The sequence below is a fragment of the Hoplias malabaricus genome, chromosome 7 (assembly GCF_029633855.1).
Source record: "Hoplias malabaricus isolate fHopMal1 chromosome 7, fHopMal1.hap1, whole genome shotgun sequence".
NCBI lineage: Eukaryota > Metazoa > Chordata > Actinopteri > Characiformes > Erythrinidae > Hoplias > Hoplias malabaricus.
Genome location: NC_089806.1, coordinates 13,210,710 through 13,282,798, shown reverse-complemented (window position 1 = coordinate 13,282,798; position 72,089 = coordinate 13,210,710). Strand labels below are relative to the sequence as shown.

The window sequence follows — 72,089 nt, the reverse complement described above, 5'->3', positions numbered from 1 at the left end:
TGTTGCTTTGCAATAGTCCAGTCCAAGTCCATTCGCAGAATTATGGAGCCAATTAATTATTCAAATAAACAAATATATCATAATCATTCATTCATTGTCTATAAGCTCTTATCCAGTTCAGGGTCGCGGTGGGTCCAGAGCCTAGCTGGAATCATTGGGCGCAAGGCGGGAATACACCCTGGAGGGGGCGCTAGTCCTTCACAGGGTGACACACACACACACATTCACTCACCCCTATGGTAACTTTTGATTCACCAATCTATTTACCAACATGTGTTTTTGGGCCATGGGAGGAAATCGGAGCAGCCGCAGGAAACCCACACAGGGAGAACACACCAAACTCCTCACAGACAGTCACCCTCCAGGCCACACCTCCAGGTCCCCGGAGCTGTGTGACTGCGACACTACCTGCTGCGCGATTAATTAAATATATGATGGAATTTGCGAGATTCAATCAAAGTAAACAGCAGCTTTATTGCAATATGTAGCAGCTATAACAAAAACTTGCTTGTCCAACCTAGCAACAGTTGCTATGAAAGTGCAAACTGGAGGACTGAGGCCTGACACTCCTGACAGACGGAGAACAGTATCCTGCTGGTGTGAAAAATCTAATTACTAATTAGTATTGCAGCAGAAAGCAAAAAAAATGACCTCCGAATTAGAGCCGAGGCTCCACACTGAGAACCCCCCAGAATGAGTGTACAGGCAGGAGACATGATCTCTTCACCAGCAGCATCCAGCGGAATGCCGGCATTGTTATCAGAAATAATGAAATGGTGGGTTTGAGGAGAGGAGTGGTGGAGGTATCATTAGTGGAGAAATGACGTGAAAGGAGGAGAGGCACAGCCTCATTAGAGAGCGCACAGAGCCGCCTGGAGATTTCCGTACGCCAGCAAAGGGACAGAGAGTGAGAGCGTTTCACTTAATGACAGTCTGTTTGTGAAGTTATCTTAGGACAGGTCAGCAGCCAAGGTGAAAGTAAATGTCTGGAAATTCACCCACAGTAACACGGGTCCTTCCAGGCTATAGCCAAGAAATTCAAAGACAACGCTGGTGGGAACTGCTATGAATGGTTTAGATCAGAGTTGAGGTTTCAACCCTAAGAATAGTTTGCCCAGTAGGGACAAAGGGACAGCAAAATATTATAGTTTATTATCATTATTATTACTATCTATCTATCTATCTATCTATCTATCTATCTGTCTGTCTGTCTGTCTGTCTGTCTGTCTGTCTGTCTGTCTGTCTGTCTGTCTGTCTGTCTGTCTGTCTGTCTGTCTGTCTGTCTGTCTGTCTGTCTGTCTATCTATCTATCTATCAGAAGGGTAGCAGCTGCTTCCTTTTGATACCCTTCATTTCAGAAGAGATGTTAGACAAGTAGTTATCCATAATCTTTTGGAATTTGTCTTTTCTCACTGGCTGAGGAATCTGGAGACTAGGCTATTTCATCAGGTCAGATTTTAGTCCCAAGGCCCAAATCTGGAAAGCCTTGCTCTCATTCATACATATTTTTGTGTATTTTCATGTAGATAAATGACATTGATTAAAAATGCTATGAATTTGTTAAAGCATGAAGGCCCCTGTTCTGACTCTAAAATAAGGAGGATATTCATATTAAGAGCATGGTTTCTGCTTTAACCGTGGAAAAGCTTCACAGGGTATTTGTCGTAAACCCAAGAGATTCCATGGACTGCCAGGTTGTCCTTTTTATGACAGATTAACAAATCAGTAGAGTCAGAGACATGAGGCGCATGCCCTCTCAGTTTTGAAGCCCTGTGTACTGATCACACATGACAACAAATGACATTATAGCAGAAGAAAGCCACATCTATCTGGCCTCTTTATGTTGTGCGGCAGTGTGTGAAAATGAGGGCTTGCGAATTCCCTCTGCAGACTCACGCAGTCAGATATGGGAGATGTTGTATTGTTGCTGCAGGCTTTTTTTGAAGCCAATATTGCAGTAAAGAGGACTGGCATCTGTCCCAAACAGGTTGCCTGCTCGCTTTCTTCTTCCTCTCCTTCATCTATTCCCGCTAATTTTCAGCAGGCAGCTCTGAATTTCATGAACAGACATGAAAAAGCCTTATCCACCGGTGAATGTTTATTAGCGAGACAAATATGCTCATAAAAAGAGGCAGTAAAGGGGATGGGGAATGGAGAACTATACATTATCACTGTTGTTGCCATTAGCTGCTGTTTTTGTCCACAGGCAACAGACCAAAACAAATGTCTGGCTCTGCGCAATGTAAATACCAGTGTTTACTTCTGCAGACCTGCTGCGCATGCTAATTGGCCAAGATCTTGCCCATGATAACTCACAATTATTCAAATCATTTGGAGCAATTTCCTTTCCCCATTCACTGTGAGCTAATAATGTTCATAGCTACATGAAGTATGTCTCAATCTCTTGCAAACTTCCTCTCTCTCTGCAGCCTAGTCATGGAGCTGTACAGCTAGGCAGCATTTTAACCAACATTTTTATTAAACGTTTTAGACAGCTCCCAAACTCACTCCTACTAGTTTTCAAGGCATAATGATTATAATAAGGATTTACCGGTTAGCACAAGCTAACAATTGAGCTAGTTCCTTGCCAATTAAAACAGTATGTTGCACCCGCGCTAACTAGATGCTAAGCTATAAATAGCCTCATTATACAGAGAAAGGCTAAACATGACTAAAACAAATACAACTGAATACCCAACCCGGTCTCACACCTACTTGTGATATAGTCACATATTTAGGAGACTGCAATTCGTGACATAGTTGCATATTTTTTACATTTTATGCGACAATATCACAATCATAAGTTATTGGGTAATTACCATACAAACACTCATATCAGTGCCACTGTCTTATTTTTATTTACGGAAAATATAACCTTACTTATTCATTATTTGCTAAAATATCGACACAAATAATGGCTAGAGGAATGTCCTTTTCAGTATTAACCTTTTGAAAATTAGTCAAATAACAAAAGAAATGGTCTTGTTAGAGTTAAAGCTAAAGTACGGCACCAATAAGAAGCATTGCTTTGTAGAAATATTATAATAAAATACTTTATGTCTTTGTTGGAATAACAACCTATGTTATGTAATTCACATCATGCCTTTTTCTCTGTTATATGAGTAACGAGTTTTCGTGTTACTGTTGCATAGTGTTTGTATGGTAATTACCCATACACTTATGATTGTGATATTGTTGCAGAAAATATCAAAAACTATGTGACGAGTAAGTGTGAGACCGTGTTGGAATACCATATGATGCTGCCAAATGTTACTACTGTAAACTGCTTGCTACAATGTATTCAAAATACAGATTTTGAAAAGGATGATGATTTTATGAATCTATATACATTTATGGCATTTGATCAGCTGTATTTTTAAGTGCAGTTAGAAGTCCTGCCCAAGGATATTTTTGTTGTAACAAAATTTTCCTAGCTCGTAACCAAACCCCTGTTTGCTGTGTGGGAAGTGGTGGTATTGTAAACTACGCTATATTATGTCTCTCTGGATGTTTTCTGAAGGCTGAAGTGACTCAGTCCCATAAGGAGATTATAAGAATTGCTTACTGGCTCTATGCTTAAACAGCATCTTTACTCGTAAAGCTATTTGCTGAGGAGAAAAAAAAAACATTGCAGGAAAGCAGAGCTATGTCAAATCGCTGTGTGCCATTGGCCTCTTGTTTACAGCCCGAAATCCCCAAAGCTAATATGCTTTTGAACAATCGACTTAACGTGGTGAACTCCGCACCGTAGCTCCAGTAGGGACAAGTCAAATTAGTGAGCAAGCAGATTGGACTGAATCGTATACAGGCGTATCACCCACTGTAGGAGCCTGACGTCATCTACTTCATTGTAGCTGTACAACACACACACACACACACACACACACACACACACTGACTCAGCACTAAAGCTATGAGGGAGGAAGTGTTATTGTAAGGCTTTGTCCTTGAGATTTTGAATGAATGATTCAATGTTCACATACATTTTTAAACAGAGAGCACCAGTACTGATGTTTGAGAAAAGTCATAAATACATTTAATATTATTATTTTATAGTGAACACTGTACCTATTTTCACAATAAACCAATGAATATATACAATTACGAGTGAAAACTGGTGCAAATCCAGGGTCTCACGCTCTTGAAATTAAGAACATTTTGTGATGTGAGTTGCGAGATGCGAGATGACTGTTGACCACTCTGTACAGCAAAACTAATATTTCTGATTATCACGTTTTTGTAGTTATTTAAAATGATTATTCATTCATTCATTATCTGTAAACGCTTATCCAATTCAGGGTCGCGGTGGGTCCAGAGCCTACCTGGAATCATTGGGCACAAGGCGGGAATACACCCTGGAGGGGGCACCAGTCCTTCACAGGGCAACACAGACACATTCACACCTATGGACACTTTTGAGTCGCCAACCCACCTACCAACATGTGATTTTGGACTGTGGGAGGAAACCGGAGCACCCGGAGGAAACCCACGCAGACACAGGGAGAACACACCACACTCCTCACAGACAGTCACCCGGAGGAAACCCACGCAGACACAGGGAGAACACACCACACAGAGGAAACCCACGCAGACACAGGGAGAACACACCACACTCCTCACAGAGAGTCACCCGGAGGAAACCCACGCAGACACAGGGAGAACACACCACACTCCTCACAGACAGTCACCCGGAGGAAACCCACGCAGACACAGAGAGAACTCACCAACTCCTCACAGACAGTCACCCGGAGCGGGAATCGATCCCACAACCTCCAGGTCCCTGGAGCAGTGTGACACTACCTGCTGCGCCACCGTGCCGCCCTTAAAATGATTAATTATGCTTAATTATCATCACAGTAAATATTGAAGTATTCTGGTAAGTGGTGAGTAATGGTAGTAGCAGTAGTAGTGGGGGAAAATAATAATAATTTAAAAAATACACAAATATACAGGTTTACCATTTTCTTAAACAGATATTGTCTGGTTATTGCCCAGAAATTGTAGAATAACATATGAATCCATAGTGTGCTTGTGCTAGTGAAGGGTGGGACCGTAGTGTGTTTATGACAGAGAGACAGATTCTCTGCTTGGGGAGGTTCCCATTGTAAAGCCTAACAGTGGCATGGCAGTGATTATAGTAGTAACATTAGACTGCAGAGCAGTAGAACTGTAATGGAGCTCCATTCAATAAGTTTGGGGTGAGTTTGAATGGCACTAGTGATCCAGAACTAATCATTTCACATACCTGACCTCGCTAATGCTCTTAATCAATCTCAATTACTCAAATACGGTCCAGTCCTGTTCCAACATCTAATGTGAAACCTGAACAGTGGAAGCTGTTACTTGAGCAAAGGCAATCAAAATATTTATACTCATAACATTAGGAAAGATGGGAGTATGAGCAATTGCCCACATATTTGGCCTCACCTTCGACTGTCACTGTGGTGGTACCCTTTCATTACCTTTAGTTAGGGACCATATTTGTACTTATTTTAAGTTGTGTAAAGTTCATATTCCCCATTTCATCTCCAGGACATTTATGTTTTTATTTTACACAGTTCTATAATTAAATATTGCAAATATTAATTAACTCTCCCTCTGGAGAAGAGAATGTAATGTACCTTTAGGAAAGAAAAACGGACCCTGAAACCACGGTTGTATTGTACCTCTTCTGTATCTTTGTAGTTCTGCGAGTGTAGTAATAGTAGTTGTGGCAGCAGGTATGTTTTGAAGAACCCACCCATACACCCCTGTGTAGCAGAACATAGTGTAACATTCTCCCTCTCTCTTATTCCTCTACCCTTTTTCTCGAGGTTTAGAGTTAATAAATAAATCCTCACAGAGGTGGTGGGGCTTCTGCCAGGGCTTTAGGAGCTCTAAAATTGCCTCTTTCAACACTATCTCTCTCTGGGAATGTGCATAGTGGAGTAAGGGAAATGGCAGAGAAGAAAAGGTATGAGAGCGAGCCTCCAGTGCCTCTATTTAATTTGGGCTCTCTGGCTGCTGCGGGTTGTGGATGGCTCTTTTGCCTCAGCCGCTCACCTCCAGGTGAAAAACACACTGCTTTCTCACGCTATCTACCCAACCCTTTGTCTTACTCTGCTCTTACAGCTGTATATTATTGTGCATGTGTGTGAACTACTGAGGCTGGATATACATGGCTCTTATTCCACTAATTCACGTATTCTTACTTTTGTAAATTATTAATGAGTACTATAAAGGCATAAAGAATGTGTGGGTGTCCATGCTAATAACCTTCAAGGAAAGTAACTACACTGAAATGGATGTAAATATTCACTCTATGCTCAAAGGTTTATGGCCCCCTCTTCTAATGATTGAATTCTGCCAGTTTTAAGGTGCAACTTGTTTGTTCAATCCACACTGAAAAGAATAGTAAGGACACATTGAAGCAGCTGCACACAAGTTTAAGTTTAATCAAATCCACACAGCAATGTTCTAGTATGGAGTGGTTTTCTTATTTACAAAGTGTATTGGGAAAGTGACTATTACAGTAGGCCTTGAATCTCTTGACTTCCATTTGGAGAGGCGCCCCTGACCTTGAACACAGTCTTAAAGCAGAGCTGTGGTGCAGTGTTGCTGTGGAAGATTTATTCATCGTTCTATTTGTTGTGGTCCCCACAAGGGTTTCTCCTATATCAGCTGAATATTGTGGCTGCGGAAGGTTGTCGCGTGGGAGCTGAGGCTGTAGCTGGATGCTTCGAGCCTGTGGGTCAGTCTCATCATCAAAGAGCTGGAGGAAGTGATGGCAGGGCCAGTCTCTGGGGCAGGAGGCACCAAACTGCACGTCCAGCCACTGGTTGCAGGCGGCCAGACATAGCTTTCAATGCCAGACACCTGCCGCCTTGAGGAGTAACCCAGCAACTAGCACTTCCACTTCCACAGCTCACTAAGTCCTGCTGCAAACACAGATGGAAGTCCTGGGGGGGCATTTTACTCAGCCAACCTCCCCTACCTCTGATTATCAATTGTGATAATAATTATTTGATAATAAAACATGACTACACATTATTTTTTACTGATATAATTAATCTTAGCATAAATACACTGTCATTCTCATTTACTCTTCCAAGACATATAAAGCACCTTCAGCAGCCAGAAGCAACTTCTTATATCAAAGTAGGGAATGGGGGGCTAGGGGGCGGGATTAAAGGCAATGTTTAGTGTTTAAAGATTAAAAGCAAAGTTCTCCAGTCAGTTTGCATGCTGGAAAAAACCTCTGCTGATTGTACACAGTCCTAACTCACTAAATGGGGAAGAAAAAAAACAATGGGTCTTTGTCTGAAATGGCTCAGGCTTTTTTCTTACTGTATCACTGGCTGAGCCGTGAGAAACAGCATCTGGAGGTGTTTGGACAGTGAAGAGATGAGGATGTTGACCTATTTCTGCCCCATAGGTGAGTAATATTGACTTATATTGACAAATTTTGGAGACAGCTAACTCTGTGAAAGTAAACACATACAAAACTAAACAACTCAAGTTTTCAAACAGTAATTCAAACAGTGAATAAATGCTTACATGTTAAATTTCAGCCATGAACAACTACAGTCAGATTCTTACTCAAACATAATGTTCCAAATTTAAACATGGGGGAGTTTGTTTTGCTGTGAAAACTGTAGCCCCTCAAAATCATTTACAAATGCTGGTTATTAAATTAGAATATCATGAAAAAGTCCATTTATTTCAGTAATTCCATTCCAAAAGTGAAACTTGTATATTATACTCATTCATTACACGCCGACTGATATATTTCAAGTGTTTATTTCTTTTAATTTGATGATTATAACTGACAACTAATGAAAACCCCAAATTCAGTATCTCAGAAAATTTGAATATAACTTAAGACCAATAAAAAAAAAGGATTTTTAGAAACGCTGGCCAACGGAAACTTATGAACATGAAAAGTATGAGCATGTTCAGCAGTCAATACTTAGTTATAACATTCTAGTTTTGTCACCAACACCCGTTTGTTCTCTTTAATTGGTTACAGAAAAAGAGTGAATGATAATGCAGACTCATGTGACTGTTTAACATGCTCGGAGGACATCACTAACCGCTCAATCCTGTTATATCAGCTGACAGGGAGAAAAGGAGATTGTGGCATTGCTCAAAATCAAACTCTCAGTCTCTTGAGCCTGGGCCACTCTGCAGCCCCTTAAGTTCAATTCTTCTGGTGAGAGTGGACTAAAATTTTTCATACTTTCAAAAGGTGTTTAATAGCTTTTACTATTCCTTTCCGGCAGCACCTTCAACCTCTCGTTGTGCTTTTGGTTTCACTCCGTCCTCCCTCAGGAGCTGAGAGTTAGCCCTGCTAATAATTTCACACCATGGAAATTGCACTCACTAATTTTCATATTTTGCCTGTGATTGGAATTTCACAGGGCCTTGCTGAGCCACAGCCTTCTCTGAATGCTTCCAAAAAAAAATATCCCTGCAAAAAGAAGTATGTGTTTTCACATAAAGCATACAGCTGCTGCCTGAAGCGTAAAACCGTCTCACTCTCTGATTATTCGAACTCATAACTTTTGAAAAGAAAGTGGCAAAGCAAATGTTAGCACAAGAAATGAGAAACTCCAACATTATCCTCGTAATGAGAGTTACCAAGCTGAAGCCAGCGCTTCAGGGAACTTTCCACAGCAGCTCCCTCTCTTCCATGTGGAAAATATATGAATTCTTCAGAGCTGATTGACCTGAGTGGGTGACCACAAGGTTTTCGGCAGCCTACGTCATGCTTGTTTTTTCACTTTCTCATCACTTTTTGAAGCTCTGAGACATTTTAGAGATGGGGAGGTATCTGGGCAAATATGCTAATGGAAATGGAAGGACCTACTTTCAAACCCATCTGCTTGTCTTCTCCCACAAATTCCACTTGGTACCAGTTTGCAGGTATAGAACAACACTGTCGTGGAAAAACAATAGATGAAACCTGGTTCAACACCCAAATTCTTCACAATCTAAAGTTTTTGCTTAGGCTCAGACTGCTGTAGCTGTATTTTACATGTACTGCATTTGGCCCTTGCTCTTATCCATAGTAACTTACAATAATAACAATTATATTCATGTTACTAATAACCTTTACAGGTGTTGTGTGGCATGGTTACCTGGATGGAGAGTTGAACCCTGGTAGGTCACACAGAGATCAGTAGTGTTACATACTAAACTATCAACCACAATAAAGCTTAATTTTTAATATATTTTTTATTTATTCATTCATTCATTCATCTTCTTTTCCGATTGTCCATTTCAGGGTTACGGTGATATATTTTTTTAATGAAGTATAATTTGGGGGTAGGGCAGCACTGTGGCGCAGCAGTGTCGCAATCACACACCTCCAGGGACCGAGGGTTCGAGTCCTGCTCCGGGTGACTGTCTGTGAAGAGTTTGGTGTGTTCTCCCTGTGTCGCGTGGGTTTCCTCCAGGTGCTCCGGTTTCCTCCCACGGTCCAAAAAAACACACATTGGTAGGTGGATTGGCAACTCAAAAGTGTCCGTAGGTGTGAGTGTGTGTTGCCCTGTGAAGGACTGGTGCCCCCTCCAGGGTGTGTTCCCCATCTTGTGCCCAATGATTCCAGGTAGGCTCTGGACCCACCATGACCCTGAACTGGATAAGAGCTTACAGATAATGAATGAAGTATAATTTTTCACATAGATTTTATAAAATATAAAGAATGGAAGCTTGCTGGCCTCACTCTCCAGGAGAAATCGATGAGAAAGAGCTATCGACTGCTGTAATTGTTCAGCATCTGTCTAAAGGGCATCTCTGACAGTCATTTGTAGAAGATGTCTGAAATGTGGACTAATAGATGAAGGGAAGCACTTTGCGAATGATTCTACCTTCGTCTGATCATTAAGACATGCATTATAGTCTCAGAGTGATCCATCACAGAGATTATACCATATCTGCAAAAGATTTGTAGACACCTCTCATAATTAGTGAACTCAACAGCTCTTAAGTTCACTGTAGACACAGGTTTTTCAACGGCAGACATGTTGTGTATCTTCATACAAAGAGGAAACACTGGAATATCTGCACATGAGCCTATAGTCAGCACGTCCTATGCTAAGTGTGGCCAAGTGTGAGCAGTGGAACTTCTGGGAGTGATATCCATCCACTACCTATAGTGTGAGTGGTGTTTGTGATCCAGAACTAATCCTCCAACACCAGTACCTAATCTCACATAATGCTTTGGTGGCTGAATGCGAACACATCTGACAGAAATATTCTAAGGTCTGAAAAGACTTTTCAGAAGAGTAGAGGCTGTGGCTGCAGTAAAACAGCGACAAACTCCTCGTTTTTCAATCTTCCAATGTTGGATGACCAGGCATCTACACTTAGGTGTGAAAGCATCATGCAGCATTTCTAATCCACAGGGCAGTTCTGCAGAAATATTTGTCTGGGTAAAATGAAAAACCCACAGCTCTGACATCCTTCCACTCAGCAGAAGTGTTGGAAATAGATTTCAATTTGCAATCACATTTGTATGGAGGAATTTCTCTGGCTCCAGGAGGAAGATGAGCTCTAGAGGCCATTGTTCTCTGCTAAGACTATAGCAGCCTCTATATTAAAATAAGTCTCTCTGTATTGTCATAGACTGTGATTCTATCTCTCACTGGCAGCTGGATTTATGCCGAAACTGCAGCAAAACCAAGAGCCTGGGGATTTCATTCACAGCTTTAAAACAGGAGCACAGAGTTTTAGGCTGAAGTTTGGACACCCCGGTTAAAAGACATTATGATGGTATTCTAAGTGAAATTAAGTTAACATCCTCTACCGAGAACACACTAAAATATGGCATTTTTCATTCAGATTTTGGTGCAGAAATATTCATCAATTTTCCAAATTCAACAAACTAGAATAAAACTAATATTAAATGTCGTCTATAAAAATACATTTTCTATGTTACATTTCATCTTTAGATAGATAACATCTCATAGAACCGGGTTGTAAATCATTCACACACTCATTCACTTATTTACTCACACTCACATTACTTTTTTCATACATTGTACATTTTGTTGCCTCCATCTTGAAATTTGGGGTTTGGAGATAATGCAAAATGATGTGCTACCAACACACCATTGCACATTAAACCCCTCTGAACGTCTTTGTCTACGTGTCATCCATTGAGAAATGCAGAAATTTTGAAAAACTGATTGAGCTGTGCTTTAACTGGAAATAGATTTCAAATGTGTCTCATTGTTTGAAAGGGGTTTGCATGAGGAGACTAAAATGTCACACGGAACACGTTACAAACAGATGTGTTTTTGTCGGAAACGTATTTTATTTTGTACAGCATCATTTGATCTTATATTTGCAGTATTTACATGTCCTCGACTCACATCATGACAAGCACATTCTGGCCATGAAAGAGATAAAAACACAATACTTAGATAACACCGTCACTCTGGTATTACTGTGTTTTTTTTTTTTGTTTTTTTTTTTTAACACTTCTCTTTGCTTTGAAGGGCGTGGTCTCAGAGCACTTTTGTTTGTTGTCTGAACACTGTCCCATACCAGGTGACCTCAACAGCCTTAAAAAGAAAAAACACATCATTTGAATGACACCTAACCAAACACAATGCAGATAGCTACTTCCCATGAAAAGTTCCAAACATACAGTAGATTACCTTTTTTTTTTTTAAATACAGTGTCAAGTGTAAGCACAGACAGAAAGATGGATTCCTGGCCACTGTGGGAGCGGCCGCTTTGAAAACGTGGAAATGAAAAATGGTTCAGGCCAAAAGACAAGTAATGAAGACACAGGAGCACTTCTTAGCAAATGAAAAGAAAATGAACACAACACAAGGTTTAATAGATCACAGGAGACTAAATTAGGACTGTGGGGATCACCTTGTGCTTTCAAATATGAGACTTCAGACTGAACGCTCCTCAGAGGGATAGCTTTGGGTCTCTGTGTTAAATATGTTTGTGCATCTAATTTTCATTATTGTTTTCTCAGGGCTCTCATTATTATCCGCGTTCGGTTTTGAAAGTCGTTCTTGGTTTTTGTTTGTAACAGCAAAGTCACACTAGTGCTGTGTGTTTGCTTGGTCAGGCCTCAGCATCTCCACAAACTGATTCTGTTGTGCTATTTCGAGTCATGCTCCGCGGAACAGCGGCTCTCTTGGAAAACGCCATTATGGGAAGCTAATTGTAAAGCGTAAATGTCAGGTATGACTAATGCATGGCCGGTGCGGAGAAACTGTAAGTGCCTAATGTTGGCTTTCAACGCTTGGCTGGATGCAATGGAAACACATTTGCTGAAGCCCACTTTTGCAGCAACATCAGCAGAGCTCTGCTGTGAATCACAGGCCCTTAGAGATCTGAAGAGGCACAAACCTTTGAATCATGCATTCTTCTTTCAAAAGACTCATTTTTGTACGGCTTCAGCAAACAATACAGAGCCGTGCCTGTTTCTGTTCATCCAGCGTGGCATTAAATAGAGTCATTCGCTGACATTTCAATCGAGGACAATACCGTCAACAACTGTTTGCATATCGGCAGTATTCATATCTAAACTACGCATCTCCATGGTTTTCACTGCCCTTTATGTTGGGTGAACATTCCTTGAAGAGTGGACAACAGAAAGGCTTTGAAATTGCTTGATATAAACTTTTACATTAATGTATATTCAAAGTTAAGGGCATGTTTACATTCTCTATGGAAGGAGATGTTATGGAGAATGCTAGGTCTTGACTTAAGCTTTTGGAACACAGTTAAAAATGTAGGGGTCGTAAATGTTATTTGGATCAAAACCATGTTTGGGTCCTTGTTGCCCAATCCTATGAATGAGTCACTATTACAAACGAGATGTGTGAGTGTTTGGAAGTTTGGAAACAGGATTTGTATCATAATCTGGTTTTAAGATGTTTTACTGTAAAAGCTTTTAAAACCAGTGTTGAACCTTTAGTGAAAATGTGGTGTCTTCTTTCTGACCGTGTACCAATGGCTTTGGTAAACTGTCAATGAATTACACGTCCAAGAACCATGTAGGAACATTTATGTCTAAGAGTGTATGTGAATACTGACAGGAATCCTTAACCTGGACAAAGAGCTCATCTAAATAATTCATCTAAAGATTCATTCATCAGTCTATGAGGCTTCAATAGAAGTTAACAGTGGCAGCTGACAAGCCCAAAGCTTATGACTGCAAAAGAAGCCAGCATTGTGTCTGTCACAAATCAAATGTTTTCCGACAGCCAGCATAGTTCCCAAAATCGAGTTACATAAGATAAGAATCTAGCGTTAATAAATCATCTGATCATCAAAGACATGCATATTGATTTGCTCCAGTTGGATGGCACTATTTTCAGCGCAAACCTATGAAATCTCTTCTTTAGCAATTTGATTTCCTAACGGACGGACTGTTGTCAGTGTAGTTCAGCATGTTCAGTTTTGGAATTGTGAATGGTCCGCACTAAGCTGTGCCTGCTGCATGTGTTGTGAATGTACTAACTGGAAAACAATAGTGTAAATATTGACCATTGTTCACCTCCAAATGTGATAATACTGAAATTGTACATATGAAAAATAATAAATAAAAACGACTGGAATGTTTGTACCATTCACAGACTTGAGCGAAGCTTAATAGTGTGGTGTGTGATGTATGACAACTGTTCAGTGCCTCATACATTATACAGCACCTTGTTGTTCAAGTGGATATAGCAGCTCAAGCTCAGGGTTAGGTGTAGAGCAGCCTTAAAACTGAACCATGGATAGAAAACAAGACACTTTCTTCTAATGAATCCAACAACTACAGATTCTTGACAAGTAGGGATTTCACATTTTTTTCCTTGGCTCATATGTATCTCACAGTCAGTCCTTTAGTGAAACTATCAGGTTTAGATGTCCGTGTGGAGCTTGTTAGCCAGAATGGGAATTTCACGAAAATTTCTAAGGAATTATACAAAAAAAAAAAAAAAAAAGAAGATAAGTTCTTCCACGCCCTCTGGTGAAGTAGAGTCCAGACATCTCATGGTTCTTCAATATGAGAACGTACAACGTTAGAGAGAAGAAATCTTATGTAAAAATTCATTTAATTTACTTATTTCCTTGAGTGCTTGTGAATATTAGCTTTATTTTTACTTCCCTGGAAAACCCCCAGGTGTTGAACTCCAGTTCCAAAAGCACACACACAAGCACATAATCTTATTTTTGCATGAATGAGATTTAAGTCGAGCTAAGTTGATCTTGCAGTGAGGTAGCCGACAACAAACCACTGCATCCACCATATGTTGATTCACATGCTCCACCATAGCCTTCCTGGAGGCATGCAATACATTATTAAGCAATTCAATCAGATGCATTATGACCTAAAAACACTAAATCAAGCTTTACGCCCAACACCCTGCTGAGAAACTGCTAACTCCAATTCATAGTGCTCCATTCTTCTTCATGTGATTTTTCTCAACTCCATTACGAATCTCTTGAAGGATTTCACTGTTTTTAAACAGAGATTTCTCTACTCTGCGGCATCTCTACACCATTTATCCATCTCTATAAAGGGGTTAGCATACCTGTAGCTGATAGCACGCTGTCAGATTTCTGGATATGAGTGGGATGCTTTTGTTTTTCAGATGTTGTGTTTTCGGTCAGAATTCAGTGCATTGTTTTATTTGTTTTTCCTACCTTTTTTTTCTATCCACAGCAGGCATCCTAAGGCCAGAGAAGTGAAAACACCACAAGCTTTGAGCTTGAATGGAACGAAAAGAATACAAAACATGAAGTGTGAGCCCTAAATGAGGGGGGGACAGCACAGAGACCAGCAGAGGCCGTTTTCATATGGAGCGGTGATGCTCTTGGATAGGAATACTAATGTAGTTCAAACCCCACTGAGGGCGCACAACCGAATCTTTCCTCGGTTTAAAACCATAGTGAGTCAGGTTTCAGTATTCATGCCACCATCTTCTGGTGAGGAAAGTAAACATATACAAGGATTTCATTTTCCAATCCTTGGTCAATACTGTTCAGAACTGTCTTTCAGAACAGATGGTGAGTTATGGGATCTCAGTGTACACAGAGCTGCAGTGAATGCTTCTGCAGACTGACGGTCTCTGAGTATCCAGCCGAGGCTATTTTTGAGCCCTGGATGCTGATAATGTTTTGAACGGAGTGTGTAAATAAATAGAGAGAGAAGTGGACCATTGCATTACATCTCTTCGGGTTCATAATGGAGCTCAGCTGAAGAGGAGGGGGAAAACTAATCCAAGGGCACTTGGGTTCTCTTTTGATCCTTACGTGGTGTCCTTTGGAGCAGTCTCCCCCTGGATTTGCGTAATTGGAGGCCTTGTTTCTCGGTCTAGTTTATTTTCTGTTCGCCTGGAATGCTCTCAGACTTCAGCAACCAGGCAAAGTTCAGAATCCCAAAGGAGCTGTGACTGCTGTGGTGTGACACGAGGTTGAGCCACATCTGCGCGAGCTTTCCATTCGCTCAGGTGCTGCTTTGATGAAGAGTGTCCCAGCTTCCCCAAAACGTCCTCTCTGGCTCCATCCCTTTCTCTCTAATTTGGGACGACAGGCAGTCCGAAGGGGGGAGGGATATGTGCGAGAGGGAGATTTGCCAAAATTTCAGAGGCCTTACTGTAATTCGAGAGGGTTTTCTAGTTTCTTGTCCAGTCGCGAATGCTATATGTGACCCGGTTTGGAGAGATAGGCGATGAGGGCCACCACCACACCCACGTAAACTCCTGTCCCGATGGTGATGGAGAGAGCCGCCAGGAAAAGGGCTCGTCTGGAGGCGATGCTGGCCATTGGGAAGTCTCCCTTCGTCACGGCTTTGCTGGTCTAGAAGAGAAGAAGAGGGAAAAGGTTGGTGAAAGGGAGGTAGGATCAAAGGCTACACTGATCCCCTTTCCTCTACATGAGGGTAATTTGCCAGAGCTATTTATTGCTCCAGCGATGACGCGCTTCAGCAAGGAAGCTATTCAAATGGGAGAAGGCTGCGCATTCACACATGCCTCACATCTCCCAGCGAAGGAACAATATTCCCAAACGATGCTGGAAAGGGGGGAAAAAAAGAGGCTACTCTTGAACAGAGTGCTTTGATATTTGCCAACACTTTCAAACGTGAAAATATTTCTGTCACAAAAATGATCAAAGGGAAAGACAAAATGATTATGACAACTCTTAAACTCCTACAAGCAATGCAAGAAGGTTAACAGAAGCGTAAAACAAACCGGTAACTCAGGTTTAGTGCATATTAACAGCTGTCTCTGTAGAGAACGAGATGTAGACCGTTGGGAAAAAAGAGCCCCCATTACATCTGCGGCAGGCAGGACGCTGCTGAGTCATTATTTTATATTACTTTCAAATTTCCGACTGTTTCAGTGAGGACAGTGTGTCATTGATCACACTGCACACGGATCCATTTCCATTACAGACACCACTTTGTTCTGATGCTGATACTGATGTCCTGACATTTTGTCTTAAAACATAATGACACTAATAAAGATATATGCTACTGGATCAGTGCCATGTCTAATTCTCATGGCTGTGAATCCTTTTAACAAGGACTCAGCGTGTGATTAGTCAGTGTATACATTAATGCACCTGGTACAGCCCCAAACCTGAAACAATCAGATCAACATCCCAGTAAACATTTAGCCGTTGATTCAACGTTGAAATAACGTAATGGCTGCCGTCCAATCAACATTCTCTTAAGGTTGAAAATGAAAGTTGAAAAGACGTCCAAACACAGACATTGAAAAGACGACTATTAGTCGTATTTTGGACGTCCATTGACGTTATTAATTGGTCCCGAAATAAATTACTTGTATAAAACGCATTTTGGACGTCCACTGACGTTATCAATTGGTCACCACTTAATAACTAACTTATTAAGATGGATTTTGGACGTCCATTGACGTTTAAAATATGTCCTTGACGAACAGACTACTTTTAGACCTATTTTGAACGTCCAGGGATGTTCCTTGTTTACTGGGATTACTTCACGCATTTATCTTTCACAGAAATGAGGAAATAAAGATCCAGTCTTGCTTTAAAATCCTTTGGCGTTATCTGTCCATCGTCCCACTGTTAGAAGACACCTTTACACTCTGGGTCTTAAAGGATGTGCAGTGGTAAGGAAGCTGTTACTAAGAAAAGGAAACAGAGAAACTTTTTGGATTACTTTGTGAGAGAAGCAGAAAATGCAGACGCCTGTCAAAGAATACAAGAATAGAATGCAACGATTTCTTAAAAAAAGAATGGGCAAGAAGACATATTATGAAAAAAAAATAATAATGATATTTACTATTGACAAGGCTTCTGTGTAATTTTCTGTTAAATAAATTCTGCCTTTTCCCCTCATGGCTGTTTTGATTCAAAATTAAATAAAGAAAAGGTGGTCTTGGAATTTTGCATAATACTGAATATTTTTTCTGTCTTGCTGCTTTATTACAGTCCCATAGTTTTGGTTTATTTCTAAACTGACTTTTGAGAGGCATTTTTATTGCGGGAACAAATGTGGAATATCTTTATAAGCGTATTCGCATTTACATGATGACATTTTACTATATTTACTTGACTGAGCCTGGCATTGGGTCCGTGATATGTTTTTGTCGCAGGCTTCTTGCAAATATTATTTTTTTTCATTATGACCTACTTTGAGGTGATGAACCTTAGTCCAGCAGTTGACAGAGCACATTATTGTCTCAGGCCTGAGTCCCCCACGGTGAGAGGCTTTTTGATTCTCTGGTTGTAATTGTAATTTTCTTTGTTCAGGGGCTGTTGTCTGCGGCTGTGCTTCGTCCCGGCTGGCTTCCCTCCCTCAGTTTCTGTTTTGTTTTCTCTGAGAAAAAGCTACGAGGCCCGAGCCATGCTCAGTGGTGCGCTACAGCCACCGGGGAGCCACGCAGGCCCCCGCAATAAAGGCTTTTCATTTGCTGCACGCACCTTGCTTGTCCCACCGTCTGCTTCGTGTCACTAAAAGAAGGGGAAGAAACGCTTTTGAATGTGAGGATGAATCACAGGATGTAACTATTAGTTTCCATGCCAACAGGAAACGTGTTAAAGCAGCGTTGGATGCCATTGTTTTCCACTTCTGGGGAATTCACACTAGGGCCACTGTTTAGGGCGAAAAAACAACATCTCTTTCGGCTTGTGTACACTCCCCTGAAGGAGGATTTAAGAGAAGAAAGCATCTTAATGTGCCTATGAACTGCTTTATCTAATCATTGCATTCCCTGAACGCAAGGCTGGGAGAAGTCTGCACTGAAGACTGCAGCTCAAAGGGGAAGCCTCACTCACACAAATTTAATTTCTCTTATAACTGTGTCTATTAAACATCCACTAATTGCTAAATCAATCCATTCCTGCACTTGAATAATTAAGTAATGGTATGATGCTGGTCTCCCCAAGGACAAACTGTAAAGGGCTGATTGAGTGTGTGTGTGTGTGTGTGTGTGTGTGTGTGAACGGACTACATGTGATACGGCAAATATTCTCTGTGTGCCATCAGTGCCACAAATCAATAGAAAGGATGGGAATTTCTTCACCCTTCCTCACGATTCAATTTCAGCTCCTGATTTCGAGATTATAAAATGGTTCTTTACGCGTATTGATTTTTTATTTATAGCTCATGTTATGACTTTTCACATACCTTCACTTTGTACAGAAGTAAACACATAAAACTTTGTAGAAACCAATGTGATTTCCACTGGCGTCTGTGCACACAGCTTATACAGTCACCATAGAGAAGCATTACCAACAGAGCAGGACCAGCCCCACAGGTCTAAGCCTAAGGTCACCATGCTTAAAGCCAAGCATCTGCAATGTGGGAAGAAGGTCCCTTTAGCACTGGACTGAGCAGCAAAGGAGCTGGATTCTCTGGGGTGAGGGAGCACCATCCAAATCCTGAGGGATTTCTTGGAGTTCCTGCTTCGGTACTAACCCTCCTACAGCAGGACCTGACCACACTAATGTTAATATGGCGAAACCCTATCTTTAAAGCAATGTTTTCTGCAACATTTAGTGTAGAGCTTTTCCAGAATAGTACAGACGTTACTGCAGCGAAGAGGGGAGCAAATCCTAACTGATTCCCTCGATATCACGAGACACTTTGGGCAAGCTTGTCACATTTGTTTTCTGTGTAATAAAATAATAATAATAATAATCGTTATTCTTATTCCACTTCAGAAAATAAACAGAAAAATAAAGCCACATAGTGTGCCATACTAATGAGAAAATGTTCTCATAATAATAATAATAATAATAATAATAATAATAATAATATTAATACTAAATATATGTCATATTAATGAGAATATTTCTAATTATTCTGAGCTACGTTCTCATAACAATGAATTAATAGTTCATAATGAGAATATGTTCCCGAAATCTTGATTTAATATCTTTAATATGAGACTGTAGGTCATTATTATGAGTCTATATTCATTCATTCATTCATTCATTCATTATCTGTAAGCGCTTATCCAGTTCAGGGTCGCGGTGGGTCCAGAGCCTACCTGGAATCATCGGCGCAAGGCGAGAATACACCCTGGAGGGGGCGCCAGTCCTTCACAGGGCAACACAGACACAGTCGCAGTCACACAGCTCCAGGGACCTGGAGGTTGTGGGTTCGATTCCCGCTTCGGGTGACTGTCTGTGAGGAGTTGGTGTATTCTCCCCGTGTCCGCGTGGGTTTCCTTCGGGTGCTCCGGTTTCCTCCCACAGTCCAAAAACACACGTTAGTAGGTGGATTGGCCACTCAAAAGTGTCCGTAGGTGTGAGTGAATGTGTGTGTGTGTCTGAGTCTATATTAGGTCATTAAAATAAGTAAGTCATGAGAAACAGTCTAATAATTATGATATTTGACTTTATTCAAGCGATGGAAACAGTCTTCAATATTCAATTATTTTTTTTTGTTTTGTAAGAAATATTCTGTAATCTTGCCAATCTGTTTAATTAATTAAAGACACATTCTGTGATTGATTCAAAGCTCAGATTAGCATGCCTTGGGGAGCAGTTCCTAAACCCGAGTGAGTACGTGAGTGAGCAAGATTTAGGAGGTGCTATGCATCTAAAAAAACTTATATGACTATTTCAGACTGTGATAAAGGACTTGATTGTGACCCCAGGCCAATGCAAAGGATGGGAATCAGAGTCAGTCCAGGTACTCTGTAAAGAAATGGTCGTTGTCTATAACATTCTCATCTTTTTTTCAATTTATAAGCAGCATTGGAACTTCCAAATCTATAACTGACATTGAAGTTGATGAATTCACAATGAATTCACACCTGACAGAGAAGAACAAGCTTCTGTACAGGTCTCAGAGCAGTCGCTCACCTCCTTTTAAATCACAGTGTATTCACAGCATTGTAAGATATTTATTTCACATAAATAGATTAAAATGTCAGCCTCATAATTAAATTTAATTATAAGCCAAAAATACACAATATAAATAGTTAAAAAATCATCTAAAATATGACAGACATGACGTAATTTAAGTGCAGAATTTATAAAAACCTCTAGAATAAAATACATTATTTCATATTCATTTTGAGTTTTGAACATGTGAGTTTTGGACAGTAAAATACTGTATATTACATAGTTATGCAGCTGTGTTGCTTATGAAAACATAAACATTGGATTGGGGTAAACAAAAAAATCATTTTATCTGTCGTGATGTTTTGGGCTTTGAGGCAGAATCCTTCGAGACAGAATTCCAGTGATAATTAATGATTTCATTCACCCAGCTCTAATCAGTCTAGTGTTTCAGAAACTGTAATACCACATGCTACTGAGGAATGAAATTGCTTAAGTAAACTGTGTAAATGTGTGTGTATATAAGCCAAGAAAGATGGCTTCACTTTTGTTGATGGTCACCTGGGGCAAGATGAGGAGGAAAGACAAAAAGCCTTTCTCTGTGTATTATAATTGCTCTCATTAAGACACATGATGTGTATGTATCGCATTCACAAAGCCCTGCTCGTGTTTACCGCTTTGCCGCGACTTAAATAAATGTAAAAGTACACACAGCAGATGGTTCGGCATTTGCACATTGCTCTGAAGAAGCTGGAGGGTTTCTCTCAGCTTGGCTTTGCATTTTTAACCAAGCCCTGCATCCTTTTGTGTCTACAAATGGATGTGAGCGAAGTAACGTTTGCTGGGTTTATGTGGGTGCATTATTGTGTGTTAGTGTGTCCTAGCCTTTTGTGCCATGGTGTGTGTATGGTGTGTATTTTAGCAGCCGTTTCACACCACAGCGTGAGTGTGAGATGCTGCTTCACACATGGCTGCAGGCGTGGGAGGCTCGCCGCTCTCTGTCACTGCGTCTGACCCCCTAATCCCAGGAAAACACTATCGATTTCTTCTCCTTTTGCTTGGCCGCGGTCAATAATGTGCTGTTTGGCTACCAGTCCTGCGACAGTGAACTCAGAGTTATCGCGTAAACATGCTTTGTCACTTTTGTTCGCTTGCACATTCTTGTCAATGTAAGTAACTTCCCAGGTCACACCCAAACACTCACATACACTTAATTGTATCAGTACAGCACTCTACAAAAAGAAAGACTTTAAAGAATTACTCCCACGTTTTTCATCTGATTCTTATACTTTCAGCATAGTAACACTTCTTTCGGCAAAGGTTTCAATAACACTTCATTACAGTAGTCTACAGCAAAGGCATTGTAGATGCTCAGTCTGTGTTTAAAGGCTAAGCACCAGCTCTATGAAAGTGTCAAACAAATAAATACAGTGGAATTTGAGTTCCTAACCTGTGTTTATTGATAGTCAGAAAACATGTTATTTCTTACTAATTCAAGGAATAAGGTTTAAAAGACCGTTGGTCCCCCCCCCAACGGTGTTGGGAAACTCTAATAGGCGTCTTGCCTGTGACGTAGATGGTGGACAACAACTCTAGAAGCTGCACTTAATTTAATGCAAAATGACGAAAAGGTGTGTTGTTTTTGGCTGCAATCATTCAATGTACAGTGGGACATCTGTGCACAAATGGCCCAAAGATCCCAAAATATCCAGAAAATGGACTACATTTGTCAACTTTAAACGGGCACTTTGGAAAGGACCATCCGCTCACTCCGTTATCTGTAGCTCATTTCACTGGCGCTTTTCCAACAATATGGGCATGTAAGGACACCAACGAAAGGCGTTCAAGAGCTTCTGTAACATGGAGGTAAACAGGGTAAGGACACTCACTTCGCCTGTTTTAGTTGGTGTTAGTTAACGTTAGCTTGACTCGCTAAACTCGGTGGCTCAGATTATACTCGGCTACGTAGCTGCATTACGGAGGTTTATAGTGTCGGATGAATTCGAGTTCGACTTCGATCACATTTACAAGAATAACGGTACCTCTACATTTGAGTTTAGCTTATTGCTAGGCTATTGTCATGAATAATGTTGGTTATTTAGCTAGATACTGTCATAACAGTCAGTCATAACGGTGTTTTACCGCGGCGTTGTTCAGCTGTTGTCCACCAGTGACGTCACGGTTGCGTTCAAGAATTTCCGTAGCGAGCTCGGGTTTTTCCGTCAATTTAATAAAATTGTCCGTTTTAAAGCAAACTAAGCTGCTATTTTCATTTTAATTCATACTCATATCTGTCAGTAACTAAGATAATGTGAAATATTCATGGAGGTCCATTAAGTGGTGCTTAGCCTTTAACAAATATTAAACTAAATATCAAGTGTAACATGAGTATTAGGTGAATTTAAATGTGAACAATTCTATGAAATCTAGCCTCAACACTAAACCTAACTGTAAGTTATACTTCAACACAAATCCTAAACCTACCCTTTGGCATAATGCAAATAATCTACCCAGTATTATACCTTTCCTACACCCCAACAATCTCAAATAGTCTTCTGATTTCAGGGCGATTGTAAACTATAAACTTCTCAGATTATCTTGTAGGGAGTCCATAATTGTTTTACATTTATAATTAGAATCTCTTTATCGATTCTCAGCATTTTACCCAATCCGTGCTGTGAAACACCAAATTTAAACACACACTTGTGAACACTAGGGGGGCTGTGAGCACACATGCCCAGAGTGGTGGGCAGCCCTAGCCATGGCTGCCTCCCTCAAGGGCACTGGGAATCGAATCCAGGTTCTCTAACCACCACGGCCACGGCTGCCCCTTTACACCTCCGATCTTCTCCCAGTTCGCTCCGGGCGTCCTGGATCGTAAAATCTTAAACATGTTAAAAATGTTCAGCTCAGGATTCTGTAGTGTGTGGTGGACTCTGACTCTCAGGTGTGAAACACGGCGTTAATGTCCTGCCGGAAAAAAACGGCATGGTTTCACCGCCATCCACCGTGATTGTTTATGTGATCTAGTGTTCGAGAAACTCCCACCTGCTCTCGTATACCAATTCACAAGAAACTCCCATGTGGTTTCGAGGAGTGGAGCTGTCTGTCAGCGTGTGTAATCTAAAAGTGTGGTGGTAGTGTTAGTGAGGACTAACAATGATCAAGCACACACAAATCTGTGAGAAATATCATTACGTGTGGAGAGTCTAACGTTTTCCACATCGGTTAGGATGTTTAAAATCCTGTAGCACGGCCATTGCCATTTTGCGATTGTTAGCTCGAGCCACGGTGATGCCTCTGTTATCCTAGTGATCCTGGGCATCCGCTGGCTAACAGCTGCTACACTACCAGTGTGAATAATACAAGGAAAGCAAGTGTCCAGGTCAATCGGGTAATGGTCAGTGTTAATACATTAACCTGTGTATCAAATTTGCCATCACAATAGTAGAGCTTTTGAGTCAATACCATGTCTGTTACATTTACTGCATAAGGGGGTGTTATTCTCAGTGTTAATCGACCACATGCAACAGATGTAGCAGATAGAGATTAGGCTGAAAAACACAGGAGGACTTCTTTAAGACAGCTGGATATAGCTGCTGCCGATTTCACACCGATGCCAGTGACACACTCAGAGTACACAGACAGCTTGCTTTTCATGAAAGTCATCTTCCTTCCCCCAGAGATGCACAGACAGACACCCTGAGTGCTCAGAGGGAGGGGCAAGTCCACCGAGGACTTTGCGAGGGTCTATTCAAAACGTTTTCTGAGGAAGCATCCTGGTGGCAGCAGAGGCAAAGTAAAAACAGGCCAATCTCCACCTGCCTGCCTCCAGCCACACACTCCAGATAGAGGCGCTCTCTAAACACCGCCATCATTATCAAAATTACTGCAGGAGAATTAAATTAGCCCCTGACAAGATAATTCACTCCACTGCCTCCACGTGCCAGGACCTAAACTGCAGATAAGAGTGAAAATGTTTCGGTCTGGGTTTAAGAAAGGACAGAAAAAAAAGAGAAAAACTAAATGTCTGCTTCGAACGCATACTACGTCATGTGCAAAAATGGACTTGCAACAACGGCACATTAATAAACACAATACTTTTTCCCAAAGGAAAAAAATGACATTTCAATCGCTGTATGCTTTAAAGTGTTTGCACATTCAGAAAAGAGATAATGCTCATCACCTTCTTGAAAGCTATCTGCATTAGCGCAATGGCAATATAATGTTATCGGTATCACCTGCTCATTTTGATTAAAAAGCTGATTAAGGCTTAAGAGAGATTATAAAAACAATAAGGTAAGTCTGAAACAAGTCATTCACATCAAGCATTAAAAGAATCATCTAAATAAGTCCTGCTATTTTAACAGAACTAACCTTGAAAACCCTCAGCTATAAGCCACAGTGTCTCATAAGGGTGAATGAAAAGTTCTATAAGCCTTGTCCAACCTTGCAGTTGAAAGCTGTGTGCTTTGATTTTGCATATATTTAAAAACCTATTCTGTGTACGCACCCCCTGAGAGAAATAGAAGGCAGCGATGCCCAGAGGCCAGAAGCAGCAGAGCATGGAGAAGATAGCCAGGCCCAGGTGATCACGAGGAGGGATGACGATGAAGTTATCCTCACTTTCACTGTCGCTGGAGCAGTCCGTCTGGGGAAGACAGAACAGGTTTAGTTACAATATTGAGCCTAAATCAAAATATATTTCATCCTTGAACTCACAGATGCTAGCACAGGTTCATTACACACAGCGTCATTTTCACAGGTCTTTTTTGTCTTTTTAAACTTTATTTGCATAATTTGAAAACTACTGGGGCGGCACGGTGGTGCAGCAGGTAGTGTCGCAGTAACACAGCTCCAGGGGCCTGGAGGTTGTGGGTTCGATTCCCGCTCCGGGTGACTGTCTGTGAGGAGTTGGTGTGTTCTACTTGTGTCCACGTGGGTTTCCTCCGGGTGCTCCGGTTTCCTCCCACAGTCCAAAAACACACGTTGGTAGGTGGATTGGCGACTCGAAAGTGTCCGTAGGTGTGAGTGAATGTGTGTGTGTCTGTGTTGCCCTGTGAAGGACTGGCGCCCCCTCCAGGGTGTATTCCCGCCTTGCGCCCAACGATTCCAGGTAGGCTCTGGACCCACCGTGACCCTGACCTGGATAAGCGCTTACAGATAATGAATGAATGAATGAAAACTAGAGTCCACTGGCATTGACTTCCTAAACAAGAAAAAAAGTTTCTAATGACTTGGAAAGTTAAAAGGGACATATTCTACCCCTTTCTTTGGGGTCTTAATGAACCTTCTGAGACTACTATGTTGGTAAAAATTCCACAATGATCAAACAACTCTGCACGTGTGTTACCCTGCCTGAATGACCCTGAATTTAGAACAACCCTCAACAGCCCAGGAGTAAGTGATGAAGAGCAGAAACGCTGGCTTTTTAGGCACTTTCCCTTAGTTCTCTTTCTATTCGGTTCTCATTTTCTCTATATTTAATCAGTAGTCATATTTCTTTGCACTCATGTTTTTGCTCTCTCACATAATCATGGGTTCAGAGCTATGATTGGAGAGACTCAGACGAGGAGGCGGAGCAATACTGAAGTGAAAGCAATCTACGTAATACGCAGCCCAACATTAAAACTCATTTTATCCAGTGTTTTCAGACTTATGCAGATCACCAAGAACTGACTGGGTTGACTATTTCAGTGCTAGTTTACATGCATTGAAAGTGTTTTTTCATAATATGTCACATTGAAGAATGTTTTCTGCAAAGTTACTATTTTGGTGAAAAGTTGTTTTCAGCAATGCCTGACAGCAATGATACCTGCAATGACAAATGGTCATAATACAAGACGAGGAATAAAAATACCCACGCAAAGCTCACACATTTGATAGTGCTTCCACAGCTACAGCAATAAAACGCTGAAATGAGAATTACAACCACTACCTCCTAGCACCAAAAACACAACCTATATCCAAACTGTGACACTGTATTCATAGCAATGTATTATTTTAGCAACTGAGAGCAGAGAATGTGAGATTCTCTGAAGCAGCATAAATCTGACTCACTCCTACAATCACATACAATTCTCCATTACATTTTACAATGTAAAGATCTTATACATTAATCATATACTGTCTCTGGCTTTTTTATGTTAGAACAGATTATGTGTGTGCTGTTATTTCATGACATTAATCATTTAATACATTAATCAATCAATCAATGTAAAGACCCATAATTAAACTGAATCTGCCTCCCACTTTAAGTGGAAATATTTCACAGCCGTTTTGAATACGTCAATCAGTCGAATCTCCCAACCAGACTTTTCTAATACAAACCGAATAATGAAGTAAAACCTTTGTTCTTAGTTCCAACAGTTTCTACTCTTTTATTAGCTGCTTAAAATGTGGGTGGATACAAAAATTAAACCTTATTTAGAGTGCTTTTTTTTAGAAAGTGACAGCGTGCTTACGCCAACTGTTCAAATTTCTAGCTTCCTGAATACATACCTTTATAATATGTAGTGTATAAAATTGCTCATTTTATTCATTCATTCATTATCTGTAAACGCTTATCCAATTCAGGGTCGCGGTGGGTCCAGAGCCTACCTGGAATCATTGGGCGCAAGGCAGGAATAAATCCTGGAGGGGGCACCAGTCCTTCACAGGGCAACACACACTCACACATTCACTCACAACTACGGACACTTACCTACCAACGTGTGTTTTTGGACTGTGGGAGGAAACCGGAGCACCCGGAGGAAACCCACGCGGACACAGAGAGGACACACCAACTCCTCACAGACAGTCACCCGGAGGAAACCCACGTGGACACAGAGAGAACACACCACACTCCTCACAGGCAGTCACCCGGAGGAAACCCATGTAGACACAGGGAGAACACACCACACTCCTCACAGACAGTCACCCGGAGCGGGACTCGAACCCACAACCTCCAGGCCCCTGGAGCTGTGTGACTGCGACACTACCTGCTGCTTTTAAGATATGCAAATTTAAAAGGACACTAAAATGTATGTAAATATGAATATGTAGTGTTTTTATAATACATGAAATGCATTTCTGGCTTATAAGTGATTTATATGCAAACATAACGCTTGGGTATTTCTAGGCCACCTCAACAACAACAACAACAACAACAACAGCAGCAGCTTCTGTGAGTTGTACGTTCTCTCTTCATTTCCATTGATACATGGGAGGAGCTAAAAATAACAATGCCTGTTAGTGAAGGGCAGATCTGAGAGCAGTGATGAAACTGTTTTTGCACTGAGAGCTGTGGCTCACAGCAATAAGCTGCAATCATCCCTGCTGTAAAACAGCGCTGTCATTGGGGCTTTATCTGCAAAAACAAGCTCTCTGTCTAAAATAACCTGGGATATTAGATTGGATTTCACTTTGTGTGTGTGTGTGAGTGTGTGTGTGGTGGGGGGTGCTTATGTGCTTGTGTATTGTTACATTTTATGTCAGTGTATTTTCTCTTCAGCTGGTGGGTTGAGGTGGTCAGGGTCAGAGCAGTTAGTTGCTTTTTACATTTGGATTTTTGTGTCAAATGTTTTTCTAGTGTCAGGCGTTTATCAGCCTCCATAATTGATGTTTAACTAATATCTATGAGTTCAGCCTTTCTACAATTACCTGCTACATTCCTCTCTCTCTCCTTCTCTCTAGGCTCTTTTCTCCACACCTGCTGTTGTGTAAGAGGATATAAATATTTCAGTGGAAATGTGTTAGTCAAGTCTTCTGTCTACAGTGCACTGGAAGTTTAGCTGCTTTCTGGACTCACCACTGATGTAATACAAGCGGCAGGATGTAAAAACTATTTCTTCAAAGGATGGATGGAGGCATTTCGTCACTGCTGTCTGTCAGCTACAGAACAGGATGTTTTTAATAGAAAATTCCCTTGCCATTTGAAAGCATGTTTTTCTCGAGGCTCCACTGAAACTGTGCCATTTACAGTATTCACCAGCGTTCGAATTACACTCTTGGTTTCTGGGAGCTCTCTTTCAAATGTGTCCTGATTAGGTTTTTAAAATATACAAACCTTGTTTAGAAATTGGGAGAATCTGGGATTTGTTTGTTCTTCTCACCATTTAATTAAATGAAAATCTTACAAAGGTACGACTTGATTTGGTGTGAGGTGAGAAATACAAATCCAAACTGTGAGAAATAGTAAACAATATAATGAACCAACCATCATCGTCACACAAGTCCTGACATGAGAAAAGCTGAAATCTATTTGCCTTTACACAGATAAATCCATGATCTTATGCTCTAAGGTTCAGACTGGTATTGTGACACTTATGACCTGACAGAGCCAGAGGAGGAAGACATGGAAAAGATGGCATCCTCAGCCCATTATTAAATTTCATAAAACATAGCAGAAATATAACAGTATTTTAAAATGAAAGGAATCATTAATAATGTAGGCAATTATCTGCATCTCCTTCCAAAAATCTGATTCATTTTTTAAGGGAGTTAAAGTCTCACATAATAAATGTAAAATTAAAATTAAAATTACACTTCTCTTTGCTTCTGGAAATCTGAATGCAGATATTCACACATTTTATTCTTTTTTGCTCTTGACTGAGCCCAGAATGTAAATGCATGTATTTTTAATTACAGGAGGTCCTTGGGTTACGTCAGTTCCGAGTTACGATGTTTCGTGGTTACGACACATCTCCCATTTACTGTATGAAGACTTGTTTCAACGTAAGTGGTTTTGTGTCGTAAACGTTGCATCGTGAACTTCGTGTTTGGTGTGCGCGGCGGAAGAATTCACGGTTACGCGGCTCGGGACCGAGGAGGATAGGTGTTGGGATTGGATAAGTACTTACAGTATGTTATTTACATACAGTATGTACGTATGTTCCGACTTACACCGAAAATCAGTTTACGACGCGACGTAGGAACGGATCAATGTCGTAAGTTGAGGACCCCCTGTATATTTAAATGCCAATACATATTTAAATTGGACATATTATGATAAATAGATCGCAAATTGGTGATAACATATGGTAAAATAGAGAATTGCAAGTAAATTTGCAAACCACCCTCACACTTAACTATCTATAACGCATAAAGATTAAAACACGAAGATTTTTAAAAACGAAAGAAGAATGAAGGAAGATTACCACTCACTTTATTTGTAGTATTTTTTATTATTTTAACATTTTATTTCACTCTGTATTTTATTAGAATTTTTTATTTCAATTATTTTGGTCTGTTTTGTTTTCTCTCACTGTAAAGAATTAATTTGCAAAACGCTTCTTAAACTCTGTTTTGCCATTAATTAATTAAACATTAAACTCCATAATAAACAGACAGTAATTTGTTATGGGCTGGTAACAGTTTCAGATAATTACGAGCCTAAACAGCTGTAACTTGCACAGAAACACAGGCCGATATAAACAGGAAAGAGGCTGATGTACTGTCTGTCATAATGGCTTTTATGGCGCTACTAAAACCTAGCTCACTGACGAATAAAGAGACAACATGTTTTCAGAAGATTTTTTGTGAACGATGATGACTGGTTCCTGAGCCGATTTAACACCGTTTACTGCTGCAGCCACATGATGTCAGTCAACTAACTTACATTTGTTTGTAATGCCATGACTGAGGCCAAAATACATCACCTCCTCTGGATCAATGACTTCTACCGCGCAGTGTCCAAAGCTTCTCTCTTTTGTCTTTTTGTCCTCCATTTCTCACACAAAACTGAGAAGCCCAAATTTAAATATTCACAAGGTTATTTGCTTTGACCATTTATAGGTAAATGTGGGTGTTATGGATGTGGAACATTAGGCTGGTTCATCTGCGCACATTTTGAAGAAGGCTTTTGAAGAAAACTTTTTTGGACCCATACTATTTCCTGGCTTTTGTGTGCACGCACCTTCACTCCAGCATCCACAGAATTTGGCCCCTGGATCTGCATTTATGTGCAAAGCTAAGGTTAACCTGAGCAAATCACAAAAATATGTTTGGAAAAATGATTGTAAAGTGTGAAAATGGCATAAATGAGATCCAAGCAAAATTGGCTTAAAGCCAGATCTTCTGCTGACGAGCTTTTCACTGCTTTGCACTCGGTTTTGAGTTGAACAGTGGCTCATCCCTAATTAAAGGAACAGGCATTGAAGTAGGCCGTTCTGAACAGGGCTGTTACGACAGGAGGAGAATGGTGCTGTGTTTTTGATCCTTGTGATATTTTAACCTAAGCATGTCACAGAGGTTCCATTAAAACCCCAGAACTGTTCACTTGTGGAAAAGGTGTATAATATGTCTGCCTTTAGACCTAGAACAGAGATTTAAAAAGCAGCTATTACAAAACATACCTGAGAATTAACAAATACTTTTGAAAATGAATGTGCATTTCATTGCTAATGATCTTTTTACTTCTGTGATGCTAATCATAACCTAAAAATAGAACACATACTTCACATCTCTGAGGCTTACAGCTTTACTAAACTGCTACTATATGCTTTTTTAATGTAATACTAATGCCTTAGCATGGTTCTATCAAACTGCTATTATTAACAAACACAGCTTCCCAGTAAACAAGGAATGTCCCTGGACGTTCAAAATAGGTCTAAAAGTAGTTTGTCCGTCAAGGACATATTTTAAACATCAATGGACGTCCAAAATCCATCTTAATAAGTTAGTTAAGTGGTGACCAATCGATAACGTCAGTGGACGTCCAAAACGCGTTTTATACAAGTAATTTATTTCGGGACCAATTAATAACGTCAATGGACGTCCAAAATACGTCTAATAGTCGTCTTTTCAACTTTCATTTTCAACCTTAAGAGAACGTTGATTAGACGGCAGTCATTACATTATTTCAACATTGAATCAATGGCTAATTGTTTACTGGGTTTACTTTGTGAGAGTTCACAACACACGTGCAGTGAGCATAACATGCTAGTGGTCCATTGAATGACAGCCCTGGTTACCATGGCTCCAGAATGGTTATACACTTGGGCATTTCCTGATATTTCCCCAGGACTGAACAAAGCAACAGTAATCCAACTCTTATTAATCTCCCGCAGTCCTTATCCTACCTAACCTCTTAATATATCTGTGGCTAAACCCCACTGTCTGGATTCAGAACCTGGTCTAGTCAGGTTTTGTATGGTTTCCTTTAGGAGTGACCTGTCACCACCCCAAAGCCTCCTGACAGGTCATGACAGATTAATGGATAGTTTTATCCTATCATTGTGGCAGGAGCCAAAGGCGAGGGAGCATGTAATTTATGTTGCCAAATTGCCTCCCCAACATAGACAAGACAAGTAAATCTGTTCATTTTTTTGCCCTCTATCTCTTTCCTTCACTCTTTCTCCCTACTTTCTAGCCAACGTAAGCGATTCCACTGCTTTTGCACTTATTAACTATGTGTCATGTATGAGGGTTTTGCCTGAGTGCCCTATGGAAAATTGAATCTATAAACCCTCCTAATTAACTGCTTAATTAAACCACATCATTTGAACTCATCACAGTTTCTTGCCATCAGAGAAGTAGCTATTAAATTAGGGATGTAAATTCTGACAAATTTTTTTATATTCAATCATATGTAAGAGTTCATGAAAGGTCATTTGGATAACTGCCTGGAAGGGTAAGACGAAAAAAAAATGCTTCATCAGAAACAAGCAAATACAAACAAGGTAAACTAGTGTTCAGGGGTTAACAGGCTGAAAGTGCGCAAACACAACTCAAAATTTAGAAGCATGCAAAGGTGTAAATGCAATAACGTACTTTATTCAAGATTACATTTTGGATAACGCTTAAGTAATAGAGACAACCCCTTCAGATGAGCTGCTGAGCTAATGAGGCTACACAAACACTAGATGTAGATGGTTGCAGAGGTGTGGTGATAACTTGTGGGCTTCTACATTAGATCTTTTCTCCTTAATGGACAATGTGCACTGTAGCAACATTACTTTGTCAAACTGCTTTAGAAATAGAGAAACCTCTTCCAGCTAGAATACTGTGGTTAATTAAAGCTACTGTTACGTTAACTCTGTCTTATCTGATGCATTGCTTTGTGAAAATTTGTGTTTACAGAATGTATTGCTTTGCTCAGTTGGAGATAATCAGTTATGACATGCTAATTGTCTAAATCCAATTTACACTATTTCCATTTACCTTGCATGTAGTTGTTTAGCTAGTAAATATATTTGATCCGACATGTTTAGTGTCCACATTTTGTATCGTTAGTTTGTAAAGTAGTTGTGGGGCTTCAAAGCTAATGAGGATAATCACTAACATGTGTTTTCTGTAAACATACATTCAGTATCAGTCAGCTGACCAGCAACACCTGAGCAAAGGGACAAATGTGTAAATAGACATCATCTAACATTACTTTAAGGCACTGTTTCATAGTAGTCTTTTACAGAGAATGACCCAAAGTCTGAATACAAGGGCAGGAGAAATTGTCCAGTAGAGAAGTCTTTCCCCACGTTGGCTGCAGAACAGTACATAACCCTAAGAGGAATTCTTTACTCTTCATTTTGGAACATTTTTGTCAGAGTTTAATTTATTCGGTCACATTAACATGATTGAGGTCAGGTACTGGTGTTTAATTATTACAGAATGTACTTCCACTTCTCCACAGCTCAATTCTGGAGCATTTATACCTCTCTGGCCAACACTTGGCAATGGATGTGACAACCTTAGGTGCAGCTAATCTAGAATATCCCATTTTATTGTCAATGCTTTCTACTGAGTTTATTAAAAGATATGCATGCCATATGTGCCTCTGTCAGCAATTTCTGCTGGACCTCACTTACTAGAAGAGGTGTCTACAAACTTCTGAGCACAGCGTATGAGATAAGAAATGAAATATATTGTAAATATGAGCCAAACTTAGATTTTACAGCTCTGTTTAAACAGTGAAACATTATTTCACTGTGGGACTGTATATGCTTTTATTTTTTTTTTGATGTCGCACAAGAAAAACTGAAATGGCTATTTCATTACACGAATACTGCCACAGTTGATAGGATTTTCCAGAATCTCCATTAGAAAGATTAAATGTTTTTACATCAAAACCGCAGTATACAAGAGTGCAATTTTTATAATAGCATACATCATCTACTATTATGTATAAAGTTTTAATGAAGCCCAATGTAACCCAATAGCACATAGCTGTTAAACTGCCTGCAGTTAAGGAAAATCAGAAGTAACCAAAAGCCAATCCCAGCCATAATGATCCCCACTAACAACAACAGCAACACCACCAAGGTGTCACGCCCTAGTCTTGTCATGTCTGTTTTCTTGGCCATGTGCTCTCTCAGCGCATGGCTCTGTTTTGTTGTTGTTCTAGTCCCGCCTTTGTTCCGCCTCCTCATTTATCTCATTTTTTACCCTGCCCCCTCGTTATCTGTCTCAGGTTTTGGTCCATGTTGTTACCGCTGTCTCGTTATCTAGTATGTATGTCTCCACTGTTTATCCGTCATTGTTTTCCAGTCATCGTGTTTCCTTTCTGTCGAAGTCTATCCATTTTGTTATTCTTTTATAAATAAAGTTTGTTGTGTTTAGCGTGTGCGTCCACCTCCGTCAGTCCGCACCCCACGAGCCTGACACAAGGCTGAGACTTATTAATAAAATATAGGGATACCCCCCCCCCCCTCCAAATAAATAAAAAAAAGTTCAGATTCTAGTTTTTAAGTCAGCTCAAGCTTCTCATAAATATAATAAAACCAACTCTAACCGTCCATGGGGACTTGTAACATTTTTTTTCCCCAAATAATTCAACCCTGCATCTTTGCACACTACTATTAAAATGGACCTCTTTACTTTATATTGGTCATGGGACACTCTGCCACCTCTATGGTTTACTCCCAAGGCGGTGGCTGCTTTGCACAAACAGGGCCAAGTGAATTCATTTGCCAGCGTGTCAAGCCAGCTGCAAAACAGTCTGTAGGGAACGCCACACAAATGGAAATGAACGTTTTGGGCAGAAAGCGAATGAGGCAGTTTTAACAGCAGTCAGCAGAGGCTGAGATGGGCCAGAGAACTAAAGAGCCACCAGGTGAAAAGCTCTCTCAGCCAATTATATTCCTACAGAGGGTGAGGGAGCCGCACCAGTAACGTTGTTGGGAGGTCAGTTTCAAAAATTGAGAATAAAAAAAATACTTCCTGATGCATTTTTAATGAGGCGTATGGTTAGTGAGAACCTGTTCAAAGGGAGGTTTGTTTGTGGGGGTGGGGGTGGGTGGGGGGGTGAAAGTAATGCCACACGGAGCAGTCAGCAGAGGGTCAGGTGAGTGTAATTCCTCAGGAGGCTTGATTAACGCCCAGCGCTTGGCAGACGAGTATAAAAACACAGGCTCACTGAGCTGTTAATAAGCCTGTCTGATTTATATTGTAGACCTCACGCCCATACGACAGGACCTGTGCTCAAGGGCCACGGTGGGAGTCTCAATCACTGAGGGCATTATCAGGACACTGAGCATGAAAGCACCAGTCTGTCAGCCTCTGCTGAGGTAGGAGGAGGACTGCCCACCCACTAAAGCAGCGAGAGAGGGAGGGCAGGCTTTTACCCTCATGACTTTTTGCATAATCTACACCTATTAGTGGGGTCATCATGCTATATGACTGGTAATAAATTAAAGGGGAATATGTATAATTCTTAAAGGCAATAGCTCTTGTATTATATTCCTCCCCCTGAGTTTCATTAAGGACATCTGTGTCACTGATTCACCTGATATAATATCTTAGAATGAACCAGGCTTTTCTAGCAGGACCTTAAAAAGGGGGACATATAAAAAACATACTCTTTCATTGCATGTGCACATTAGCTTGGTGATGTGGAGCATCTACCAACACACCGTTAAACAAGGCCACCCAATCAGTTTTTTTGTGCTTTGCCTAAGTCAGTAAACAAGGCGTATAATGAGACATTCTGTTTTTGTGTTGCTCCTTACAGAGTGAGGGCACATTAGAATTATACCAACCACATTCTGAGCATCTCCAATCACAGCACCACACCCACACGCAAAGATATGAGAGAACTGGCAAAAGGGGCAACAGAAAAATGAGTGGGGAAGTAAAAGAAACCAGCAAAAAACATGACCAGTGAAAGACACGGGAGTTAAAACAGAGCTTGTGTGTGTGTGTGTGTGTGTGTCCTTCTTGAAAAACATGAACGTTGCTTTAAGCTGTATGTGAGTTCTGTGAGAGCTGTGTGTGGCTCATTCAGGCACTGAAACCAGTCATTCACATTAGAGGTGTTTAGACAGGGGAGGGCGCTGCTGTGGTGGTTGATCCTTGTGGTATTTTGACCAAAGCACATCAGACACTTAAGGAATTAACTTGTGGAATATGGGTAGTGCATGTCCACTTTAAAACTAACACATGTCTATGTGCTTTATTCTGATTGTTCTGTTTAGTGGTTCATGCCAAAAGCTGTCAGGTCTGAAACAAACACCTCAGAATGATTGTGTGGGACTTAACAGTGGGAGGCTGAATAGATTCATTTTGTGAATCTATTTCATTATATATATATATATATACAGGGGTTAGACAAAGAAACTGAAACACCTGTGATTTTAGTGTGGGAGGTTGGTGGCCAATCTTCATTAACTGCACATTGCACCAGTAAGACCATGGTTCAAACATTGTGTCCTGAAGGCGGTGCCGTGTATCAGGACGACAATGCACCAATACACACAGCAAGACTGGTGAAAGATTGGTTTGATGAACATGAAAGTGAAGTTGAACATCTCCCATGGCCTGCACAGTCACCAGATCTAAATATTATTGAGCCACTTTGGGGTGTTTTGGAGGAGCGAGTCAGGAAACGTTTTCCTCCACCAGCATCACGTAGTGACCTGGCCACTATCCTGCAAGAAGAATGGCTTCAAATCCCTCTGCCCACTGTGCAGGACTTGTATATGTCATTCCCAAGACGAACTGACGCTGTATCGGCCGCAAAAGGAGGCCCTACACCGTACTAATAAATTATTGTGGTCTAAAACCAGGTGTTTCAGTTTCATTGTCCAATCCCTGTATATATATATATATGTGTGTGTGTGTGTGTGTGTATTTTTGGGTGGTACATTTTAAAATGTTAACAGTTCTATTAGAAAAAAACTTAATTAGACTTCAAAGCATTCATGCACTCATTATTCAGAGTAAATACACAAACAATTTGACCTATTTGACCATGTTATGTTTTATCAAATTCAATTAATGTGCAAAATGAATCTAATTGATGTGTGATTTGACAAAAGATCAGAGTTTTTATTCAGAGATTAATTTCGGGCCCTGTTTATTGTTCCTAACACATCTACCATGTTGCAATGAATTAATTTCTCACTGAAAGCAGTGTAGCCTCATTTATTTAGTCAGAGTAAACAGCCCTTGATCACCTGAGAGTTGTGCATGCAATACACCAGTAATGAGATTAAGAAAGGGCTGATGTTGATAGATTTCTGAGGACTGAGAACATTTAGAACCAAACAGGGCTTGCTGCTTTATTTGCAGCATTGTCATCAATCTGCAGGTAGTCTACAGACTTTATGTTAGATCAGAAGTGACTGTCAATATGCTACAGGTGTAGATACTTTACATCTTTACCAGGGCAACACAATTTTGTCACTTTCATACAGGCTTTGAGAAAGTGTGGTCAGCCTCCTGCACCTTGTTTCTCTCACAGATGCTGATGTGAAGACACGCAGGCCTCATTGCTGCGTTTAAGACAGATTAGCTGAGCTGTTCTTGATGAAATTAGATTCATGGGTTTGTATTACCATATTTAAATCATGGAGAGGGGTTTTTTGGCACGCTGAGGCTGGCCTGCTGTCGATAGCCTGCTTGTGTGAGGCCTTCAAGAGCTTTATATAAATCCAGTTTAAGCACTTTATATTTTGAAGCATAGCCCCGTTTCATCAAGACTGGCATCCAGGAACTGCAGGATTCATCACAGCCTTGCCTCTTTAGGATCAGAAACTTGGAGTCTTTTCCATTGCACACGCAGCGTCTCACTGTAGGGCTTAGTTAATGTTGGCTTCACCGTTTTAGCGCCCAGAATGTTGTTTAGGACGGTAATTACAGGGAGAAATTAAAGATTTTGTTTCATTTGTTGGTTTCACATTTCAGAGTGTTAAATAAACTCCTTGTATTACTGTAATCACACGTCTTCAAACTCAGAATTATGCTCATTTCTGCATGTTTTGTCAACCGCATTTTTCACATTAGTAGATTTACTGCAGCCTTGGTGACACCCACACTATTACTATTATGTCATGCTGCACTTTCCGGTAGAATCTAAAAAAGCATTTCCGTTGTGCTAATGACAACATTCCCACAAATGCTGAATGTTTTCTGAGCACCCACTGGTTGATACCATTCTGAGGCCCCTTATTGTTATTTTTTTTCAGAATTCCACAAAATTCTACATTCAGATGTCTAAGCTTCTCAAATATCTGCACTTATGTAGTATAACGTTCATAAGTCACACTTTCTGTAGGAATTACAGAATGATTTACAAATATGAAGTTTACAACTGAGGAGTGTGGTGTGTTCTCTCTGTGTCCGTGTGGGTTTCCTCCGGGTGCTCCGGTTTCCTCCCACAGTCCAAAAACACACGTTGGTAGGTGGATTGGTGACTCAAAAGTGTCCGTAGGTGTGAGTGTGTGAGTGAATGTGTGTGTTGCCCTGTGAAGGGCTGGCGCCCCCTCCAGGGTGTATTCCCACCTTGCACCCAATTATTCCAGGTAGGCTCTGGACCCACTGCGACCCTGAATTGTATAAGCACTTACAGATAATGAATGAATGAAGGAACCTGATTTATTATAATTTTTTTTTTTGGGTGGGGGGGTGTCAACTAAAATGCCTCATTGTTACATGAACCCTGCTACTGGCTTTACAGGTAGCACTACTAGATATTATTAAATGCACTGATTTTGTTCTGTATTTTGTTGCTTTTGTAAAGATCCACCTGTGTTAGCGTATTCTTGTGGTGCATTTTGGTTTTATCTCATGGCTTTTCTTGCTCTCCAAAGCTTCCTCTTGACTAATAAAGCATTTTTGTTCACATCTTTAATAGCTGTTCAGTAATAAAGTGCATGAAATGTTTTTTTTTCTTAATTTTAATTTCGTTTACACAGAGAACAATATGCTAGTCATGCAAGTCGTTACATAGCAAGGTTTTATGCAAAAACTACTTAAAAAGTAGTGTAAATTGTTGTGTAAACAGTGTTTTTCTTTTATTGTCTGTAAGTGCTTATCCAGTTCAGGGTCACGGTGGGTCTGGAGCCTATCCAGAAACACTAGGCGCAAGACGGGAACACTCCCTGGAGGGGGCTCCAGTCCATCGCAGGGCGACACGCACTCACACATTCACTCACACACTCACACTTATGGACACTTAATTCGCCAAATTCACCTACCGACACGTGGACACTGGGACCCTGAACCCCAGGGACCCTGGAGATGCGTGACAGCGACACTACCTTTAATTATTATTATTTATTATTATTATTATTATTGAGCACCTGTGGGATATCCTGTGTTATGTGTTATGCTATATTTATTAGAAGATATATATTGAAAGTGGCATTCATGTGAATTTGCATATGGTAGTTGCAGAATCTATAAATGATATATAATTCACAGAAAGCTTGTTAATATTTCTAGATATCTCTCATTATAGTAACTAAGGAATAATGAATAATTAGGTAACACAGGGAACGGTGTGACACCAACAATAACACTCTCTTGAATATAATCTGGTTGCAGGAAGGACGTTATATCACTACAGAAACAACTATATTGAAAGTGATCGATTCACATATGTGTTCCACCAACCCACTGCCCTATGGCACTTTAGTCATAAAGGCATTGTAAGCACAAGGCCTGGAGAGGTTGGAAATGCTTATAAAACCAATTTATGTCGCCTTTTAGTACATAAAAACTGAATAACTGCACCATAGGGGGCAAAAATGCAAGAACATTGTTTAAAGTTGTTCTCTGAAACTATCAAAACTTACAAATCAAGTTAGTTTCCTGTTACACAAGTAAATTAGAGCTAATGAGGATGAATGGATGTTAAATTAATGTAATGATCATACCCTTGTGTGCAATAAAACCTGTACCAAACCCTACTGCAGAAAGTGGCAAGAGTTTTAGTCATCTGTAGGTGCTTGAGTTCTGAGATTATATATTAAATGAATTCTTGAATTTACATAAATACACAGAAGGAATTTTAATCAGATTGAAACATTGACCACAGATCTAATGCTGAATGTTACTGCAGCTTAGCAATAAGTCTGCTTTCACATTTATTATCGGATTTGTACGTATTATCTGCATAGAACTGCGTTGACCAATACAGTGACCTGGAGGGCTGTACTCACTATACCCAATGGCAGTCATGCCATAGATGGTATGAAGCCATGCCAGAATTTGTGTTTGGAGCATCAGCTCTGTCATCTTGCCTTTTTTTTTTTGTATGTGACCTCACTAATGCTCTTGTATCTGCAGCCAAACTGTCACAGAAATGTTTCAAGACCCTCTGTTGTGTCTTCCTAGAAGAGTATAGGCTGCAGCAAAGAGTGACTCTCAATTTCAGAAGAAATATTGAATGAGCAGGTATTTATGAAACTGTCATCACAGAAGTACAACATGTACAACTCATAGTAGAGGGATAATCTTCTTCCCTATAATTTAACAATCTTACTTTGGCCCTTTTAGATTTAAATGGAAAAAATAACAAGATTTCTCAGGACAAATATTACTTTCAATCCAAAGCACAAACATGTAATAAACACTCAAAACCAGTTCAGAGGATCCATTTTAAGTGACGGATAACCACTGCAATTCCTTTGTTTTCATTCGCAAGTCTGAATATGTTTGCCAATTCTGAACTGGAAGCATATTATCTGGGAGATCAAAGGCGCGATGAGGAGAAGGTCTGAGCACTGAGTGATTACAGAAAATAACCCGAAACTGTTTGTTTCTCCCATTGTCATGGGCTGAGCTCAGCATCCGAATGATATCCATTCCCACATAAGGACAAGGTGATGGGTGCAATAATCACCATCATCATCATCAACATAATCTACATCACCATTATCATCTTCTTAGCATTCAGAGGAGGTCCGTGGAGGACTGTAAAAGCCATTGTACCTTCACAAGAGTCTCTCAAAGCTGCACAATTTAGATTAGGCTAATAAACTGTTGGAGATGAAAGGGCATAATCAGGTTTTTTTTCCTTTCTTACTCCAGTAGACCCACTCATTTTAAACATCAGAGGAAACGCCAATCCCCTTTTTCATCCCTTTCTGGATAATTCCTTCTCAGCCTGCTCTCTCTGGGAGAAGGTGAGATCTTAGGAGAGAGCAGAAAGCTTTAAATAGGGATTTAAAGAGCTAAACAGCAGCTTTGGTGACATCGCAAGCCTTGCAGGAGGCAGCATGAGGGCCATTAGTGTGTTGCTCCCATTAGAAAGATGGGAAGGATTGTGTTTAAAAATTAAAATAAGAAATAAAGGAAGAGAGAGAGAGAGAAAAATAATTTCCCCAAGCTCTGACACATGCAGGTCAACTACAGTGAAGGGAACAACACACAAGTGCTACTGGCATCTTTACAGATGCTATACATTCACCTTTGCTGAGGTTATGGTTTACCAGTGTAGAGCAACATGAAACGTTATGCTGTATCCTTAACACAGCAGGAGCACACCGCTCTTAAAGGAGCAATCTGTAATCCTGACCGCAAGTGTTTAAAATGGCTACCACGCAGGTTACCAGGTTGAGGAAAAAGTTTCATATTCAACTTATTTACATAGAAAAGTGTACACAATTTCACTAAAATATCTACCCACACTAGCAAAGGGCAAAAAGCTGAATGAGCTGCCGCTGTATTAACAAGCATTTGACTTTCCATTTCCTTTAAGAAATACATGCTGGCTTTAGTACGCGTGTTCTTCTGGTCAGAGACGCCAGTGCTTCAACTTAGCATGTTTCCTTAATCTCTGATACCACATCAAAACACTGGTGGCACATATAATACATACGGTACAGGGCAAAGATCACCTTTCATTTTTACATTTAAAGAAAAACCTCCTTGCAGTCTCAAGAAAAGCATCATTTTAAAAAGTAATTAATACGTCCATTCCTACACCTTCCATTCTCACAAGAGACTTGTTTCACACATTTATGAAATGGGATGTGTAATGTTATGGTTGGTTGCATTTTCTGCTTCTCATCATGTGAAGCATGATGATCATCAAGTCAGCGGTCCCCAACCTTTTTTCCGGTTTCATCTAAGACAATATTTTCACAGACCAGCCTTCAAATGCTCAGGCCTACATTTGCTCGATAATCGTTAATGACGTAATCTAATAATAAATCATCCGCAGTGGTCTTATGTCAAATGCAAACATCAAAAGACAATAAACAACCTTTTGTTCATAAATTAATAATCAACAACATCTCTGTAAACGAAAATATTTATTTTAGAATGAAAATCCTTTCTAATAAGTAATAATTATAATAAAAAACTAAACTTGATTCATGTGACAATACCTGGTCATTTCTATATAAATGGGTGAACACGTCAATTAAATAATAATAATGTCAATTAGTGAGAGCCCTGAGCTTGTTTCTCTGCAACGAGCCGGTCCCATCTCGGGGTAATGGGAGACAGTGACACCCGAAGTGTGTTCCGTACGTTCAGTCTGTTCCGTAGTTTCGTTTTGGTTGCGGTCACTGCAGAAAATCCTGCTTCACAAAGATAGGTGGTTGGAAATAGAAGCAGGGCTTTCAATGCTTTTTGGGCGATCTCAGGCTTATTCTGCCTCGATTTTAACCCAGAACACTGACACAGTTGTTGTTTGAAACATACTTTTGGGGTAATGGCTGGTTACGCATGTATGTGTCATTCTGCACAGAAAATAAAAAATCAACATTTAGACTGATAATCATTTAAAAAAAAAGAACAATTCAAACGTTCAGTGCGACCTGGTGGTTGGGGCCCGTTGATCTAAGTAATCTCAAACACATGGGCAGTTTAAAGGGCAAAACAAATACAACACAAAGTGGGCAGTTTAATAAGGATGTATTCTGCTTACAAAATGTTTTTTTAAACTCATGGTATCAATAATAGGGTTCTCGTTTATGATTTTGATTTCTTGATTACAGGTTCTGCATTTGCATCCATCTGGATCCTTAAAGCACTTCTGGATTTACACACATCTTTTCAGGCCACAGTTTTGACCTGTCCTCTCACAGCAGAAAGATGGGCAAAGCCTATTTTAGTGGCTTTTATGACTTTTCTTTGAAAACAAATATTTCACTATTTAATTTTTTCAATTTTTGCTTTCTGTGCAAAATTCAGAATTCAGAAAAGTTAACAGTTTGTAATTAATGGCTGTTTAGACTACATATTAAATAAAAAAATTGTGGTCTCTAAATTTTACACAATACTTTACACACAGCCTTTAAGATCGCTAGACTGATTCCTCAATTATATATCTGAGTAATTGTTTATCATTTTTAAGGCTGGCTTAAAATAGAACTATGATTTATCTCACACAGACCAAACCTAAATCAGCAATGAAATGTATAATTAACAACATCCAGATAAGAGCATTACCATTTCAAATGACTAATGTACTCCCCTAGATAACTGAACATGATAATCAAGCAAAAACCTGTATTTACCCTAAATAGAGTCAAGCAGCCTTCAAGATGGTGACTGTTAACTACGGGATTGATTTACAGATTACTGCACAGCTCAACCTTCTTGGAGTTCATATATCTACTGAATATTTTCATAGAAAACAGAGTGTCAGTGTTAAGCCCTATTCGGAAGGGATTAGTTTTACATGGGGAGCTGGGGTAATGTCATTTTTCCACAAGATGTCAGTAATGTTTATGGTTGATTCGCACTGGATAAGAAATTGCACTGAAAGTAACAGAGATGGGAGGGGCTACTCGATTCACACACTGCCGTCACACAGTGTGGATCAGACACAGCAGAGCTACTGGAGTTTTTAGACTGTCACAACTGTTCTGAGATCATCCCTCCCACCATAAACATACAGCCCTCAACGACTTTATCTTGTAGTCATTCATAACCGATAACGAGCGAGAAGGGGACAAAAAAACATTACAAATCCTTCACACGGTTATTAAAACCGATATTATGAACCATTTAATGGTAACGACACATGTTCATAACACTTATGGAGGCTACAAATGTGGACAAAACATACCTACAGGTCATTTTGTAGATTTGAATGTGGTGCGTCGATCAGCTGCTGAGCTTTTACTTAAACCGTATATTTCACTAAACGCCCCCTTCAGCTCCTCCATTCTTGAGAAAACCCGCCAAAAACTCCTTGTCTCCAGGATATGATGCAATATTACCCCACATTTCAATTCGGACAGGATTAATTTAACCTAGCGTCATTTTTACTGCTCGTTTTACAGCAGGTAAAAGGCTCAGGAATCTCTTCTGAGCACACAATGACTGAGATGGTCTATTTGGACAGGATTAAAACCACTGAGATACTCAGGTAATCACTTTACCCCCACGTCCACAGGTAAAACTAATCCTGTCCGAATAGGGCTTTATTAATTTTTGTGATTACATAGCAACTTGATATACTAGGAGGCCAATGTGCGCTGATTTAATTGCATTAATTGCTAACTGCAGCTAAGTCTTCTTTAGTCATTCGCTACATGAGCCTAAGAGCTTTATCTACGAGTCTTGGTTTATTTACTGTATGTGGGGTATGAGTGGAGAAACTGTGATTATTTGGTTTTTCACTGCTGGAAAAACCCATTACTGGCTGAATACAAACCATGCATTGCCCTGGGGTAGAGTACAATATATTTGCTAAACTGTATTATTAGCAAATTCTACTTTTCTTGGCTATTTGAACAGCCGTGTTTTTTCTTCAGCAGTTGTGATATATCATGTGGCAGAACTTCAGAAAACTTTGACTGGATAAAGTGCTGCAGTATGCCATGTATTCTTAACCTTGCATACATCTTGAAGGAAGTGCATACTGTGAGTGCTGCTGAGGTCAGAAGGCCCACGCAGGGAAAGTGGCTTTAATATGAGACAAATGGAGTGAGATACATCTCTTACGCTCAAGCACCAGAAAGCAAAGCGCCTTCTCGACAAAGACTGGAATATGATGGATACAAACACTGTGACACCATGTTAAGTGAAGTCTCCCACCTTTGACTGTAAATAGACACCCAGAATCCTCATTAGACCCCATTAATTACTTAGAACTTTCATTATTTTAACTCAATCATTTGGGAATGTTTTTCAGACAAAAATTTGTCTGAAACAGCAGGTAGTGTCGCAGTCACACAGCTCCAGGGGCCTGGAGGTTGTGGGTTCGATTCCCGCTCTGGGTGACTGTCTGTGAGGAGTTGGTGTGTTCTCCCCGTGTCTGCGTGGGTTTCCTCCGGGTGCTCCGGTTTCCTCCCACAGTCCAAAAACACACGTTGGTAGGTTGATTGGTGACTCAAAAGTGTCCGTAGGTGTGAGGTGAATGTGTGTGTGTGTGAGTGAATGTGTGTGTGTGTGTATGTGTGTGTTGCCCTGTGAAGGACTGGCGCCCCCTCCAGGGTGTATTCCTGCCTTGTGCCCAATGATTCCAGGTAGGCTCTGGACCCACCGCAACCCTGAACTGGATAAGCAGTTACAGATAATGAATGAATAAATGAATGAAGTTGACCCCCTGGTGTCACACCTGCTTCTCAAAACTCCATATCCCAGAAAGCACCAGACGATGACATGACGCTACACGGTCTGATTCACCAGAGTTCTAATCATGCACACCTGTTTGTACTCCTGTAGAAACTCCATTCACTACCTAGTCCCTTGCTGAATGTTTGCAGAATTTTTGCTTTGGTTTTCCAATCATTAAAAGCATTCTCTAGAAATCTGTCTGTCCTGATATATTTTGCCTACCCTTTGCTTGTCTTCAGGGTTTATGTCTCTTCCCTTTGGTATTGTTGATCTCCTCTGGTTTTGAACTCTGCTTGTATTGTGACTCCGCTTATTGGTACATCCCTAAGATACTGTTTTGATTGTATTCAAATTCTCATTTGGACTTGTGTTAAAACTCTTTTTTTCTGCACGGCTCTCTGTCAGGTTGTGACACCTGGTTTTCTGCACTCAGAGTGCATTTGGACTATAAACCACAAGACTTCTTTTCTGAAACCTTCCCATAAGTATTTTTCTATAAATTGTCATTCAAACTTTGCAACTGTCAACTGAAATTATGAATTTATTCCCAGTTTCTTAGGATTTCCACTAAAACTAAAAGCAAAATTCACTTAGTGTGTGACCACTGGTTTGTTTAAATGCAGCTGTGAATACCAGCACCCCCTACTTTATCTGGTTTAAAAGTCAAATACTGGCCATGTCTGGTTGCTAGTTAGTTGTGGTTTTGATATCAGTTGCTTCTGATTTGCCGAACTCACCTACTGACTGTTCACATGTTTCGTGTAATTTTTGGGTTAAATTTCCCCACTGTCAGGTTTGGTGTCTCTGTTTTGTTTTGATCCTCATGTGAGTTCTTTTGTTAACTTGGCCATATGCTCCTGTTCACTCATGTGATCCCTTGCCACACTTTCATTTATGCCTTGTGTTCCCATGGGGGTCTCATTCCTGTCTGTCTTTTAAAGCCCAGTCCTTTGTGTCTGTCTTTGTTTGCTATTTCTGGGAGTTTTATTCATGGTTTCTTTAGTTCTGTGGATCCTTTCTTATCGCTGTGGTGCTTTGCTGGTGTCTGTCTTACTTTAGTTGTGGTTTACCTTAGTAAACTCCCTAACAGGCTCTTTTATCTTCATATAGAGTTTGTGTGTATCTTCCCTCAGTGTTTTGGGTTCTCATGTTTTGTCTTAATTTTCTGTTTAATAATAGTCTTTGTTTACCTCATCTTTTCTGAGTATTCCTAGATTTGTCTCAGTTCAGTACCAGTTTCTGTCTACAATGGTCTTTGTTTAGTGCTTTGATTCTTAATTTCATCAGTGTTTAGTTGAGTATATTCGGCTTTGTTAATATCTTCTATTATAGTCTTTTAATGTCTTGTTATAGTACGTTCTTTGCCGTTTGTTATTCTGTGTTTTCCTTCTTGTGCCCAGGCTCTTTGTTCACGGTTCCTTCTGTTTCAATAATATAACCTCTTCGTATACCTCTGTTCCTCCTCATTCCTCACACCCACCTAAACCTTGCGAAGGCATTGTTGTTGATAATGTAGGTTATTCTGAATGACAGCCCTAGCAGTCTGAACATTCCACTCGTTCCATTTGAGATTTTTCATAAAGAATGGTTTAATCATTCAGTTAATTTAGTCCATTAAGTTAGTTTCACACTGAGAATTAGATTAGCATGCGCCCTTTCTCCAATCTCACTTAAGGCATTGTACTTCAATGCTGGAGGTGAATGTTTTAACACCTTAAATTATTTCGCTAATCTTCTCCAATTCCACTGCATATCAATTGGAGAGGTATTAATAAAACACAATAAAAAAGGCTGAATGTTCCTTTACAAATCTCTCTCAAACTGTTGATCGTAACACTAACTGCAGTTACATTTCCAAGAGGAAAATTAAACATTGGGAAGAAGCTGCATCTAAAGCGTCTGTTCATTTGAGCAGCCTTGCAGTCTTATTAAACCGTAGGTGCTAGTCAAAACTAATGCTACCCGGGAGACTTCAGCGAAAGCTATTTAAAGCCAGCTGTCAGGAACTCTGAAGAGCCGCTCACCATTTTTATTAATCAGCCTCGTCCTGAAGCAGGTGAAATTATGTGCACAATATGCGTTGGACGTTTTCTATGCCTTTATCAGTGTTGAAATTCTGACCACAGGACCACTGCTGGCTGCATATTTAGGGTTGGCAGACAAGGCCAGCTGTGAGACTGACGCATTTTAAAACCCTCGGCAACACGGCTGTGCTTGTTACACCTATAATAGCACAATACATTCATCTGTGGCACAACTCCATCTGTGAAGAGAAATAATATCTGTGGTGCCCTATGGTGGTCCGTTTCCCCACACAGACAAATGAACACATTAAGAATAAGAAGTACTTACTAATACACAAAGTTGTTTGTCTGTCCATAAGCTCTGAAAGCTCTGCCCTACAAGTAAATGGAATTGGTTCCTTAGGCTTATGATGTCGGAGGCTTTGACTGTCTGAATCTGGCCTTTTGAGACTCTGGAGCACTGCTGTTTTAAAGCAGAGGTGCTCAGTTGTGGTATAAGTTCTGAAGTGTACACACAAACTGCTTAAATAAAGAATTCATAATATCGCTAATATATTTAAGTGTACTGCACATTCATTCATTCCTTGTCTGTAAGCTCTTATCCAGTTCAGGGTCGCGGTGGGTCCGGAGCATACCCGGAATCACTGGGCACAAGGCAGGAACACACCCTGGAGGGGGCGCCAGTCCTTCAGTGTGACACACACACATTCACTCACACCTACGGACACTGATTGGCCAATCCACCTACCAACGTGTGTTTTTGGACCAAGGGAGGAAACACCACACTCCTCACGGACAGTCACCCGGAGCGGGACTTGAACCCATGACCTCCAGGTCCCTGGAGCTGTGTGACTGCGACACTAACTGCTGCACCGCCGTGCCGCCCTGTGCTGCACATATTTTATTATAAAAAACAACATGCTTTAAATACAAATATATACTCAATCACAGCCTCACCTCATATTCCACATACTCTTCCTCCTCCACCTCATAGGACACGGTCTGGATCTTCACCTCGTTTTCGTCCAACAGTTTAGCCTGTGGATCTTCAGTGCTGGGGGTTTCTACAGCTGCTTCCTTATCTTTCTTTTCTGTGAAGGTGGTCTCGCAGCACTCGCTTTTGTAATCCTTGCCCTTGACGGTCACTTCGTCCTTGTAGAGGATGAAGTTAGGCTTGTAGAAGGCCTCCACTGCTAGGTGTAGTGAAGTGGCATCCAGGAGCTGGGCTTTGGCCTTGCCGTTTCCTGACGTGACCGTGACCCCGACATCTCCTCCGCCTCCCCCGATCCCACCGACGCTCCCACCTCCGCCACTCGTCACAAAGTAGTTGATGATATTCTCCTGGTACTGGTTACTGGGGAAGTCGCTCCTGTAGCCATAGTCTGCCTTGACGACATGTTTGCTGTTCTTGTCCAGGAGAGGGTTCTGCAGCTCGCTCAGGCTTTCCATTGTACAGTATGAGAAAGAAAGCAACTGTCTGCTGTTTAAGGCTTGGGTGGGAGGTCCAGGGATGAGGGCAGGAGCGACGACCTTGGCTGGACTGATGTGACAAGTGCTAATGGTGTTCAACAGGCCGTGAGCTGAAGGAAGTGAGAGAGATGAGAGAGAGAGAAGAGCAGAGGGAGAGAAATGGGTTATTGAACACATGCAGTGAGAAGTTTAATAAGACTAGGCTGCCAGGACAGCAGAGGGAGGAGAGGCGGTCAGGCAGCTATTACACTGCTATCTATAGTGCACTGTGTTGCTTGGAGGTTGAAAAGCTTCGGACTAATAATTACTGCCTATTGAGCAAAGGGAAAATAGATTGCATCATTTATTTGTTTTGTGCTCATCCACAAAGCATTTCACAGTTTTACATGGCACAGTAAGATTCATGCACCACTGCACTCCACCATTCTTCCACTCTAGAAATGTCAAGTATACTGTTATTGCCCTGAAGTATTTCAATTAACTTAGGTCCGTCGCCCCTAGAAAATCGCCCATAAACCCCATCAGTATTTGTGAGAAATGTGGCTATCTTAATTAAACTCCAGAGCTGGCCTTGAAAACTTCATCCAAGAGAAGCCCTAGGTCACGCCCTGAAGGCCTGATTCAGTTTGCATGGTGTATTCAAATGGGAAATAAAAAAAATTGCCATTCATGCATTCATTATCTGTAACCACTTCATTCTGTTCAGGGTCACACTGCGTCCCGAAGCCTCCTCAGAATCACTAGGTGCAATGCAGGAACACACCCCTGACAGGCTGCCAGTCCATCACAGGGTTTCATACTCTCACTCACTCACACCTGTGGGCAAGTTCACACTAGGGCTGTGCCATATCGTATCGCTCATGATTGTTAAAACGATGAAGAAAGTCATTGTGATAACGGTGATATTCTGACTTGTTATTGTAATGACGTCATGCAGCTACGTGTAATATAGCATCTGTTCAGTACGTGAGTCATTTAGGCTCAGTGACAGGAAAGTGGAAAGTGGCTCTGAGAATCTTGGCAAGTTATGGTTTAAACGTTTTTTTTTTATTTCTTTTTCTGAATGTTTGAAAATTATTCATTTGTCCTAAAATAAAACGTGTGTGTGTGTGTGTCAAAAGTCGTAGGACACACTTTAATCTGAATACTCCAGCTAGTAATGGGTGAGGGGGGCCTATCTCTTAGGCTATGTCCTTCATATTGGATCGGGGGCATGATTTTCCAATGGGAAAGTGGTCTTAAAGCACATCAAAGAAATTAAAGAGTGTCCTGTGACTTTTGACTAACCCTGCATATATGTGTGTATATATATATATATCCATCCATTATCTGTAACTGCTTATCCAGTTTAGGGTCACGGTGGGTCCAGAGCCTACCTGGAAATCACTGGGCGCAAGGCAGGAATACACCCTGGAGTTGGCACCAGTCCTTCACAGGGCAACACTCACACCTACGGACACTTTTGAGTCGCCAATCCACCTACCAACGTGTGTTTTTGGACTGTGGGAGGAAACCGGAGCACCCGGAGGAAACCCACGCGGACACCCGGGGAGAACACACCAACTCCTCACAGACAGTCACCTGGAGTGGGAATCAAACCCACAACCTCCAGGTCCCTGGAGCTATGTGACTGCGACACTACCTGCTGCACCACTGTGCCACCCTTTAGATATTAAATATAACACTTGGGCGGCACAGTGGCGCAGCAGGTAGTCACACAGCTCCAGGGACCTGCAGGTTGTGGGTTCGAGTCCCGCTCCCGGTGACTGTCTGTGAGAAGTTTTGTGTGTTCTCCCTGTGTCCACGTGGGTTTCCTCCGGGTGCTCCGGTTCCCACCCATGGTCCAAAAACACGTTGGTAGGTGGATTGGCGACTCAAAAGTGTTCATAGGTGTGTGTGTGTTGCTCTGTGAAGGAGTGGTACCCCCTCCAGGGTGTATTCCTGCCTTGCGCCCAGTGATTTCCAGGTAGGCTCTGGACCCACCGCGACCCTGAACTGGATAAGCGCTTACAGATAATGAATCAATTAATTAATATAAATTATTTGTTGTAAGTGAAATTAATAAAAAAGTATTTTTCAGTGTTTTGCCAAATAGCCATGGATATCGTTATCACCAAAATACCCTGAAATATGGTGATATGGTAGAGCCATATCGTCCACACCTAGTTCACACAATTATCCAGTCACTCACACGTATGGGCAATTTTACATAGCCAACTGATCTATCAGCATGGGGTTATTTTTTGGGAGGAAACCATAGCACCTGGAGGAAACCCACACAAACACAGGGACCCAAGACAGCGATTGACCCCAGTACTCTGAGTTGTGTGGCAGTGAATCATAAATACAAAACAAATTTAAGGAAATCATTCAAGACGATCCCCCACCTGACCAACATGTTTAGTTTCCAAATTCCATTTCTTTAGTTGAGTGCTCAGATGACCAGGGTACTCACACCTCTACATATGATGGTATACATTCGTGATCAATGCGTGTGAAGGTTTGTATATATTTTTCGGTCCTCAGTGAGTCGTCTGGCATGCAGACTTGCATGAAGTAAGGAGAATTTTCTTAGATATATCTATCAAAACGTTGTGGTTGTCTACTGACTTCGAGAGTTTGTTAGTAACATGAGCTTTGTAGCTCCAGCTCTCAGCTAAAGACGATAAATCTGGACACCAGACATGTCTTGGCTTATCGACTGGGGTAAGTAGAAAACCGTGTAAATTAGATTCTTTTTTTTTTTTGTCCAACCATTTCTTTAAAGCTCATAAATCATTAGGGAGGCAGTTGAGCTTCTTACTGATGTTTAATTGAATTCATGGAATGCTGATTTTAGGGAGGCTGTGGCGTTTCTTACTGATGATCTTTAATTGAGTTCACGGATGCTGATTTTTGCATTTTTTAACGACTAAATCCTCATCGCTCTACTGAATTGAAAAGGCCGAAAGTGTGCGCATCTGCGGCGGCTGGTGGCTACCCCCTCCTTACCTTGTTCTCATTAATCTGTGATTAAAACAGCGGCACAATCACAGCAAAAGCAGATTATTTTCGAGGCCTCTGATCTAATTTGAGCTGATGGCTCACTGTATTATTCATAAGTGGTTAAAATGGCATGATGTTTGAAATGAAGGTTCACGGTCCTAGGATCTTGATTTAAAAGGCAGCTTATTCAAAGTGTTTGAATTGTTCCAGTCCGCTGACTCCATCACAACGCCGGCTCCAGCCTGAGTAATGCGAGGCTTTGTTTAGCACTAAGACAGTCAGTTGTGGAGCAGATTGATGAGCTTGGAGCTGAACTCCCACCTCCTGACTTCCTCTGAACATGACTCATAGCCCTGTGAATCCAGCTGACGATCTCTTCCTCTGTTCTCCTCTCTTGCGCTCTCTCTCTTCATAGCACTGAATTCTGTACAGTATTGACCTGAATTCTCTATTTAACATCTGCTGCAGATCCATCATTCGCTCCCATTTGTTTCCTGCTTCCAACCCAGATGTCGTTCCTGCACCTTCCTATGAATTAAACAAAAGCCGTTTCTCTCTCTCTTTTTCCTTCAGCTGGGACCTTTACCACGTTACCTGTGCAACGGAATGCTACTTCCTTGGCAGGCAAAATATTAACCTTCATGTAAAGACAAGTGAGGTGTTGCTACTCTTTTTTGAAAAAGTGTGCATTGTAAAATTCAGGGTTGCATTAAAATTAAATGAAAACGTTAGACTGATGTTTGGAGTTGACCAACATTTTTACACAATATATAGTCAAACATTTGCCCAGTGTTTCGTCTGATATCAAGGGTTTCAACAGGGAATTGTGCCCTACTTTCTGCACTAACAGCCTTTACATTAGATACTGGAATATGTGAGGATTTGATTGCACTCAGCCACAAAAGCATTAGTGAGGATAGGATTAGTTGGATAATTAGCCCTGAGATAGCCGTTCCACTCCCAACATCCCAAAGGTATTAGATGTCACTCTACATTATGCAGTTCCGCCAGCCAATTCTGGGAGGGAGGGGTGTGTGTGTGTGTGTTACACTAATCTAGACTATGCTTGGCATGCTCAGGTTCATTTGTAGTATCCCCAGAATGAGCCGTTCTATTGGACATTGATTATACAAGATGTACATACACTGTCAGCAATGGAAGCGTATCTCCATTCAGGGAAGAGGCGAACATTTCCCTGTAATACTGATCTAGATGGATCTGCTCCCGGTTTCTGCACTGTATCAGCACAAGTACATAAAAACATTGTCCCACAACCCCCATACGGATGTGTCTGTAATAGTTAGAACAGCAAGTATTCAGATCTGTCACACGTCTATTCAGAACCATTGTTTGTGCTACATAACCCTCGAACGAACCCTGCTTCTTTGACTCAACATCAAACTAAAATCTCTTACTGCACTGCAGCAGGTTCTTACAGATTGTTGTTTCTGTGAAGTATTCCCCCCCCTGACCTTTGTCTCTCCCTAAATATGAGCCAAATAAATGTTCAATTAGCATTGTCAGATTTAATCATATGTCATGTTAGTCCTCTTAGGGTTATTTTTAGGGTATTTAGCAGCTACTGAGCTTGTCTGCTTTTGGCACTGTCACTCCATTTACTGGGGACCTATCTCACTTGGAAATGAAGCTACAGTAAAAAAAAAGAAGAAGGAAAAAAAAAACATGTCACATTCGTGTTGTGCCAACATTCCCTGTATTATGCAGGTCACAGCAGACCTCATTTCCATTTTCAACACATTCTGCTAGTAATCTGCACCATAAAGACTGCATGGATCCATGCGTCACTGGCAGCTCGAAGCTTGCTCTTTGTAGCCAACCTTTGCTTGTTACAAAAGACCCACATGAGCCTGTGTGCAAGTAAAACTAATGCTGTATTTCTTCCCCCCAGAGTTAATTCAGTCAAAAGGTCCTGAAAAACAATCATAAAGGTGTGTGTTTGTGTGGAATGGAATGTTCCTTTGAGTTTGAGACACAGCTGGTTGCTACTGTGCTTGGTTTGCACACAACTTTAACTCAAAGTAATGAAACTATGTCAAGGAAAGCTGGTGGATGTCTCACAGTGATGTTTGACATTTCACACAAAACCTTCATAATATCCCGTACATAGCGCTGATCCTCAATCAGTAGTGCCAGCCTCAACAGGCTTTCTTCCAACACTTGAAAGTGTGAAGATGTAAGAAACGACGCTAGATACATCCAGATGGTGTAGCTGAAGGGGCGGAACCATCTGGAGGCTTAGGTTATAGCAGACATACCATCAACAGACCAACCACAGCCTGTGGTAGGAAATTATTCGGAACACAGAGCAAATTCTGAATTGGGCCAATGCCAAATGACAATATAGTTATTAATATCACTGCTACGAGGGCTATCTACAGGTCGATTGTCTTCCCTTTGCTGCAGTAACGGCTTACAATCTTCAAAGAAGGTTTTGCAATAGATATTGGAAGACTGCAGTGGGAATGTGATTGCATTCAGCCACACAAAACAGTAATAAGTCAAGTACTAATGTTGGATGATTAGTTCACAAAGCCTACTACATGTCATCTGAAAAATCCTGGACAGTGTTCCGTCATGCAGTCACTCTGCTCCACAGCCAAATGCTTGGATATTTACACCCTGCTAGGTGACACTTGGCACTGGGCATGCAGATGGCATCTATCTAAAAGCTGAACTGGATATCGGAGAAGAAACAATCAAGCCAATATGGCCTACAATTGTTGTTTATTTCACAGCGCTCACTAGGGGTGGAGCAGAGGGAAACGGAAATGCAGATTATGTGCAATAACTTGTATTTATTCTCCTTTTGTTCTTGGGTTGAAACATCTCGGCCAACCCTCCAAAAGCTAATTACAAACTTTAGGAGTCCACCTTAAGATTCTACCTTAAATAAGCCAATCACATGACTGTTTACAGAGACTGATAAATGTATACATTTTTATTGTTACATATAAATAATGTTGATGGCTGCCCTTTGATGGACTGGCGCCCTGTATTTAAAAAGAATAAAGTGGTGTTGTGCTGTTTGAAATGGTGATTTTAGCCTTATACCCTGATCAGCCATAACATTAGGACCACCTTGTATCTACACTCACTGTCCATTCTCTCAGCCCCACTGCCCACAACAGAGTGTTTCCGTTTCTCTGCATACTTTCTGATTCCCACTTTCATCCTGTTCTTCCATGGTCAGGACCCCCACAAGACCACCACAGGGTAGGTATGATCTGAGGGTTGGAAGACGCTCCTGTGGTGGTGGTGTTTTATTTTTATTTTTTTTTTTATTTTTTTTTATGGTGCCACTCAGTTTCAATGCTGGACTCAGAACAGTCCACCAGCCAAAAATATCCACTACCCAAATATTACCTACTCTGTAGTGGTCATGTAGTGGTCCTGAACATTGAAGGACAGGGGAACAAATGCACTACAGTCTGTAGAACAACAAAGTGATCATATACAGTCATTAGACAGTAAGCGTAGAAACAGAGGTGGTAGTAATGTTGTAAAACATTTGGCCATGTGGTCTATCGAGAAAATATATATATCATCTTTAAGCAATGTAAGAATTTTGCACTTGCACTGCTTTCTCTTTAAGATGAAGGTAATCCTTCCGTGCTGAGAGAAATACAAGTGTTTGCTACAGTTATAAAACTAAGTGGCTTCCTCCCTTCTATAAATAATGCCATGTTTGTGAACAATAGCATATATTTTCTAATACTGGCATATCTGTATAAAATGATGAAAGAGTACAGCTCCTGAATGAGAACATTATGTCTGCTCAGATATGTTATGACTACTTTCATTCTCGTTTGTACAGAGGCTTGAAGCAAACTCCTACTGATTTTAGCACAATGGCAGGTCCTTGAAATTCCTTTGAAATACCAACCGAGTGACATTTAAAACTGCCATTTTAGGATCATTATTGTTTTCTCCTTTAGTACACTGATTACATTTTAGGGAGGAGGAATGCAAGTGGAATACATAAAAGCTTTCAAAGTACATAACAAAGAAATTTAATCAAGGCTACTTGATTTAATGATTACAGAAACCATTCCCATAGTCTTCCTTTGGGCATGTTGGTGCATACAGAAATAAAGGCTTATGACATATATATGTATATGTACATATAGACACACACACACAAGCAACTTGATATAATCTCAGCTCCATATAATGGGGTCTCAGATGACAGCCAGACTGATTTGATATGTCTGTGACAAACCACCATGCTGGCCTTGAGTCATCTCGCACAATTTCTCTGCGTCAGTATGCTGCCAATCAAGCCTTGGCTTTCGACCCGAGGACAATAAAAAAAAAAAAAATAAAAAAAAAATAAACTGGGGCCAAAAGAATAAAAATAAAAATACATTCTCACATACCTGCTGCTAAGGAGGCATCATATGTGTCTGACCTGTAGAGCTGGACGATACGCCCACAATTTACATCACAATATATTTCTTATTTTCAGTCAGTACAAAAAAATTCCATATGAACAATTAAAAAGCCACAGAAAAACTGCAAAGAACTGAAAGCAACATGACCTCACCATTAAATAAAAACCTCTTGGCTTTGTCATCGTTAATATTTTTAAAATAACTTTAAAATTGAGTGCAATTAACTGATGGCAGTGCCCTGTAACGACCATCAGCCACGTCAGTCCCGAGTTACGATGTTTCGTGGTTACGACACATCTCCCATTTACTGTATAAAGCCTTGTTTCGACTGAAGTGGTTTTGCGTCGTAAACGTCATAACGCAAACTTCGTGTGTGGTGTGCGCGGCGGAAGAATACACGGTTACGCGGCTCGGGACCGAGGAGGATAGGTGTTGGGATAGGATAAGTGCGTACAGTATGTTATTTACGTACAGTATGTACGTATATTCCGACTTACACTGAAAATCGGTTTACGACGCGACGTAGGAACGGATCAACGTCGTAAGTCGAGGACCATGGCGTAATCATTGTTATTGAAACATTTTATATTGCGATATATATCGAGACTGAATTATTGTCCAGCCCTACTTACCTGCCATTCTTCTTTCACAATGCTGAGGTGAAGCATGCAGATTTGAAAAGACTCACGGCCAAGATAAATTGGGGCATGAAATTCATAGACATAAGCCTGTGCTATCAACAGAATCCTCTTCAAAAGACAACTGCAGGTACCGACACCCATAGTGAATCTAGCTACTTTAATGTGCACCCTTTGTGGACATTTTCATCTTGTATAACGTCCACAGTGAGGCATATAATGAAATGGGCCAGTCTAAGGTCAACCTCCTCTACACCAAGCATTGCCTACTGGAGTAAAATGCCCCCAGCACTGGGCTGTGCAATAGTAAAACTGTTCTGCCCAATACCTCTATAGTGACCTGGAAATGTTTTTGTGGTCCAGAAATAAGCACGTCGCATCTGTAAGTGCCATCAAACCAACCCTCAAAGCAATGTTCCAATACCTGGCAATGTTTTCCCAGAAGAGGAGACGCAGCTGAGGCGCAAACTACCTGTTAACACCCTCCATTTCAGAAGGAATGGTGGATTAGCAAGTGTCCACAAACACTTGGCCACATAGTGGGTGCCTGAAAAACAATTAAGGCCTTCCCAGAAGAGCAGAGTCTGTTACTGCAGCAGAAAAGAGCTCTCTCCTGATGCCCTTGATTTAAAAAAAAAAAAAAAAAAAAAAACACTAGGTGAGTGGACATCTGCAAACTTTTGTCCGTGCAGTGTATGAAACTGATAAACTGCTTGTTTATCCTCCATCTCGTTCTTTCTTAATCATGGGGCTGAACAGTGCAGAGACATAGTCACTGAACTTTTCAGCGTATGCATCTTTAACCCACAGCCCTTTCCCTGCGTTTCATCCCGAGCAGTTTCTCAGGTTTTAAAAGATCGAAAATCCAAGTTTCAGATGCTGAATAATTTAGAAAGAGTGTGTCGATAGCCTTCCTTTATCTCGTCCACGGCGAGAGACGCTCAAGCAGGAGAGTGGCAAGACATGCTTTCATTGCTCATTGATTATGGCACTTCGTTAGCGGCGCTGAGGGGCGACCAAATTCCCTCAGCTTTGTCTTAGTCAGTTAAGCCTTACGAGGCAATGCCCTGCAGAATTCTAATGGGAGGAAAGCTGGAATTGTCCTAACAGGCTTAATGTCTAGAGGAAAAAAAAAAAAGGCTAATGGAAATCTTTTATGGAGCGTTCCTCTATCGCCCTGAGAGCCAATCCCCCAGGCAGAAGAGAGAGAGGGGGGGCAACTCCAAACATTTTGATGGGTTCCCCTGGATCCTGAGCAGAATTTTGAAGCCCTTTGAACAGAATGAACTCCAGGGCTCTGGAGGGGGTTTATATTGACTGAGGTGCATAATCCTGACCCCTGGTCATTGGGTCTGACCTTAAGAAGTGTATGAAGCCCTCAGGTTAGTGGTGAGGATCAGAGAGATGCTTGAGAGGGAGTTTTGCTTCTGCAAAGCAGGTTGATGGAAACAAGTTATCACTGGATATCAGACCAAGAGGTGGAATTAATCTCTCTCTCTCTCTCTCTCCTGACACATCAAGATTGAACAGTCCTGATCTTGGTATCAAATTATAAACACAGGAGAATACATTGTCCTGTGTTGCTATGGTTAACGTTCATATCATATGGACATGTTAAGAGCAGCACAGCGAGCCTACACAAAGTAATGTAACACACTACGTGACCCCTTACTGTAACATCTGACAGGATTCACTTGACCCGTGGCCATTCACAGCACAAGCTGGCTTTGAGGGAAAGAACTCTTAATCGGAATTACATTTGGTTTTCTTTTCTTTGGCAAGTCTGATTAATCCTGCAGGGCTTTTAGAGTTATACCAGTCTAAATAAATCGGAAAAGGCTACAGTGTGGATTACTGTCTGTGGTATCAGAGGAGTTATGTACAGTATATCGGCTGCATAGTGTACACTATATACTTTACGTACTAGATATAGCTTACCAACGGAATGCTACATTTCACTATATATATATGGAATATACAAAAAGCAGACTCTCTATACAGGGTGAAATCAATATACTGAGCTTTTTATACTCAGTGTAAATAATATACCCAATAAAACGCACTCTGTATTATTGCAGTGTACAGTATATAAGAGGCTGTAGTACATATCACAATCAACATATCAAGTATAGAGCAACTTACAATGCAGTATATACACACATAAATATATTTCCATATGTTCTCTTGGCATCTGTTTATTGTGTGGGTGTCTGTGTTTGCAAATTGCATACTGTACACTCAATACATTATATATAAATATGATATACAGCCTGCTAAAGGTCCTATTTACATATACTTTACTGGGCACAGTCATTCTCCATTTAAATGTACTGTATGTATTGTATATAAAGGATACATGTTATATAGCCTTATATATAATTATAAACAGTGTATAATATAGTTTATATTATTTAATATTGTTTAACTAGGTACAGTAGATACTGTGTTTACATTATATATAGGTATTCAACAGTGGACATTTAAAATAAATATCTTCTAGTGTTTTAAACCCCACGTTGTTTCCATGGGTCCCGACTACGTATTTAACGCAAAGGCGCATATAAGCGTAGAATAACAGACTATAGAACCGACGGTTGAACGAGTGACGAGGGATAGAGCGGAGAGGCTCTGAAGTGAGGGTTTTACCTCACCTTTAGACTGTGATAATCCCAGCGAGGTTCACAGACTGGACGCAGAGATCCTCCACATTCACTGAGCATCGCTACTCGGCGGGAAACACTCATTTCCTTCCCCGGAGAAACGGCAGGAGCGACGGCGGAGTCCAGAAACGCGTGAGACGAGGCTGTTCTGCGGAACAAGAGATTTACAGCCGGCTCTACTGTCTGCTACGGAGCTCATCCATCTCCAACGGACGCTTTATAAAGCCACAGTCAGATAAAGCTACCCTCCAACACTTTGGACTAGTTTCACAGTCTGAGAGGAAAAACAGAACAGCGGAAAACACAAAGGCGGAAGAGATGGAGAGCTGCAGGGATGAAGCGACTCGGTCCCCAGACTCTGGGGCTCGTGGAGAGACTCGGAGTAACCGTTCTCTAACTTTTCTTTCCCGCTCTCAGAGTCTCCTCCGCCGCTCAGCTTCTCCGTGTCTGAGCGCGACTGCCGAGCTCCGTGATTTCTGTCTCCGCCCGTTTACACACAGGCCACGCCCATACTGTCTTCTGATTGGCTAATATTCAATATGTAGACGTGTATTGTGGTGCGCAAAAGTTTGGGCACGCTTGGTCCAACTACCTGTTTTGATTGTTAATTTATTTGTAGAATTATTTTAACGAGATCACGTTTTCTACAGAAGAGTACGAATTGAAACGCACACATTCCTTGACCTTGGCTGAGACATGGGACGGAAAAATGAACGAATTAATATTTAAAAGTGTCCGTTTCCAAAGTTATGTTTAACCCAGTAAACAAGGACGTCCCTGGACGTTAAAAATAGGTCTAAAAGTAGTCTGTCCGTCAAGGACATATTTTAAACGTCAATGGACGTCCAAAATCCATCTTAATAAGATAGTTAAGTGGTGACCAATCGATAACGTCAGTGGACGTCCAAAACGCGTTTTATACAAGTAATTTATTTCGAGACCAATTAATAACGTCAATGGACGTCCAAAATACGTCTAATAGTTGTCTTTTCAATGTCAGTGTTTGGACGTCTTTTCAACTTTCATTTTCAACCCTAAGAGAACGTTGATTAGAACGTTGACTTGATTAGACGGCAGTCATTACGTTATTTCAACGTTGAATCAACGGCTAAATGTTTACTGGGAATATTTTTCAATAATTCTTATCTTTCTAATAATAATAATAATAAAAAACGTTGTACTAACGTTTGCATGAATATTCTGTTCAGAAGGCGTGCACTGAAATATGCTGACGTCAACGATAAATATGTAGCTTTCTATAGAGGACGTGTTAAATCATTTTCACTTAGTGCTGTCCAAACAAAAGTGTATTAATGAACCGGCCAGTATTAGCGCAGGAGGCAGGATCCTATTACAGAGCAAGCTGTGCGCGGTGCCTGAAAACGGGTGGACAGTATCCAGCGCAGGCGGCATTCAGCAAGTGTGCCAAGCTGATACGACATATAACAGATTACGCGTAATAAAACAAGACTTTTTTCATTACTATTTACCTTCATTAAAGATAATTAAATATTAAACAATACATATTAGCGCGAGGCTCAAATCTCAGTGGGCGGGACTTAATTTAAATAATCACCAGGTACAACAGAATAACACGAATACACATTCTCATATAATGCCAATCTGGACAAAAAACGAATCAATTACAAGTAACGGTTCGCCTCTGGTGGTGTCTAAAAACCGTAATGGCGACTCTAGGGGTATTTGCTGGTTTTCTATAGAGACCTACTGTTGATATCACTTCACAATAAATGCAGGTATGTGGATGATTGCATACATGCGTGGGGACAACCTAATAATGTGTGGGAATGACTTAATAAATCCTTCTCACACATTATTAGGTCGATCCCACGTTTTAATTCCTTCTGAGTGCTTGGCACAGGAAAAACATCTTAGCTTTTTACAGGACACTAGTGGCCTCTAATGGTGACCATTAAGGCAATTCCCACTAGGAAGCAAAACCATCAAGGTTTAATTATAACGTTTCTAAAGGACTATTTGAGCAGATTTATTTACTGTGAAGTTAATTGATAAGTCTAATCTATCTGTCTATAAAATGTTTATACATTTAACAACCCGATACAACCAGTTTATAAATAATAAAATGATATATATATAATTGCCATACAGCTGCCAGAAACAAACCAACAAACAATAAATAAATGAATAAATACAGATGCATTTTTTCTTTTATCTTCTAGATGATTCTGGAGTTAAATCATCTTGAAAAAGCTGATTTCACTAATATTTTTAATGGTGTTCCAGCAGGATGAAGTCGATTCTCTTACATTCACAGTGAGAATGCAGTGGCTTTACACTGGAAACCGCTAAAAATGGAAGGCAGGTGATATTTGTCTAAAGCAGGTTCATAAGGCGTGGGGAAACTAGCTTGGTGCAGTGCAGTAAATATGGTTTCAGTGTCGTGTAGCTGCTCCAGAGCTTGGGGTTTGCTTATTCAGATCTCCAGTAGGATTTAGCAGCAAAGCCGAGGCCCACACATACAGAGTGAGTAGGTTAATGCTACTGTGGGGTCGATAAAAGAAGACACAGAGTAGTACAATCAGCTCCTTCCCTGGGCTTGTGTAGTGACTCACGCCATGCTGTTATATCCCAAACACTAGGAACTGCAGGATGGTGGATACATATTAAGCAGGGAGGCATTTCAAAGGCTTGGTGTATGAGAGAAAAAAAATATATAGAGAGGATTCTCCATCCATGATTTTAATATGAAGAGTCACTACAAAAGAGGTATAATCAGATCATCCGACAGTGGAGAGAAAGGATCTGGAGCGCCTGTGTCGGAGCTCAGATTTACGGTGCTCTAAAATCTCTCTTCCTGCAGTCCACCGCTTTCCCTCACGAGGGGGAAAAAAGGGGGAAATGATCAACAACTGACACAAAAGACTACAGCCTGAAACAGCTGGGGATGTCAGAGCTCTCAGGATCATTTTTCAAGATGACCGGAGAATGGGGGGAAGGCATGGATGAAAGCAGAAATGGGGGGGAAGTGTCTCTAGCCAAGCGCATAATAGCCTGCCTGTTCTGATTCAGCGGTCAGCTCCTGGCTGAGGAACGCTTCATGCAATGGACTGCCACCTTGTGTGGCACGTGTCTGTACGGCTACGTCCACAGGCTTGACAAACAAGCTGGGCTCTAAACACCCATCCATTAGAAGGGCTACACGGTCAAAAACACAAAGCCTCATTTTTATATCCACGTGTTCCTTTTGTTTGGCTTCTGTTTGTTTTGGGATTTTTACACGTTTTATCCTCAATTAAACACCATTTGACACTTTATCACTCATAGCTTCCAAGCTGGAGGAGTGAAGACTAGCACATGCTTCCCCTGAGAGTTAGGAAATGTGACTGCTGCTAATGCAACAACAGCTCAACAAGCTTGGAGGAGAACACTAACTGCCAGCTATGTACTGTCAGATATCTAATAGCCAGGAATTGGTTTCACCTCCACTTGAAGGGACTGGCCTTCTGTATGTATGTTTTAAAGTATATATTTCCAAAATGCTGGTAAATCAATTTGTGAAAATGAGCTTTCGGCTTTCCTCTAAATCATTCCCGCATCTTCACAGTGCTTTAAACAGTGTGGACGATGTCCACAGAGTTCAATAGCGAAGCAGCGAAACGAGACGAGTCATTGGATTAATGCTGGGCTTTGTCCCGCCCATCGGACGCTCAGCGTCTCTGGAGGTCTATGGGGCAGTGGGCTGGCCTCGGCTGGCCCGGACGCTCAGCTTCTGCGTGATGATTGGATGATCTGTCTGAGGCTGAATCCCTTTTTGATTGACAGCGAAATGAGCGAATCAGCGACCCTTTGGTGTAGAGATCCGTGGGAGCATTAAATTTTCATTCTGTTCTGAGTTGAACCGGAGACTTTCTTAATCCTTTTAGCGGCATTTACTTTGTTAAAAACGACTAGCGACAAATCGAGCTTCTATTTCTGGTGGGTTTATTGTAGCTGCTTGTGTTTGAAAACTGACTTCTATCATTCTTTCTGACTTCTATCGCAGTTTCTGTCCAGCGGGTGCTGCTGAGCCCCTCCACCATCACAAAGCACTCACAGGCGGACACACTTCACATGGGCCAAGGCCGTTTAAGCAGCCTAGCTCTGCTGGCCATTGAGAGGACACTAGTCAAGTCCCTGGAAAAGACGCCTTCTTGGTACGACAGGGTCACAGATCATTTTCTTGAAAAGGAACGGAGGGTAGAATTTACGTATAAATAAACCGACATTTTATGATGTAGGCCGAAATTGAGCTTCCCCTCCTTGAAAGACCAGCATCCGCCACTGATATATAAACATAAATGTTTTTTAATGCGTCCAGTCCCATCAATCAGAGGGTCCACACTGCCTGAAACAGAAAGCCTCATTTCACCTTCAGTTGTTCTTTCTGTTTTTATTTTTACATCTCTCTTCTGTTTCCAGGCTTGTGTCCATGTCTGTATGAATTGGAGGGGTTTGGGGGTGTGGGGTGGGGTGGGGGGGGCGTACTGATACCTGCAGGCTTCACTCCAGCTTCTGATGAGCCCCAGATCCAATTTGTTTGTGCTGAAATGACTTCAATCCTTTTGCCACAGAACATTAGGGCTGCAAATGAATATCTTCTAGGCATGCTTCTCTCGGGTGTGTCTGGAGACACGATCAAGTACCTAATGGCAATTTCATGAGGGAAGTGAAGCTGTTTGTGCTCCTTCACCTTACCATGGGAGTCCAAAATGACTTTGGCAATGACAAAGACGGGAGGAAACTTGCAGGGGAAAAAGCCCTATGATAGTAATGCTGGAGAACTGCATAATAATACACGACACCACTTATGAAAATATGAAGATTCCTAAATGGTTTGTGCTTTGAACATATGGGCCGTGTTGGAAATGTCCCAAATCATCAGCATCCAAAAAATTGATTGCTTTGTGTGAAACTTTCACCAAGATGGGACCAGCAGAAATGACTCACTGTGGCTTGGATTAAAGTCTCTTTACATTTACTTACATTAGAAGTAAAGAGGAAACAAGGTGTTTAACCGTCCCAAGTAAAAGTTTAGACAAGTGTAAATTCTATGCTTATCTAAGGTTTATAGTGGTCTGGTGCTGGCCAAACTACTCTTAGTATGTTTTAGAAAAATGATTCATTTATTTTTAAAGCCCTGTCCAGACAGAGTTTAAATTTCCATGGAGTCCTGGGTTAATTATCTTTTACAGAGGGTCCTCTTTAGTTTTATTTCCGTCCAAATCTATCATGCCTGCGTTTTTCCTGATTTCAGCAGTAGTTTGATGATATTAATCCTGTCCGGATGCAAATCTCTGCATTTTAATAGGCAGATCTCACCTCACTTTGGATAAAATAACAGTTCGGTCACTGCTGCACACCGTATTTAACCTCTCAGCATGTTAAGTTACTCCCAGAGAGAGCAATAACAATAAATAAGAAATAAAATCAAATACAATCAGTGACAAAATTGAGTTAAAAGGAGCAATTATAATAGAATCTTGCTTCTGATCATGTGACAATGTGATTTAATTCAGGATCTAGAAACTTGGGCGTCCTTTATTTTTTCATTGCTGTTCGTGTATGAGAGTTTTATCACAGAGGAGGCATGTAAAATGCTTTTATTACAGACATGAAACGAAATGACAGTGACAGTTAAACCCGGTTGAACGCTGCTTAAGAAACTCAGAGACCAATTACCAGCAAGCCCAGGTTATAGTGTGTTAGTCAAACAGCATGATCATGTTGGAGGACCAGCTAGTGTATATCTGCACTAGACCAACACAGACCAGAATAGACAGAAAGAAAGCTATGTTCAAGCCTTCTGTCATTTACAGATTTATACATGAAGTACTTGGCTTTGGACTTTTCAAAAACAGCAAGCCAAGTGTTACAAAGAGAGAAGTCTGTAACAAACGGCCATGCATAATGCAGACCAGGAGGCTCTGCAGCAAAGCAAATTAAAGAAGAAAAAATGAGAGCAACCTAATCTGTGAGTTGTCAACCGTACTGTGAGTCTCATTAGCTCAGTCTCTCTGCACGGCACAGAGAAAACAAATAGGTGTTTTTCTTTGAACTCAGTGGACAGCGTTTGTGGTCAGTCCTGGCAGCTAAGGGTTTTGTTTTGTTTTATTTTTACTACATTTAAGTTTATTTTCCTGAGAGTGTTCACACGCTCGCTTTACGGGTGATGTTTTTACAGGGATTTGTCCTTGTTCTCAGCTTACAGGGGATGACAATGAGGGCTCCACGTGAAATTCCTCCTCAGAAGACGCTATTTGATATCTTCATCCCTCATTTTCAATGACCTTAAGAAAAACAATCAGGCAGGACATGAGGAATCTCAAATAGGACACAACTCCAAGCTGTTTAAAGGGAGTAGAGACTCTGTGAATGCAGTATATAGAGAGTTTAAAGACAGGACCTTGTGGATTAAGGAAGAGTGGTTTGAAGCTGTCATGCCAAAAAAAAGTGTTTTACTGCATATCTCTCACTCCCAGCTGTTCTTTTCACTTTCTCTTTCTCTCAGACTTACGGCCAAGCTCTGATCCACTGGCCACAGACCTGCAGTGCAGTCAGAACTGCTCTATATAGCTTTTAAAAGCTGATAATTGTTTCTGAGAATTTTAGGCCCATTTATGAGGCCTAATCCATACACCTTTGATTACGTACAGCTATTTATGTAATTGTCGTGCAAATCTTTCTCTTGCCAGCGATGCAGTGTTGTTTTCTGTCAGCATCGCTGATGGCCTTTAGCTATTGATGGACAGAAAATGTGTCTAAGAGACGCAATATTGATTGCCATTAAGCTGCCAGAACAAAACAAATAAATAAAGAAATAAGCCTGAAGTCTCAGTTATGCTTCTTAAAATAACAACACATATCACCCAGCTATCCAAGACACCTTAGCGCTAGCTGCCACCGTCCAGCGTGCTGAAAGACCAGTGAGCCACCCATTCCTGCACCTCAGCTAGGGGCCGAAACCCCATGTGGAAGAGGACGGCAGGGAGGGTTCATTTGTTTCCTCATTTCTGGGGTTTTTGTCCCCTTCTTTTTAAGTTTGTGGAAATTAAAAACCACTGAGGGTTTGTGTCTGAAGTTTGTGGGAGGTACATGAAGCGTGGGGTGATTTAATACATTTTTGAAGCCTATTAACTTGGGAGGGGAAAAATTTGAAGCATTGTATAATCCCAATGTTAACGCCGATGATAATCAAACCAATTTGATTTTAAAATGGGAAAATATTCAAGATACAATTTCTGTAAAATCTAAAATGTCCTTTTGAACATTACAGGTGGTGCAGCAGGTAGTGTCGCAGTCACACAGCTCCAGGGGCCTGGAGGTTGTGGGTTCGATTCCCGCTCCAGGTGACTGTCTGTGAGGAGTTGGTGTGTTCTCCCCGTGTCCGCGTGGGTTTCCTCCGGGTGCTCCGGTTTCCTCCCACAGTCGAAAAACACACGTTGGTAGGTGGATTGGTGACTCAAAAGTGTCCGTAGGTGTGAGTGAATGTGTGTGTGTGTGTGTGTGTGTGTGTTTGTGTTGCCCTCTGAAGGACTGGCGCCCCCTCCAGGGTGTATTCCTGCCTTGCGCCCAATGATTCCAGGTAGGCTCTGGACCCACCGCGACCCTGAACTGGATAAGCGCTTACAGATAATGAATGGATGAATTTCTGTAATATCAAAAAAACATTACAGAATCTTACCTCATTTCAGTTTAACATCATAAGTAAAATAACAACACACCTTCTCTGTACAAACCCCTGTCTGCACCGTGGAAACTTTACAAGAGAAGGTTCTTGTTCTTTAAAGACACTGTATATGATTTCAATCCAAATCTTTGAATAAACCTCAGTAAATGTTTTCTCATGGTTCGCTAGCTCTCTGGTCTGTTTGTTCGTACCCAGACCCAGCTCTGCACACAGGAAACACTCAAAATATCTAGAAGTACAACACAAAGGGACGACTGAAGGGAGGGATTGTACTGCAGACACCAGCAGTAGTTCTCCAGAATTGCATACAGTGCATGTAAATGGCTTTACTTTTTTCCCAGAGCTTTTCTATTAGTCCATATTTCATGATTTCTTGATTTTTTTTAACACAGTGTCAAGGGGAAAAATCATACGAAGTGTTAACATCTGACCAGCAAACAGTAGAAATACAAGTGGTTTAATAAAGTGTTACACTTGTGGTGAAATGTATTGTGAATGTATTACGGTTTTATTTCCATTACTCTCTCTCTCTCTCTCATTGGTTGGTTTGTGTGTCAGTCCTTGTGGCAGCGTCTTAATCAGTATCAGTGTAAGCTTGTCAGGCCAATCAGCGTTCGGAGTTCTGTCCTGTGGGAGGGGCTTGGTTCTTAAAAGTGCAGCAAAGCTGCTCGTTGTTATGTTTGGATGGTTATAAGCTGAAGTTTGTTCTGCTATAAATAGGGTGACCAGACGTCCTCTTACCCGGACATGTCCTCTTTTTTAGACAAAAAAAAATGTCCGGGCGGAATTTCACAAACGTCCGGGATTTTGTTTTTCTAGAGCTTACATAGAACTTCGAGAAGCGTTTCGTTCACAAACTAGTCCCGCCCTCCCCTACTCCGATTGGTTCGCTTGAGTGAGAAGGGGGCGTGGTGAAGTAGCCTAAAATCTTCTGATTGGACGGTCTGACTGTAGAGCTACTGTTATTGGTCGATAACCTTCTCTGTAAACATTTAATTGGTCAGTCTGCACGTCAGTAGTCGTCCAACCCCCCTTTGCCTTACTTTTACATTATCCCTGCTAAACTTAAGTAGTCACATCAGTTTTGCTGTTGTCTTAACCGTGCTCGTATTGTACTAGCTCTGTCTAGCTTTGTAAAAGACTAGCCTTGCCGTAGCTCTAGTTTTATAATAGCCCTGCTACCTTTATGCTACCATTGTAGTAGACCTGTAAGTCTAGTACTGGTTATACTAATTTTGTAGTAATCCTTCTAGCATATTATTAGGCCTTGGTGGATTTGTAGAAGCCCATGTCTAGTGGTCTTGATAGCTTTGTATTCAGTAAAGGAGTGGACATGCTGATTTGTAATGACCTTCCTGCCTTTCAGTAGGCCTGCCTAAAGTTTGTAGAAGCCCTGTTATCCTTGTAGCCCTGCCCTGATTAACACTGCTAGCCTTGAAGCAGTCAGTAGGCGGTTTGCAGCTCAATATTCGGAACCTTGCAGCCATTTTGTAACGTAACCATTCCCTTATGTTTTAAGGACATGTTTGTTGAGAACACTATTATTATTAGATATAAAATTGAATTTTTCATTGTGTTATGGCCAGACAAGACCTTGATTATACACTTAGCTGCTGCTCCACTCTTCGCACTTCCTTTTACACAACCTTTATCTTCACGCAAATCACCAAATGTAAGAAAAATGGTTCATGAATATCGCTCGTTCCCGCCGTGGCACTATGGTTTTTATGTCAGTGCTGTTTTTTCTTAACCTTGTATCCTCAGGCTCTGCTTGCTGGCGTTATTTTTTAAATATGTATTTTATTAATAGTGTGGTTGGGTTTCTATTAATCTGTGTTTTTCCGGTTATACGTGTTGCTGCTCTTTTGATTCGTATCACATTTGTCGCAGCACTTGGGTAATCAGTATAAAACCTGTTGTGGTTTTGGTTCCTGTAGAGGTAAAAAGGGATTAAGATTATTTCTTTTGTTTGTTTGTTTATTTATTTTTTAAGGTAAGCTGTTATAATACTGAAGCGAGTTTTAATTGATTTGATCGTTTCTGTAGCACTGTTTGAGTGATGTGGTTTTAGATGCATATATGAAAATCCTACAATAGTATTGGCCATGGGTATCTCAGTCTAATCTTTCTAATCTATCTGCTGTTTTAGCATGCCAAACATCTACCCCTGTACTGACAAAGCTTTGTTCAATATCAGTAGAACACAAAAGAACAAATTTATGGTACCTGTAATAAAATAACAATAATGGTAGGAATGATGATGATAGTAATTAACAGGTGTGTATCACTCACACTGGGATCACTCACTGTCCCTCAGACTGTAGCAGGCATGGACGTACTGTGCTGCCAATGTAAAGCACACTTTATTCTCTATGAGAATGAGGGGGAGCTGCTAAGAGTCAGGGAGGTTTTTAAAGGCTAGCTTTCTGAGGGTGATTTTAGTGAAGATCTAATTGAACTGATCTGATTATATTGAGTGCAGCTCAGTCTCAGGCCTTTTCAGAGGGCAGTGCGGACACACTGCTCTCTGGGCAGCCACGTCTTCCTGTGTCTGCCCGTCTCTATCCACGGCAGTGTGGATCTCAGTTTAGGGTCCGGTTTATGGCTGAATATCACTGCAGTTTACTCTGGGAGCTACACGGAGTCTTGCAGTAGCGGGTGTAATTCTGCTGAAGTGTGTGTGTGTGTGTGTGTGTGTGTGTGTAATCAGCGAATATAATGCTATTGACAGTGGGTATATTTAGCCTTTATTAGTGTTCAAAAACAGGCACATGTGATGGATCATTCTCAGTGCTGCAGAGACACTGTTTTTGTTGTGCTGGAATGCCTGGTGAACATTTTGCTGTTCTGCATCACAAAAGAGCTGTCTGTGGAGAATTGAGCCACCTCTGACAACTTAATACCAGCAGCGAATTAAATAAAAAAAAAAATAGAAATGATGCAAATGTAGATAAATATTTGTTTATTTTTAAAAGGCACTTGGCTACTATTTTTTATGCTTATTTCTGTTTTGTCTGACTTTCCTGATTTTTTTATTTAAATTTTTTTGTAAGGGGATGTGTTTAAATAAATAAATAAAAAAAGCTTTTTCTTTGAATTTCTCGTTTGCTGCTTCTTCATTAGTTTGCTTCTGGGCATTGACACCTTTCATTGGTGGGAGGGTCTTGGAAGACTTTCACCTTGAGTTTCCATTGGTCAAATGAATATTTGGACTGGGAGGTGCTCAAACCTCGCCTGAAACCGAGACACACCCACTCGGTCAACCTTGATGCTTTTAAGCAAATCCACATATAGGCTCCAGAATAGAGCAGAGAAAACCAGAGACCAGAACAGAGCGAGTGGCTAACGACGTTCATTCTTATGTAAACAAACATGGCAGTAAACACAATGGGTAATGCTGAGGTCAGCAAAACTAACCAAGACCTTGTCCATATTGCATGAGATGTCAGGAATGTAATTTCTGTGACAATATTCTAATCCTTAGACATGATCCGTAACTCTCAGACCTTAGTTGAAAATGTAGCAGCTAATGTTGTTTCCTTTTCGGTTTTGCATGAAGAACATATTTGCACCTTTTTTATTTCTCCAAATGTAGATCAGGGTACTGTGTGGGTCTTGTTATCGTGGGGGTGATAGAATAGTGCTCATTTCCTCCTGCCTAGATTTGCTCCAGCTTTGGAGTGCAATTTTACACAGGAAAGTCTACATTGTTTAGTGACTCTAAAGATCACAACAATATCTCGCAGGTGGTTCTCAATTGTTTAGAGAATGGTCATGTGAAGTGCTGTTATTATCTGGTGTTTGTGCAGCCGCCTGCTTCTCTGTTGCTGCACGACATCATCCATATTCATTGTTCGGTTAAATATACATCTGACGTGGTCCTGCTGTTGGCTAGGCCCCCCCGTGGGTGGAGGCCCTGGAGGAGGAGGGGGAGGACTGGATCCGCGGCAGGTCGCCCTGTAGGTGACCCCACTGAGGTGGGAGGCTGTGAGCGTAACAGGATGTTCTCCCACTGTGAGTGTGTCAGCCAGGCAGATTAGAGCGTGCCCCCATGGGCGAGGTGATGGATCATACAGGCTCAAAAGCAGATTGTTGCTGGAGGCTTTTGAAAAAAGGTCTGCTCTTTCCCTCTGTGCTCAAGCAAAACTCACACCATTAGCTTCTCGTCTCCTTTATATTCGCCAGGGACAGGGGGCCACTTAGCTTCAACTTCCAGAAAGCCCCCATCTGGGGAGGGTACTGCTGGCACGGCTCTCAGGGGGCACCACTTTCAGGTTTCAGTGACAGAATATTACATCACTTTCCTAAAGATACCGGAAAGAGCTTTTTGTAAAAAAACAAAAAAAACAAAGGATCTCTGTCTGATATGTTACTTACAGCAGAGAAACAGCGAATAGACCTCCAGATGTTAAAAAGCATGAACCAAGATGAATATATTGTCTACTCCTGCTCAATCGGTGGATGATATTAATTTATTTCTGCGGTTAAAGATAATTTAGGTTGGAACTGACCCTAAGAGAGGTAACCACATGAAAGTAAACGCAGACCAAATAGTCTTTTTTTCCAAATGGTTCCACCTTAAAACACAGTGCTTCTGAACGTAAACAAAACAGAACACTGCAGTTCTCCACAGTCATAGACGTTGCCTTTAAATGCGTGCTCTTCAAAATGTAGCTATGCTTTGTTTCTTTGGAACATGGTCACTTCTGATTCCACCTTCTAATAGATGATTGAATAGTCATTTCCTGCAGGGCCCCTATTGGACATTCCACTTTGAATATGAAAATTAATTGGCTGTCTCAACTGTCATCAGGGGCGGCATGGTGGCGCAGCAGGTAGTGTCGCAGTCACACAGCTCCAGGGACTTGAAGGTTGTGGGTTCCAGTCCCACTCTGGGTGACTATCTGTGAGGAGGTGATGTGTCCACGTGGGTTTCCTCCCACAGTCCAAAAACACACGGTGGATTGGTGACTCAAGTGTTCATAGGTGTGAGTGAAGGAATGGCACCCCCTCCAGGGTGTGTTCCAGCCTTGCGCCCAGTGATTCGGGTTGGCTCCAGACTCACCGCGACCCTGAATTGGATAAGCAGTTTCAGATAATGAATGAAAATGAATGAATAAACTGTCATCAGTTCAGCTACACCATTTATTTTCTATACCACTTTAAAAATAGTGAAAAATTAGAGTATTTGTTTT

General features: G+C 41.0%; 1 protein-coding gene across 1 annotated transcript; it reads right to left on the bottom strand.

The window, feature by feature from the left end:
- Positions 1-15,219: 15,219 nt before the first annotated feature.
- syndig1l (synapse differentiation inducing 1-like) lies at positions 15,220-59,626 on the bottom strand. Its single transcript, XM_066677671.1, has 4 exons — positions 59,178-59,626; positions 47,979-48,601; positions 24,794-24,931; positions 15,220-15,801 (listed from the first exon to the last, which is right to left on the bottom strand). The coding sequence occupies exons 2-4, from the start codon at positions 48,468-48,470 to the stop codon at positions 15,643-15,645; spliced, it is 789 nt and encodes a 262-aa protein (XP_066533768.1). The 5' UTR covers positions 48,471-48,601; positions 59,178-59,626; the 3' UTR covers positions 15,220-15,642.
- Between the last annotated feature and the right edge of the window lie 12,463 nt (positions 59,627-72,089).

What these genes read in the sequence shown, in the direction of transcription:
- syndig1l (XM_066677671.1), bottom strand. Translation starts at nt 48,470, where the DNA reads ATGGAAAGCCTGAGCGAGCTGCAGAACCCTCTCCTGGACAAGAACAGC. An exon ending in AAGAGTATGTGGAATATGAG is followed by an intron (nt 24,932 to 47,978) that starts GTGAGGCTGTGA and finishes TGTCTTCCCCAG; the next exon opens with ACGGACTGCTCCAGCGACAG. An exon ending in CCTTCTATTTCTCTCAGGGG is followed by an intron (nt 15,802 to 24,793) that starts GTGCGTACACAG and finishes CTTCTCTTCTAG; the next exon opens with ACCAGCAAAGCCGTGACGAA.